Source organism: Vulpes vulpes, chromosome 3 (assembly GCF_048418805.1).
Source record: "Vulpes vulpes isolate BD-2025 chromosome 3, VulVul3, whole genome shotgun sequence".
In the NCBI taxonomy this organism is placed as follows: domain Eukaryota; kingdom Metazoa; phylum Chordata; class Mammalia; order Carnivora; family Canidae; genus Vulpes; species Vulpes vulpes.
The window spans coordinates 107,885,567-107,957,655 of NC_132782.1; positions in this window are offsets into that span (position 1 = coordinate 107,885,567).

Genomic DNA, 72,089 nt, shown 5'->3' on the forward strand with positions numbered 1-72,089 from the left:
GTGTCAGGTACTAAACACAGTACCCTAGTAGTAAGCAGCTCACTGGCCAGTGGAATCCTAGCTGAGCATGAGTCCAGAATTCCATGAAGCTCACAGCCCACCACAGGAGACATCATCAAATCGTATGGGAACTTTAAGGCAGGACCTATGGGCATCGAAGTGGGGAAAAAGTGGTCACTGGAGACCAATCACATCTTGGAACTGCATGCCATCCACTTGGGGACGCCAGAGGCGAAGCTCCTGGATTCCCTTGGGCTCTTCATTCTTGGACCATTGGTTGAATTTCAAGAGTTGTCATATGCACGCTTCAAGCCAGGGTGTTATTGAAAGAGTCTGACACACTCCCAACATGGGTGACTGGCCTCGGCATTTGGAGGTATTTTTAGCAGCTGATCTCCAAACATAGCCAGATGTTTCGTTGATGTTCGCAATGGGATGTCTCCTTGAAGAGTGCCCCGGTGCCCACGTTGGGTCTCCAGAACAACTTGGAGAAGAAGTGACAATCAAAAAAATACGACGTTAGACAATTTCGATAATGTTGACTTTGGAGGAGCTGATTTTTATTCATCTCCATGTAGGCATCTTGTTGCCTTAGCAAAGAGATATATTTCGGGAAAGTGATCTGCAAAGTAAATCCAGCTTCTTCATTGACTTTCTTATAAAACTGGAGATAGGTTTTCCCTGCAGAAACCAAGCACAAAAGCAGTTCAACATCGATTAAAAAAAAAAAAAAATACCATGGGTGGCCAGGTTTCCGGCTTTTTGTTGGCGGTGTTAATAGGACGAGTGATTTTTGAGGAGTTTTCCAGAGCTTTGCAATATTTTGCATGAATTCCAAAATCCCTTTTCTCTCTTGCCAGGAAAAGAATTATCTTATTCATGCAACAAAATTATCTCCGAGGCCACAAATCTCCTGACACTCCATTTTCAAATTTTGGAGTTCAGCTCTCTTTCTCTGCTTACATAATTGCTAGCACTGCCAGAAGCGGGCACCAATATTATACTTTGCTGGGAGGGACCACCTTGTAAAAATGTGTCCCGGTCCTCAAATTGCCTCAGTGTGTGAAAAGAGTTCTAAGGCCTAAATACCAATTCCACATGCTCATACTTCATACAGTGTTTTTCTTAAAATCAGGAATATATGTGCCTGACGATATCGATAAGACATTCAACAGAAGCTTCGTCGAGTCGAGTATGGTAGTCAAGGGCATCCAAGCATCGGGCATGCCAAGAGAAGTGTGACAAGAGACTCCCCAAGAAGAGAAAGGAACTCCATGGCTTTCAAGACCCCTTCATTGTGCAAACAAGCCAAGAGGAGTGCGCAGGGCAGGTGGCAGGTGGCGTGGTAACGGAGAGGGAAGGATGAACTCATGGGGAACCATGTATTGGGGAAGCTAGAGATGTCATCGGTTGAGGATGCCAGCTTCCAGTGGAGCTGGATCACAAGAATAGACAAAACTATGGGGTGTGATATTATAAAGGAAGACTTCATGGCCCCAAGGATGTCCACCACCCAGAGGTCACAACATTGCAATCTCACCAGTCAAGAGGCATTGGGGAGACCAAGCATCACGCGATACAGAGGAGCTCAGAGAACAAAGGAAAGCAAAGTAGGAGAGGAGAAAGGAACGTTTATCAAATGATCTACGGATCCTGACTTGATCCTGGTTCTCTTCCAGCTAGAAACAGTCTCCGTTTCTCCAGCTGATGCTCTCTGGGGGAAACAGCGCACGCTGAGTGCCACAAAACGGTGCCCGTACCTGTGCTCCTTCAGCAGGTCGATTCCCTTCCAGACTGGCTTTTCCGCCCTCATCAAGCGTCTTCCTGTTCTTTGGACTCCGTGTGTCCTGTGCATGAGCTGGGGCCTGCCCAGGCCCTGGTGCAGCATCCCTTCATCCACACATCCTGCCTGACCACACATCCCACCATGAGAGATTAGCTGAAGCGGTGAGAATGGATTTTATTTGGCAACGGCTGCCAGCTGGGGAAAGAGCTGAAGCCCTTGCATGTGTGCGGAGGTGACTGCAGGGTAGCAGGGGCTTGAGCAGAGACAGGGCAGTAAAAACTTATAGGAGGAGGGAAGGCGGGTCAGTCCATGTGAACCCCATCGGGGTTTGCTCCCCGGTACTCACCAAAGTCAGGCTGCTGCGCTCCCCCAGAGGCTGGGAGGCAGGCGGCGGTGGCAGGTGGCTGTCATCAGGTGTTGGCTGGAACAAACAGTGAATTCTCTTGGCAGCCTTGAGTTCTTCCCAGGCAGCACTTAAGGGGGACGGGAGTCATCCCAGGAACGCAGCCTTGAGCTGTTAGAAAGTATGTTAGTGCTTGTTCAAGTCCAAGGCCGAGGTTGAGGCGTTGGCGAGAAGGCTCAGAGTTTGTGCAGAAGACGTGCTGGTCACCAGCGCCCCCAGGCTGAGCGCCTCCCCTCACGTCGCAGCCCCCGTGTGGCTCTGACCAACCTGTGTCAACAGGATACTGCAGCTCTCCACTTGACCCTGAGCTCCAGGGAGCCGGCACTGGATCTTGGTCCCTGCTCAGTCCCCCGCCGCCTGGCCCACTGGACACGTTCAATTATTTGTGGTCAAATGCACAATCATGGGTGCACAGGTGGTACACAGGTGTGCCCCCGCGTCGCTGCAGGAGCCCCCCTCCCCTCGGCCCCCACCCACCGGCAGCTGTACCCTTTCCCCTCCCGCCCCTCCGCCCTTAGGTGCTCCCATTTGGGTCCCCCTGTGTGACAGCATTTCTGCATGGAATCGCCCCTGCCTTGGAGAATCTGGGCCAAGTATGTGTTCTGGGAGACTTACAGCTTTGTTTTTTTTTTCTTTTTTAGCTGAGATGTAAACATTATGGTCAGACTCTCTGATCAAATCCAAGAGGCCCAAGCTCAAGGAGAAGAGCGGGACTTCCCACAGGCGAAGGCTACGGACAAGGTAGGGGACCGAGTGTGTGTGTGTGTGTATGTGTGTGTGTCCATGGTGAGAAGAGGCACTTCACCTCGATTCTCAGGAGCCAAGGCTGAGAGGCTCCCAAGGCTGCAGGCACGTGGGGGCGAGGCTCCAGAAGCCGTGTCCACTCGGCCTTGAGGACAGCACGGGGCAGGCGGCGCCAAAGACCGGGGCGCAGATGCACCTCGGAGAGGTGTCCCACCCTCGGGCTCTGAGCCCTCTGCTGCCAAAATAAAGGGAGCTGCGAACAGGAGCCATGAAGCTGCAGGGTTGGGATGTCGATGAGAAAAGACCAGCATAAAGCAGCAGCAGAGTGACACGGCACACCCCACCCTCCCGCCTTCCTCTGGCTCCTCTTCTCTTTTTTTTTTAAGATTTTATTTATTCATTCATGAGAGACAGAGAGAGAGAGAGGCAGAGACACAGGCAGAGGGAGAAGCAGGCTCCATGCAGGGAGCCCGACGTGGGACTCGATCCCAGGTCTCTAGGATCAGGCCTGGGCCCGAAGGCGGCGCTAAACCGCTGAGCCACCCGGGCTGCCCTGGCTCCTCATCTCTTGACAGATGCACAGGCCCAGCCCCCAGGGGTGTCAGGGAGCTCATCGTTTCTTTTCAGGACAGGACAGGAAGGAAAAGAGGGAAGGAGAAGGAGCAGGGGATGGAACAGAAGAATACAACAGGAAGAAATGGAAGCGGGGTGGGGGGGAAGATGGATTGCTGTGTCTTTCCCGGTTTCAAAATAGCAGGTGCTTATAAAAAAATATTTTTAAATAGACTAAAGTAAGTCACACGTAATCCTTCTTACACTTTTCTGTAGTTCCTTCTTACCTTCCTAGTCACATATAAGGGCTTTAAGTCGGGTTTTTATTTTGCATGGAGCTCCTCGATCATTCCACACTTATAATTTATGCACAGTGTGGTGGAGCTCTAAACTTTCTTCTACCAAATAAACCAATGCTCAGAACTCAGAAATGGGATCCCATTTCTTTCGTACCTTCTCCTTTTCCTCCAAAATATCGACGACGGTGCTCCCTTGATCGTCAGCTGCATTCCTATGCTCCCTCCCTATTTTCAGGTGTCTTTATTCTGCATTGTAGCCCGGCAGTAAGGAGCAGAACTCTGAGATCACGCTAGCCGAGGTTGGAAGCCCCAGCCCACGCATGAGGCCGTGGCCCTTGGGAATATTCTGTGACATCTCTGAGCTTCTGAGCTCTAGCTTCTTTCAACAGCGATCACATGGGGCTGATAATAATGCTTCATAGGGCTACCAAGGAGTAAGCATCTTGCACAATTCCTAGCACGTCCTGAGAGTTCAATAAATCCTCATTCGCCAGTGTTATTATCCCCTTGCTCTATTCTAATCATTCATTCATCCAAAAAAAAAAAAACATTTTTTAATACCTGCAATGTACCAGAAACCGTGCCGGGCAAGGATGTCACGGGAAAGAACAGGAAAGGGCTTCTTGCCTGTAGCTCGGTGACTGTTAACTTGATGTTATTTTAGAGTTCCCACCACCACCCCCTCCCACTCTCACACACTCACACACACACACACACACACACTCACACACTCTATTCCTTGGTAACTCTGCTTCCCGCTGGAACTTGGCTGTAGTGCTTGCTAGGGTATCCCCGCTATTCCAAAAAGCATTAGGAATTTTGTCACCAATCTTCTGGGAAAAGCAGATGTGAAGTAACCATAAGAGACATGGGCAGCAACAGTGTTTCCAGAATCCTATTTTTTTGCCCTTGATCATTGTGCTGGGTGGAGATTTCTGGGTGCCAGAGGCATTAATGTAACCTCTTCACCATCTACCCCCAATGCACACAAGACACCTTGTCTCACAAAGATCCCACTTCTTGGTACTTAGGCCCAAAGCAATGGTGCAAAACAGGCATGATTCTCACACCCCCGGCCTCCAAGGAGCTCCAGGCTGAGTGAATCCCTTCTGCCTCCAACCCTGATCACTGGGCCCCCGGAAAGATGACCTCCTGGCGTTTCATCCCAACAAGTACCCCCACATCCACACAAACAACATGGGTTCTCTTCCTCCTTTGGGAGAAAAGATAGACACTGAGTTCCGTCTTTTCAAGTGGCTGCCATCCCACGAAATGGGGGTTCAGCATTCATCTCCCCTCCCACATCTGTTGTAAACCAATGCCTCAAATCAGTTCATATACAGCCTTCTCTGAAGCTCAGGGCCAGCCCCCTCCTCTCCTCATGATGCTCCCATCAGTAAATTTAAATAGTTTGAAAAACAGCGCCCTTCCCCAGAAGGAAATCCCCCCATTCTGATTTGTGTTCACCCAAAAGCCAAATGAAATGAAGCCCAAACCTGGGGTCAGACGGAATTAGCCCGGAATGATAATTGGGGCTGGTGAGCTCAAAGGCACATGTTGCTGATGCCAGGTCCGACTGTGATTATGGGCTCCTCCCCGAATTGACATAGCCCCCAAGAATTTGACCCCATCACAAATTTCTGCCCCACTCTGCCCTTCTAAGAGAAATAAACAATTGAAAAGAATGAATTGAGCCCTTCTGTTTTCCCACTAGAGCTTTCCACATACTGCTTGTGCAGAAAATCACAATCTTCCTGGGATGCCTGGCGGCCCCAAAGGCTAAGTAAATTGGCCTCTGAGGCTGAGTTTGAGATGCTCTGGGCCATTGGGCTTGGGACTGAATGCACCAAGAAGAAACAGACAGAGGGAAAAAGTGTGCCCCTCAACCCTGCCCTCACGCCCCGCCAAGAAGACATTATTCTCATGATTTGTCATTTATTCCTTTTAAGAACCTCACAGGGCCTAACACGTGATGAGGATTCAATAAATGCTGAAGATGATAGGGCACCTGGGGGGCTCAATGGTTGAGCATCTGCCTTCGGCTCAGAGTGTGACCCCGGGGTCCTGGGATCAAGTCCTGCCATCGGACTCCCCGCAGGGAGCCTGCTTCTCCCTCTGCCTGTGTCTCTGCCTCTCTCTCTCTCTGTATCTCTCATGAATAAATAAATAAAATATTTTTTAAAAAAGGTCAAAGATGATGATGAAGAAGACAAATGGGATAATGCCAATGCTGATGACAAGGAGGAAGAGGAGGAAGAGGCATCATTATGCTGAATTCCCTGAGGCCAGGAACAGTGTCTTACAAGTTGAGGACCTTGTGGGTCTTGCTACACCATTCCCAAGTGCCCAAAACAGTAGAAGACTTGCAAGAGAAGACGCCATACAAATATTTGTTGAAGCATTGGACAAATGAGGTAATGAATTTATCTCTCCCTCTCCAGTGCCCAAGCCTCAAGTAGGCACTCGATCAATGTCACTTGACTTACTCAATACGTTCATAAGTGACCAACCGTGTGGGTGTTTTGAGCTCCCAGACTCTCCTTATGCCTCCACTCTCTCTCATCCTGGTAGCTTCTTGCCAAGGAGGGTGCAGACCTCTGTCCCCCAACAAGGCATTTGAAAAGAACAACGGCCCAGGTTAATAAGGGTCTCCAAAGACCCAGCCATGGAGAGAGCACCCCTCACATTAATAAGAAGCACCCTTGAGTCTTGCTGGAGCCCCTCTGGGAGGCACCAAAGCTAATTTGGTACCCTTTGGCCTTCTACTACACTTTGAATATAGGAATAAAAGCAACTTTGACTTCCCCTCAGGCCTATAAATAATTCAGCCCCCTTTGTGTGTCACTGAATCTCTTTTAGCAGGAACCAGGCAAAGGTCAGGGCCAGATAAGTGTCTCTCCAATGTTTGTGCATAATGTCAAGGAGTATTTTTAGGGCAAATGGTGTTCAGAGGAGAGAGGAAGAGAAACAGTGAGGTAATTGTGTTCAAGCACAGATATTCTCAAATGGATTAGCGCGGGTTCCCCCGGAGGCCCCCAGGGTCAGCGGGCTCCTTGCATTCCTGACCTGCAGAGGGGTTAATGAGGACAGCATTGCCCTGAAAATGGAATGGAGCAGCTTAAGCTTTTCCCAGCCCAGAAGTGGTGCCAGAAGAGTTTACATCCTAGTTCTTAAGCCTTCAGATTCTAGCAGGACTTAAAAAAAAAAAAAAAGCCTTCTTCCTGTGTAAGAATTAAATGCAGCAGTTACCTACCAGGGAAAGTGCAGGAGACGAGACGAGATTATGGATTTTGAAGCTGCCTGGTTGTGTGATCTTGGGCAAAGGACTTGAACCCAGCGAACCTCAGTTTCTTCTCCCATAAATTGGGGACAGTATCAGAACCTGCATCATAGGGTCCTTAGGAGGATTCAGATGGACAATGGGAGTACAAAGCGTGGCACACGGTGCTCCCTAAATGTAGGTCTTCTTTTAAATATCTTCTCGGCTGTGATTTCCAGTGGCCGACCTTCCACAAATCCATAATGTAGTTTTGATCTGCAGGAATGCCTCTCAAATTCTGGTTTGTGGATGTCACCCTTTCTTGTTTTCGGGTCTGTTACTTTATGTCCTTTCATTGTTTCCCCTGTCCCTCACTCCCTCTCTTGTCCTTTCATTGGACTTAGGGGAATAGAAGAAGTGGCTGGGTGTGTTCATTCCTAACCTTGGTGCCATCCCCTGAAACCTATTATTCCAGGGGATCAAGGCCCCTCGAGGGCTGCTCACCCTAGGATAAATAAATTCTACATTTAGAAAGAACACCAAAAACAAAGAATACCATCTTGCACAGAAGGACCTTGAAGCTCAGAGAAAGGATGTGAAATCCTTGTGAAAATGCAGCTGGTGGGGCACTGGGTGGTTCAGTGGTTGAGCATCTGTCTTTGGTCAGGGCGTGATCCTGGGGTCGTGGGATCAAGTCCGGCATCGGACTCTCTGTGAGGAGCCTGCTTCTCCCTCTGCCCATGTCTCTGCCCTCCCCCCTCTCTCTTTCTCATGAATTAATTAATAAAATCTTTTTTTTTTTAATGTAGCTAGTCCTTAACCTGGGGTCTGCAGACCCTCAAGATGTCCTGGGTCTAATTTTGCGAGTCCCTAGACTTGAATGGGAACAAATGAGAATATTTTTCAATGACCTCTACCTGGAAGTTTTCACTTCCTTCAACTGAACATAGACAAACGGGCTCTGTAGTACTTACTTTATCGTGACTTTGTCACCGGGGGAAACCAGACATATCTTCCCATCGCATCACAATAGTTATAGACGTCGTAACATTGTTTGTGCTCAGTGCAACCCTGAAGTATTGGTAGTTACTAGATCTGCCAATAGAGCTAGTCATTTAATGTACTAACAAGGAGATATGTGTATTAATTCTATCACAAATTGGTATGTTCAAATATCTTGACAGCAATAAAATGGGTTCCCTAAGTAATTCTGATTCTTTTATTTCATGCATTTAAAAAAAAAAATGAAGACAGACATGAGATTTGTCTTCACCCACCTTACCATTTGGCCCATGCTGCCAAAAAGTTTAAGAAAGCTAGCGAATGGCCAAGCTGCCATCCAAATGCGTCTGCCAGGAACTTCGAGCACGGGGCCCCTTCCCGGGAGGGGCTGGAGCCCACTCCCGTCTGCAGGCACATCCTGTCTTGGCCACGCTCTACTTACAATCTCCCACCCTTCCTCCATGGTATTGAGGCCAATTAAGAGAAGGAGGAGGAGAAGGAGAAAAAAAGCAACAAGAACCCCAACCATACACCTTGCAACTGACCTAATTCTTCTATATGACTTTAGTTCATATCAACCCCGTCTTACAGGCATAGAGGATTAGAGAGGCCAAGGACTTGGGTCAAAGCCACATAGCCAGTGACAAGCAGGTCCAGGGCTCTACGTTGCCCTAGGCTCTCTTGTCTCTGACAGCCATCCCATCCTCACCAGCCCTCCAGTCTCTCTGCTTAGCAACCATCCTCCCAACACGTCATGATACCCAAATTGTCTTATCTTTATCTTTATCCAAGGTAGTTTATACTGTGCCGTTTTCATTATTCTAGACAGACGTTTTATGGGGAAGTCTTAATGTCAAGAGGACCATGTCCATGGCACTTGGGCAGGAGCCCCCTTTGCTGGTTGGGAGCATATCAGTTAGGACAGGCTGACAGGCTAGGTATCCTATAGGAACAAATGACCTCAAAACCTCAGTGACTTGACAGCAAAAATATTCATCTCTCACTCATGTTACGAGTCCATCAGAGCCAGCCAGGGCTGTGTTCTGTGTCTTCTTCTAGGATCGAAGCTGCTGGAGCAGCCACAATTTGTGGCTTGACATTGGCACAGGGAGGGGAAAAAATGTGGCTCTTAAATCTTCTGTTCAGACGTGACTCAGGTCACTTCTGCTCACATTTCATTGGCCAAAGGAAGTCAAAAAGCATGACATCATTGAGGGAGGGAAGCATTGGGCTCCTTCAGGAAGAGGAAGCAAAGATTCCAGGGAATTATTACTAGTTTAGGGAGGAAAGCCCATAGATAGGTGTGCTCCCTTTTGACAACAATCTAAATGGCTGCAGGTTTGACCCCTGGTGATCAATCACATGTCCGACCCTTGCTTCCTCTGATCTTCATGCATCATAGTCCTAACAATTGTGATGATGACAAATTGCCTTTTAAAATTATTGAAACGGTGCCACTTTCAGAGGGTGTGTTTAGAGGGGAAACCACCCTCCACCCTGTTCCTTTCTCCCCATGGTTCTGATGGTGCCTCCAAGCATCGATACTCCTTGAGCATAGTCTCTGTTGTCCTGACCATGGCCCAGGACACACAAACATAGCCACTTGCTCCGAAAGGCTGCCAATTTATGAAGATGGTATCTGGTCAACCTGTGCAGGCAACAGCAGCACAGCCTGCAAACACTCTTCCTAAACCCTGTTCTCTAATGAAGAGACTGGCTCTGGGCTAATCTTTGTCCCCTCTGAATTTAAATGCCACGTGGAGAGAGAACGCCGATGCAGCAAGATGGATTAGCAGACGGAGCTAAGGAGCTGTCGCCAAAATGGTTTTCTTCTTTCCTGTTGATTAATGAGAAGGTGGCCAGGCTCCCCTCTCTCTCAGACAGGTCATGGTGGAGAAATGTTAATGATGTCATCAGGTGATGGATTTTCTTATACCTTCCCTCACTGAACTGTGCCAGATCTATCAAGCCTTGTGCAAGGTGGATGGAACAATGAGGAGCTTGGCCGTGGGAACAATCCCCTGATAATGAACTTGCTGGGATGACATAATGTCATGGGATGGTGGGGAAGCATGAGGCATGGCGCAAAAGTCAGAGACAATGAAGCAGGTGTGTGTGCCTATTATCCCATACACAGTTTTATTTATTTCAGTCATGTTCCCCACCAATTTATGATGAAAATTTTCAAGTGCACGGTAATATTGATTCATTAACATTTTACTAAACTTGATGTACTACTTACCTCTTTGTCCCTCCACTCATCTATCCATCCCTTAATCCCCCTACTTCTTAGCTCATTTCAAAGTTGCAGACCTCAGTATACTTCCTCCTAAATACTTTGGCATGATTGTCATTAAGGAGAGTTCAATATTTGTTTCTAGATTTTTTCATGTACGATTTACATACATTGAAATATGCACGTGTTGAGCATACATTCCCTAGGCTTTGACAAAAGCACGTATCAGCATAATCTAAACCCCTGTGAAGATTTGGAAGACCTGAAGGGGTCCTCAATCCCTTCTGAAAGGGTCTTCTCTCCCTTCCCAGTCAATCCTTGGCCTCATCACTGCTGAATTTTGCTTGTTCTAGAATTTCAAATAAGTGGATGTATCCCACATGTCCTTTTAAGTGTCTGCCTTCTGCTCAGTGCTTCATTTTATTAGAATCGTTCGTGTTTTCTGCATGTACCAATAATTCATTCCCTTCTGTTGCTGAGTCATGTTTGATTGAATAAATGTTTGTTTAATGTACTTTCTACAAGGAAACTTTTAGAATTAAGTATTAAGTTTTAAAGAACATACATTTTTTTATAATTCATTGACATCTAATAATTGGGAGCTTCCCCATAAAAATCTAGATCTCTGGGGCCCCTGGGTGGCTCAGTCAGCTAAACCTCTGACTCTTGGTTTGGGCTCAGGTCATGATCTCATGGGTCTTGGAATCGAGCCCTACATCAGGCTCCATTCTCAGCAGGGAGTCCGCTTCTCCCTCTCCCTCTGCCCCTCTCTCCACACTCACGTGCTCACTCTCTCTCTCTCTCTCAAAATAAATATATAAATCTTTTTTAAAAATCTAGATTTCTGGTTCCTTTTAAAAATCTGAAGATTGGCAACACTAGGCTTATCTTCCTCCATAGCAACAGTGGTCTGGGCTGAGGGACAGGAGCCAAATTTTAGGCGTGACATGTGTACTCTTGTTTGCCACCATCCTCATGGCTCCCTATTAATCCCATCTGGGCAACTTCATTCATTTATGTCATCTGCCTGCCCCGAAGGTATATGATTTTCTGACTCCTGTTAATAGTGACCAAGTGCTCCAAAGCGATCAAGGAATGAATTCATGAAAGAGGGAATAAGTTAACAAGGTGTGATTTCATTGGCTATGTTGTGCCAGAGAGCCCACATTCCAGAAAGGCTAAGACCCAAGCTTTGGAATCAGTTATATATGGATCCGAATCCCATATCTATTTTGTATTGTCTGAGATGCCCCCATCCCTTCACTTCCCTCTTCTGTAATACACAAATAAAAAATGCAAACTTACCAGTTGCTGGAGGGATCGATGAAATAACATATTTAGCCTGCCAAGCACCTCTAGGATAGTAGTTTATAATCATCGATGTCATCATTATCATTAGCTGGTTCTCTACAAGAGAAGAGGTCAACCCATTTTTCATCCCATCCTTCCCATGCAGCAATTTGGAACCACTGAATTCTGAGAGGCTATGGCTGTGCCTAATGGAGGAGATGAATTTGCTGATCCATATGTCCTCTCTTCCAGCATCAGTTTGGTCCCATATAGAAGCCACCATGAAAGCAGAATCCAGGCAAATATGCAGGAACTTCCTTTGTCACATTTTGCAGGACTTGGGACAAAAATATTGGACATCTCCAGAGACTGAGTACGGAAATTTTCAGATAAAAAAATCCAGCAACAGACCCCGATACATACAAGATGTTAATATATAGTAGCATCACACTCATATCAGTGGGAGAAAGATAGATTGCTCCATAAAGGGAACAACTGGGAAAGCATCTGGAGAGATAAAAAGGCGGATCCTCATCTCACACCTTGCATTAAAACAAATTCCAGATGGAGAGCCAAGATTTAAACATAAGATAATCGAACCATTAAAATGCTAAAAGAAAACACGAAGGGTTTCCTTTTTCTATAAAATCTTGATGAAAAGAAAACATTGAAGCACTTCTAAAATTCAGAATCCACATATAGAAGAAAGATACATTTGAACAAATAGATAAGCAATTTCTGCCTTTAAAAACCAAGTTTTAAAAGATACAAAAAGGGGGGGGGGGAATATTTATGCAAACCAGAAGCAAAGGTCATTTCCTAAATAGAAAAAAATCCTGTAAATAATTCAAAAAAAGCCAACAGCTCAATAGAAAAATGGACCAAGTGTCCTTCAGTTAAAAATAAAATATGAATAGCTCTTGAACATCTGAAAATATGCTCTCCCACACAAATTACAAGATACATGTAAATACAAACTATAATCACATGTCTTGAACTTCTAATTGGCAAAAATCAAAATGTTTAATAACAGAATGTCATCGAGGTTGTGGGGAAAGAGCCAGCCCCAACAGTGTTGTTGGGGAGGTAAACTGATAAAGTCTTATGAAGAGTAATTTGGCATAAATTTGTTCTGGTATATGTACATATTGTGAAATACCACTGCAAGAAGGTTAGTTAACCCATCCATTAACCTGTGGGTAAAATATATCTAATTACAAGTGTGTGTGTATCACGTTTTCTTTATCCATTCATCTGATGATGGACAACTGAGATTGTCTCCATGTCTTGACTTTTGTGAATAGTGCTGCCATGGACATGAGGATGCAGATATCTCTTCAATATAGTGTTTTTATTCCCTTTAAATAAGTGCCCAGAAGTGGGATTGCTGCATGATATGGTAGTTTTATTTTTAATTTTTTGAAGAACCTCCATACTGTGTTCCATGGTGGCTGCACCAATTTACATTCCCACGAACAGTGACCCAAACTTTTCAAATTAAAAATGCACATACTATGTGACCCAGAAATTCCACTGGGAAAAGTTATCCTACAATCACACTTGGACTCCTGGGAAATGCTGTAAATACAAAGGTTATTTGCAGTATTGCTTGCAAGAGCGAAACAGTGAGGATAACCTAAAAACTATAAATAAGTTCTTGGTAAGATAAATTATGGTACATCCTGAAAATGGAATAGTGCTTTGGAGAAATATAGAACAATCCCCAAGACATATTGTTAAAAATCGACCAGGAGAGTGGGAGCAGGTACAGAATGGTGAATATAGTAAGCGACTGTTGGGTGCAGGGGATAGAGAGAGAGAGAGAGGAACAGATAGAGCGTAAATTCATAGTTTCTATCTGGAAGGACATACAAGAAACCAGTATCAGTAGTTGACTCTGGACAGGGAAGCTGCTTTGCTGAGGCTGCATAAATTTAAATTTTATGCCATGTACATGTATTACCTATTCATTTTTTTCTTAATTTAAAAGATAGTACAATTGCTATCTCTGGGCCATTTAAACAGGGACGACTATTTTAGCAGACTACCGTAAAGAATACTCAAGCATTGTTAAAATGGTCCAAATATATTCTCCTATAACCCGGGAATTCTAGGAATTTCCTGAAATACATCAGTACCAGCTAATTTCATTGCACTCAAGATGCGGAAAGAATTTCTATTAGATTTGTAGAAGCAAAGCATGCTTTTGACCTCCAGAGTCCCAAAATCTATTAGCATAGAGCTGAAGGGAGTTGCTTTGGGTCACCCAGCCTCCTGCCACGGTCTTCAGAGCAGACAGGACTTCATTCCACCCAGCACCCGATGGCCACCCAACTCCCAGGGGCCGTCACACACACAGGCATGGGGAACAGAATGCGGTTCTTAACATAAATGGAATTTGGAGCTATTTCCAAAGCTAGAACGCATTCAGATCGTAATGTGAAGGCATTTTTAGCTTCCAAATGGTAACTGACATTTGAGGGTTTACAATCTGCCAAGCTTCTACATGAATTCTCTTCTAATTTTTACCATGGTGATGCCTCTGCCTCTCATCATTTCCATTTACAGGTGAAGAAACTGGCACTCAGAGATGTTTGTTCAAGATCACAAGGTGAGACTCAAACTCAGGCAGTCTGACTCCAGAAAGCCTTCCCTCTGTCCACCCTACTGCTTTTACACAATGCCTTGCCTCCCACCTGCCTGTGGCCACCATGTTGGACAGCAAAGCTCCAGGTGACTACACAGTGGGCAGGGGTCTTGAGGAAGGTCCTCCTCATGTGAAACAAACCACCTGCTCATCTCTGCTCGTAACACCACCCATGTCTCCAAGCAGCAAGGTCAGGGTCAGCCCTGAAACCCATGAAGGAAAACATGGTGGTCAGGAGCTGAGTTTCTGTGACAACTACTTCCCTGCTGTATAACCAGAGCCCTCCAGAGAAACAGAACCAATAGGAGAGAGAGAGAGACAGAGGAGGGGGGGGTTATTATAAGGGATCAGCCCATGCAATTAAGAAGGCTGAGAAGCCCCACAGTCTGCTGTCTACAAGCTGGAGACCTAGAGAAGCAAGAGGTATAGTTCCAGAGCAAACCTGAAGGCCTGAGAAACTGGGGAGCCAAAGGTGCAAATCCCAGTCCAAGTTCAAAGGCCCAAGAACCAGGCTTGCCAGTGTCTGAGGGCAGAAGAAGATGGGCATCTGAGCTCAAACAGAAAGTGCAAATCTGCCCTTCCTCTGCCATTTTGTTCAATTTGGGCCCTCAACAGATTGGACAATGCCCACCCACATGGGTGAGGGCGATCTTCTTTACTCAGTCAATTGATTCAAATGCTAATCTCTTCCAGAAACACCCTCACAGACACACCCAGAAGTAAGGTTTTACCAGCTCTGTGGGCAGCCCTTAGCTCACTCAGGTTGATACACAAAATTAACCTCCATTTGGAGCAGGTAGCTTAACCACCTCAGAATGAGATGGTCTGAGGGAAGGGTCTGGCATGCATAAGTATTAGTCAATTGGGGTTACCCACTGTTAGGAACATTGTTTTCTTGTACAACGTTTCTGTCTTGCACAACTCAATGGTGAGCTCGTGAACTGAGTTCCAATTGCTCTCAGCTGCTCTCCCCCTTCCTCTCTGGCACCTGGCACACAGTAGGTCCCCACACAGGACTGTCTGGCACACAGTAGGTCCTCAGTATGAGTGTTTGGGTTGAACTGAATCCATTTCAGCCTGAATATCTTTAAGTGGTTGAAGTTGTCCATGTGCTCTTAGGTATTAACCCTACAGAGGATAAGGGCACTGCTGGGAGGGACACTCTCCTGTGGCTGAAAGCAGCTGCCCACCCACCGCCCAGGTCTGGAAGATGGATGGTTCCAGATGCCCGGAATTCTTCTCCTACACCGCTCCCCACACCAAAAGTTGCCTGTCCTCCAAGCCCATGCCTCTAACATCTTTACGACAATAACAATTCTTAAGCCTTTTAGTCCACAATCAGCAAAGAAGATTTAAAATAGTGCGAGAGGAGAGTTATATTGACTCAAATCCACTCTACACTCTACACAGGGAACCACAGAGATGGCAAGATCCTCAGACGCTGTTCAGTGATTCTGAACCTTGCTGCAGGTTAGGATCTCTGGAAGAACTTTTAAAATTTTCTAATGAAATCACAATATCTGGAATGAGGCCCGTTGTCGGTATTTTTAAAGCTCCCAGGTGACCCAAATGTGCAGCCAGGGAAGGAGCACCTTGGGTTAGCCAGCTACAACCTTCTTTTTAAGAGAAAATGCACCTAACATAAAATTAACCATGAACCATTTTCATGTGAGCCATTCAATGGCAGTTAGCATCTCCACAACATTGTGTAACCACCTGCACTACCTAGTTCCAAGACACGTTCAACACCCCAAGAAGAAACGCATGCCCATTAAGCAGGCACCCCCTATTCCCTTTTGCCCCAACCCCTGGAAATCACTCATCTACTTTCTGTCTCCATGGATTCATCTGTTCCAGGATTTTCACTGAAACGACATCCCCTAATCTGTGACCTTGCGTGTCTGGTGTCTTCACATAGCATCATGTTTTCAAGGTTCATGCACGTTGTAGCACATGTCAGGACTTCATACCTTCTCATGGCCAGATATCCCAAGTACAGATCTAGCACATTCTGTATATCCATTCATCCTACAGTGGACATTTGGGTTGTTTTTCATCACCTCCTTTTAAAGATGAGGAAGTGAGGTCCGGCGAGCACAGGGGGCTCAGAGGAATCATACAGCCCTGAGAGGCAGACTGAGGCTCGACTCTTGTCCCTTGATTCACATGCAAGTCACTTCTGATGGCACTGCTCCTCCTCCCTAGTGACTATGTCAAAAAAAGAACTGGTGAGTGTGTCGGCTCCCTGATGAGTGTGTCAGCAACCCCTCGAGTGTGTCAGCCCCCTGGTGAGTTGAAAGGGGCATCTGATGGCCCCGTGTGTGCACTGAGAGGCACTCCATCTGCTCCTCAGCTTCCCCTTGGGGAGGAACGGGAGAAAGGACAGGGGGTGGAGAGTGAGAAGCACACCTGGTTCACATTCTGACTCCTTATCTAACAGTTCCATGCCCTGGGCCAGCCCACAGAGCCCCTCTGAATCTCAGGCTGGAACCCCCAGGAGCAAGCAAGACAAGGCTTTCATAGCAACTAATGCATTCAGGAGGTGATCCCAGGAGCCCAAGGGGAAGTGTGGAGAAGAGAGACAGGAAGGGAAGAAGCTGAGACAGGGTACACTGAAAAGCAGCCCATTGCTACAGGCACCTGGTCCGGTACCCAGCAGGCAGCTCTGCGAGATGGTGTAGATGATGCCACTGAGTTGCCTCACCTGAAGGGAAAAGACACTGGGGTATTCGTCCTCCAATCCCACACCCATCATTGCTCCTGGGGCTTTAACTCCCATGATGCTTGTGGGCTGAGGGATGGCCCTCGCACAGAGAGCGACAGGCACCAAGGTGGGGACAGGCACAATAAGTGACAGAGGCAAGCCCACAGCAATGCTCAGTACTTGTCCTCCCAGCCTTCACCCCCATATACCCAACAAACACTTATTGAGCACCTACTACATGCCAGGCATTTTACGGAGGGCCGAGGGTACAGAGAGAAATGAGAGGTTGTCTTAGCTCAGGCTGCAGTATCAAAACAGCACAGATGATGGGAGAACTTAAAGCAACAAACATTGATTTCTCATGGTTCTGGAGGCTGGAAGCCCAAGATCAGGGTGCCAACAGATCTGATGTCTGTTGAGGGCCTCTTCCCGGTTTGCAGACGGCTGTTTTTGCTGTATCCTCACAAGGAGGAGAAAGAGGAAGGGTTAGTTCTCTTCCTCACCACGGGAGGCTCCACCCTCGTAACCTAATCACCTCCCAAAGGTCTACCTCCCAATACCATCACATTAGGGCTTCAACATATGAGTTTGGGGGGGCAGGGGACCAGCATTCAGTCCGCAGCAGAGGTGATCCCTGCCTTTGGCAAACGCACAGTCTAGTGTGGATGAACGAGACTTCCCCTCCCTTGTGATACAGAAGGTCAAAAACATGCCCAAAATTCCAACTCTCTCACTCAGGGAAATATAGTCAGTGCCAAGGTGGAGAGCCCCGACTAGTCCTTGAACTCCAAACATATGTACCCATCTCAACACAGCTTCCTTCTCCACCTCCTCTCGGAGCCAGCCACTAAGAGGAACAGGCTGGGTACGGCCCCCGATTCTGTTGACCAGATCCACAGATCACGGCCAACCTCAGCCGGGTGTTGTGATGCACACAGGCCCTCTCGATGGCCCTGCAAAGCCTCTGAGTGTTCATTCGGGACAGATGGGAACTGGTCAGCCTTCAGCCACTTTCAAGCTTGGAAACCTCCAAAAATAGCTAAACTCTAATGCATATTTCAGGTTAGACTTGTTTATTTTCCCTCTCTCTGAGCCAGCAAGCTAATTTCCCCAGAGGGAGAAGGCAAGCAAAGTCTGCTGCCAGAAAACAGAAAAATCGGCTTTAGCTTCTCCCTTGATTGGCCGTGGGGAAATGCCTCCCAGGCTCCATGTCTCAGTGCTCTCAAAGAGGTGCAGAGACCAGGGCCTTTCTTTTCCATGGGCAGGACATTTGAATAAACCCAAGCCTGAAGCCGATCCCAGCAGATGCCTGACTCTGGACAGATTTCCAGGCCTCTCAGCCTGCAAGGGGAGAAATAGGAGGTAGCAGCTGGATGCCAGCCTTGATCTTTTCTCAATAGCCAGGCTGGAGGGTGAAAAAGAAACAGTTATTGTGATTTAAATTCCAAAATAAGGAAGGGCTCTAGTAGACCTAGTGTCTACACAGCTAGGGCCAAGGATGGAGGGATGACGGGTGGGTCTTGGGTGCAGTATCAGCAGAAAAATCTACTATTTGGATATATTCCTAGCACAAAAGCTCAATTATATTTAACCAGAATGGATGGTGGTAGAAACACCAAGCTAGGAACACTTGAATTCCCCATCCACTGGCTGCTAGAGTCATCGCTCACCTTGAGGCAGAGAGGGTTGTGGGACCACACACCTGCACAGGGTTTCCTTCTGCTAGCAGAGCTACTTGGATAAGAAGAGCCCTCCCAATTCCCCCCCCAGATCCTTCCTGTCTGAGGTCTTTTATGGCTCTGACGGAAACATCGTTCTCCTTGGGTCTATAAAAGATGTATGATTCTAGAACCTCAAAAATGAGATGCAGAACTTGAGCTCCAGAAAGAACAAGATAGTAGGAAGACATTTGGCAGTGAGCCTCACTTGGGAGCTTCATGGAGATGTGGGTAGGAGGCAGTCCCAGTCTCCCACTCTCAACCGCAGAAGTCAAGGAGCTAAAGCCCAATGCCAGGACATTCATAAAGGAGGGGATCTGATGATCCAGACAGCCTGGCCGAATCATCGCCTCTGAGATAAGCTTGAACCACCACACTGCTGTTTCCTGCAGCACCTCCTGAATCAATAGAGGTAATAAAATAACCAAAGCTACCAAGACCCGAAGCTCTTTTTCTTTTCTCTAGAGACATTCTGGAAGCCATGACCTCTGAGAAGAAGGGATCCAGAACCACAAGGGTAGGAACAAAAGAGGAGGCTAAAACCAGGGTTGTCCGACCCTAACTTAGAGTTTTCCCTTTGTGAATTCATGTTGTTGGTCACATACGAGGTGCCAGACCCTGTGCTAGTTGCAGCCACATCTGTCGATTCCACATGGAAGGCATTAATATTCTACTTTTGGCAAATAGTGTTTTTTTTTATTTTTAGTCTTAATTTACACATAGAGAAAATTAGATTCAGAAAGTTCAAGTGACAGGGCACCTGGGTGGCTCAGTTGGTTGAGCCCTGACTCTGGGTTTCGGCTCAGGTCATGATCTCAGGGTTCTAGGATTGAGCCCCATATCATCAGGCTCCGTTCAGCAGGGAATCTGCTTCTCCCTCTCTGTCTGCTGCTCCCCCTGCTCTCATACTCTCATGCTGTCTCTCTCTCAAATAAATAAATAGGTCTTTAAAAAATAAAAATAAAAAATATAAAAAGCCGTCCAACGTTACTCAGGCTATAGATGATGGAATCAGTATTTGAATCCGTATCCAAAGCCAAAGAAACTATTTCCACTGTCATTACTTTAGAAGAGATGCAAATTCCAAGGCAAATCACAACACCATTCTTGAGGTGGTTCCACAAAGCAATTTCTTTCACGGTTCTGCTAGTCAGTGGCCAGTGCCAAAAGAAGGCATTTGCTTTTCTCTCTCTTGTCTCTCCTCTGGCTGGAAACCTCATTTGCATTAGGTCTTAAACAATTCTTTTGGCAATTCCTCTTAGGAAACAGTGGAGGATGGAGAGATGAGCTCTTTCTCAAGACTGTGAATGTCTAAATCAAAATTTTCCCTCCAGTAACGGGTGGTCAGAATGGACCTTGTCCAATTCTTTTTCACTTCCAGGACAGTTGGTGTCTGTTCCACATGCCTTATTTTTCTAGATAACTTCCTCCTGGAGAAGGGATGACACAGATGCAAATGTACAGTTTCTTCCCCAACTTTGCCCATGGCAGACATTTCTAATCAACCTTGGCATTCCATCCCACTGATCCTAGCCTCAGCCTCTATCTTTACTTACTTAAGTACCAACCATCCACTGCCAACCAAGGAAATCGACTTCCCATCCTTCTTCTATGGCAGTGCTCCATCTAGCTGAGATTCCAAACCATCCTTTTGCACCAGAAGAACAATATCTCCTGTCTCCCCCATTAATCTGCTGAATGCAAAGCTCATCTTAGAAAAGCCACTTCCTATTATAGACTCTCAGTGTGGAGTGCACTGTGAAACCATTTAACCTGACAATTATTAATTAAATATGAACAGAAATTGTCCCAATGTGAATTCATGACAAGCCCATTCCAGGTGACTTCACCTAAATATTTGAATTCTCTTTGGAAATTTGAGCTGAATTTCAAAACATCTCATGAGCCAGAAGGTGGTTCCCAAGGTCACTTTGAAAAAACAAGGACACGGGTCCTGGGTTAAACTATGAGTGTACGCCTGAAACTCCCCACCACACAGGTCTGTGCTGAGCTTCAGTAAGTTTCGTGATGCAGCAGATTCTACACAAGCTTCAAACTCAAGGACAGAGGTGTCTACATTATTTATAGTTCCCGTTCAGCTTTCCTCACAGGCAAACTGCACCAAACTGTGACCTGTGTGTGTTGGTGGGGGGGGTGCTTTGCCTCCCTCCCTCAACTGCAATAAGTTAAGAAAACAAAACTCCAGCTATCAGGACTTGTCACTGCTTCTTAGGTGAGACCAAGAAGCTGTAGTGCCTGGAGATGCAGATCACAGACTTGGAAAAGGTTGTGATAAGACTCAGCTTCATCAAAGCCCACTCAACACGGAGGGAACTGTGATGGAGAAGGAAGGAAGGAGGGAAGGAAGAAGGAAGGAAGGAAGGAAGGAAGGAAGGAAGGAAGGAAGGAAGGAAGGAAGGAAGGAAGGGAGGGAGGGAGAGAAAGCCACTCAATGCATACAGGTTCCTTGTCTATGTGCATCCTACTCAGTAAATTGTGCTGATTTTTCTCTCTTGCCCCTCGAGAGGTATAATCAAGCTCTAATTTTGCATATTGCCTGGGTTTAGCCACATATGTTCAAATTAAAGATAAACTCTCTTCAAGGGAAAAATCATCCCTTTCAAAAGTGGAAGCCTACTTGAAATGTAAATGCTGCTTCAGTCCTAACTGAAGAATACTTCTGACTCATGTTGAATCCAGTCTCTGCCTCCACGCAGCAGGTGTTGCCACCACCCTCCACGCCCGTACCCCTGGCAGACATCGCTAATCAATCGTGACTTTCCTTCACTCTGAGGTGGGGAAGCGGCCTTGGAGTTGCCCTCCATACAAGGCTCCAGGAAGCCACGGTCAGTCACCAAGAGCTGACATGTGAGATAGAAGACGGTTGGCCATTCTGACATGGAGAATTTGTTCATACCAGGTTCTCAACTTTGACTTCCATGGATGATGCAAAATCCTGCATCCTACCTCCACTTGTCACAGTCACTATCACAGTCCTCAGCTGTGCCCCAACACCTAAGCACCATACATGGATGTGTCCACAGAGGGACCCAGATCATTCCTGCTTTTCCCCAAATTATCCTTCACTATCCAACCTCATCCTATTCTCTCAACAAAATGTCCCCTGTCCCCAGACTTGGCACTCCCCCATTTTCCTCTGGTCCCTGGAAACCCTGACACTAGGACCCTCCAAAGTATCCTTATCACACCCCTTGTAATCCAAGCCCTGGCGGACTTGTCCTAACCCCTTGGAAAGAAAGATTTTGACATAATGTCAGCCTATTCTAGAAACACGGTGATGACAACTGTGCTTCTAATCTTCACCAAGCATCTTCACATCCATGATCTCAGGTGATATTCCAAGTAGTCTTGGGAGGTGAGTATATAGAGACCGTGAGGTTTGACACCAAACATAAATAGGTGCAAACCTTGGCTCAACATGTTACCCACTGGGGAGCTTTAGCACATCACTCTGCCCGCCTGAGCCACATTTTTCTTTGTCTGGATATCTAGCAGCACCTGCCTCCCAGGGCTGTTGCAAAGATTAAATGAGATCAAGCACACGGGTGCTTATTCCAATGTCAGACCATCAGAACATGTTGGCTGCAGTGGTTTTTATTAGAAGATGATATCTTATATTTGGTTTCTGAGAAGATCCTAAGATAAGGATTTGAATTCCATGTATTTGTGAGGAGACCCCAGGAAGCACCAGAGGGATTAAAAACAAGGAAGGGAACTAAAGGTATATTTTGAGTAGGTCACCACTGTGGGCAAGTGGGACTCCATCCCAAAAGAGATTCTGGGACACAAGGTAAAACATGCCCCCAGAGTTATACCACCCACACAGCATTTCTGCAGGGACTCCTGTTCCTGCTTGTTGAGCGCTCCTCCTGGGGGTGTCCTATCCCCCACGCTCCTGACTTGCCTTGCATTTGGGCCAATCATGCTCCTAAGACTTGGAGGATGCCCTCAGGCTGAGACACGGTCTCCTTGCAGACAGAAGCTGTTGTCAGGAACTGTAAGTGCTGGGGGGAAAGGTGAGGGGAGCACCAAAGCAGAAAGAGAGTCCTGGGGGTCAGGTGGCAAACTCAAGCTTACACATGTTCTGAGTGGCTGGCAGTGCACCAGGGAAGAAAAAACATTGCTCCAGGTTCAAATTGCAGCTCCAACACTTGCTCGAGAGCAAAATGGTCATATCAATAGCCACCTGATAACATTCTATGTTCATTGTAAAATATAGGTAAGCCATCTCTCAGAAGTTGGGTGCTCAAGACACAGTGATGGCAGCAAAACAGCTCAGTGACCTGTCTCTTTTCCTCTTCCACTAGGGCAGGTGGCCTCCTTGACAGGCAGTGAAACTTGCTTTGTCCATCCATCCATCCATCCATCCATCCATCCGTCCATCCATCTATCCATCCATCCATCTATCTGTCCAACAGCTACAGTATACCCCCTAGATACCAGCCTCTCCAAGGAGATGGGGATACAGTGGTGAACAGACATGACCTTGGCTATTCTCCTGGACACGGGTAAGTGATCCTACAAGTACAACAGAAGACTGCAGGATAGAGGTGCATTTTCTACAACAGTGCATCTGAAAGTTCACATGAGAGACCCAGAGAATATTACTAAAATACAGATTCTGCTTCCAGGTCTGGGATGGGATTGAAGAGCCTACATTTCCAGCAAGCTCTTAGCTAATGCTGATGCTATGCAGCTGGAGCAAAAATTCTACAGGATTCAATGGGGAAGCATAGGAGGAACTAACTCATTCTTGGGGGGAGGGATCTGTTCTCTTAGGGTGGTCTTGATGTTGGGATCCTTCAGAGGAGGGAGAGGAAATTATGGAGTCCATGAATCAGAAAGGGTCATTCAAAATGATTTAATCCAGGTGTAGGGGAAGGCAACTCTGTTACCATTCCCAGAAGAGGGCTGTCCAGTGTCTTCATAAGGACATGAAGAAGGAGAAGTCACCTTACTCTGTCTAGATGGTATCTGAATACCTGAATGGCCAAGAAACTCGCATGGTCCCAGCTCTCGTATGAGAGTGAGTGGAAGAAATTGTACAAAGCCAGCACACCTTCTGGCAGTCTACAGTAGTCTCCAGCTTGCGCTGGTGGGATCAGAACCAGAAAACAAGCTCAGTATGAAGTGGCTCGCTGTCGGGGCCTCAGAGCATCCAAGCTGGATAATGAGGTGGGCAGACTTTGCCTTCCAGATTTCTGCTTCATCCCCAGCTTCATTTCCTGAGAAGTTCAGGCTCTCCTCTCTTCTCGAACACATCCATCTAGTTAAGCCTAAATGAGCTAGCTGGAGTTTATGCAAATGGAGTTAGGTTTTATCTGAAGGCAGCTAAACCAGGGCTCCTGGGTGGCTCAGTCGGCTAAGCATCTGATTCTTGGTTTTGGCTCAGATCATGATCTCAGGGTCATGAGATTGAGCCCTGAGTCAGGCTCCGTGCTCATCATGGAGTCTGTTTAGGATTCTCTCTCTCTCCTTCTAACCACTCCCTCTGCTCATACTCTCTCTCTCTCTCTCTCTCTCTCTCTCTCTCTCTCTCTCTCTCTCTCTTCTAAATAAATTTTTAAAATCTTTAAAAAAAAATCAAGTCACCTAAACCCAGATAGAATGACAGGAACAGGGTGTCACCCTGAAAGACCAATAGGAGTCACTCAACAGGCTACAGAGGTCTCGAGAGTCAATCAGTTTTTCACAGCAACGTGTGTAGTTAGTGACCATTGCGGCATATAAGACCATGTTGTAATTTGTAGGAGAATCGTGGATGAGATGGAGAATCCTATATTTAGTGTCAAGCCCCTCCTTTTTTTTGTTCTCAAACTGGCTTGAATAGGTTTCTACTACTTGCAAGTAAAAAATGCTTGATTAAAAGGCAGGTTTCCAGATGGCCCAGGCCAGCCTGTGTTCGCAGCTCAGTGGATATTTGTTGATGACTGAATGAGCAATGCTAGAACCCAAAAGGAGGTAATCATGTGAGATTTTTGGTCTCCACAAGACATGAAGGGAGCCTCCCCTCACCACTAATATCTCACTCTGCTGATACTGCCCAGCCTCTGAACAAAAGGAAGATATGCATTCAGCACTGGCAAAGAATGAGGAGAATTTGATGTCCAGACTACAAAGATGTGAGTCTGGCTTCTAGTCTCTGCTCCACTACCAAGTAACCAAATGCCCTCCAAGAAATCCTTTACTCATCACTTTCTCCTGTCCTCACATGGTCCATAGTACAAATGTGTCACCTGCCTGTCCAACATCTGTACCCTCTCCCCTCTCCCTGACAGTATCAATTTGCTTTTAGGGAACTTGACTCCAAGCCTTGAAACAGGATGGAGCTCTGACTGGCTGACATCCATCAGCTTCTGTCAGCCTCCAACCACCCAGGGGAGGGCATGTGACCCCCCAGGTGCAAGGGAGCTGAGCCTCCAGCCTCTTGCGTGGAATGTGGAAAGAGTAGTTCTCTCTCAGCCCGGGGATGCGCATGAGAAAGCGTGAAGCACCACTTGGTGTATCCACATTGCAGTCATGAAAGAAGCCAGCTTGAGAAAGAATCTGACTTGCAAAATAACTAAAAAAAAAAAAAAAAAAACAGAGAAATCAAGCCATAGTAATGATCACATTGCACCCAAAACTGGTACTTCCTTTGGATATTTCAGTTTTCTGTCAGTAAATTCCCCTTATTTTTATGTCCATTGGAGATGAGCTTTTTGTTGCCAGAAAATGAATGCACCCATCCATGGATTCCCAGTTTTTAAAAGTGCCTTTATACATCACAGGATGGTATACTTTGTGGACTGAAGTCCCATCATTTGTATGAAAGTACTGTGTAAATCCTTTTTTTTTTTTTAATTTTTATTTATTTATAATAGTCACAGAGAGATAGAGAGAGAGGCAGAGACACAGGCAGAGGGAGAAGCAGGCTCCATGCACCGGGAACCCGACGTGGGATTCGATCCCGGGTCTCCAGGATCACGCCCTGGACCAAAGGCAGGCGCCAAACCGCTGCGCCACCCAGGGATCCCTAAATCCTAAAATTCTGTAGAAAGGGAAGGGAATGGGGATCCCTGGGTGGCTCAGCGGTTTAGCGCCAGGGCGTGATCCTGGAGTCCCGGGATCAAGTCTCGCATTGGACTCTCTGCATGGAGCCTGCTTCTCCTCTGCCTGTGTCTCTGCCTCCCTCTCTCTCTCTCTGTGTGTGTGTGTGTGTGTCTCATGAATAAATAAATAAAACCTTTTAAAAAAAATCGAAAGGGAAGGGAATATTGCCCTGAAAACATCTAGAAATAAAAGAGTTAAGCTTTTTGCTGAGACCCAAAGACAATTTAGTTAAATGTAATGAAAGAAGCAGAATGAAGGATTCATTGTGATAACAATTGGCTTTGAGAAGCAAAAGCCAATTATTCAAAGCTTCCTGCTTATTTATTTGGATCTGTTTAAGAGGATCCATCAGGCTGAGCAGGATTTGCCCTGACCTGACTGGTTCAGAGGGAGCTATGAAGCAGCAAGTTCACTCTCAGGGAAAATTCTACCTCGGTGCTTGACGTGGAGGAGGAGCCCAGAGGCCACTCTCCTGAGAGTCCCCCGCGGAGGACGCATCATTCCTGCAGCTCAAGGAAGCTCTGGTCTGGGGCCTGTGCGGAAAAGCCAGGGGGAGTGGGCTTGCTGCTGGTCTTCCTGTTGGTGGAAAGAACTCTGGTTCAAGTCCACTCTCTGCCACTAAGCCTGCATGACCCTGACCTTTCTGGTCTCAGTTTCTTCATCTGCAGAATGGGAGTGCTAGCCTTTGCTCTGCCTAGCCACATCATGGGATGTACTAGCCACAAATGGAAATAATTCCTTTCTTCTTTTTTAAAAAAGATTTTATTTATTTATTCATGAGAGAAACAGAGAGAGAGGCAGAGACACAGGCAGAGGGAGGAGCAGACTCCATGCATGGAGCCCAATGTGGGACTCAATCCCAGGACCCTGGGATCACGCCCTGAGCTGAAGGCAGATGCTCAACCACTGAGCCACCCAGTCGCCCCTTCTTGCCATTCTACAGGAAAGGAAGGAGAAAGGCAACACCTTTAAAAAACAGATAAGCAAATCCCAGGGAAAAGAGGACACAGATAACAATGGCATGGATTTTATGTGATACCTTGAACAAAAATCTCTGCCACAACCTCTTATTTTGTCATATAGATATTCGACAGTCATGCAACAAAAATCTGCTAAGTGCCTACAATGTGCCGGGCACTGGGTACAGATAGAAACAAGACACACAAGGTCCCTACCCTCACAGATCTGAATCCTAGGGAGGAGAGACAATGAATATATAAACAAATAAAAAAGAGTATTTCATATATTGCAATTGTCCTTGCTCAAATCTCATCTCTAAAATGGTGTAATGATCATTCATCCATGCTTATTGCATATTTTCTCTCTCGTGAGAGAATATAAGCTCCATGAAGGCAAGAATCATTGTTACATTCACCAATGTAGCCCAAATTCCTAGCAATCACTGGCACATAGTAGGTGCTCAGTAAAGATTTGTTGAATAGACTGATTTAATACAAAGTGCTACACAAAAATAAAGCAGGGTAACAGGGTAGAGAGTGATGGGGTAGCAAGAAGATTGAGATTCTGGTTTAGACAGAAGCCCAAGAAGCTTCTCGGAGCAGGTGTCCTTTCAGTTGATAGCTACATGGTGAGATGTGGGCAGAGTTACGAAGACCTTGGGAAAGCATCTGAGCCAGTGAGAAGAGCATATGCAAAGGCCCTGATCAGGGAGGAGCTCTGTGTGTTGGAAAACTAGAAAGCCAGGGAGGCTGAAGAAGGGGGGTGAGAGGAGACTGCTGGAGAACAAGGCTGCAGAGATGTGGATCAGGCATGGATTTGGAACCCTGCTAGTTGAATACAAATTCTCCCCTGAATTACAGAGTGTTATAAGCTACAAACATCTTATCAAAGTTCCTGGAACATGAAGAGCAGGCTCTTTGGATATTTGTTAGGTCCAGTGGACTCCCCTTTCTTGCGAGGGGCACTTGGTTGAAGAATCAGGGAGTATTTAGTCTTTCAAAGGACCCGGGTGTATTATGGCTACCGCCATCTACCCATAAGAGCTATCATGGGGAATGTTGCTCTGTGTAGTAACTAAACAGAGGCCACAGGAAGAGAGAATTCAGCCCAATGTGAGATGAACCTCCTCACAAACTCCACAATCAGGATAGTGGGCTTCCCATCACTGGAAGAGTTTAAGCCAAAGGTGGATTTGCACTTATAGGAAGAGGGAGAAGAAACCCAGGCACTGGGTGGACCAGATGATCTCCCAGGCATGCAATCTGATAACTTTATGATCATCTCTTAATCTTGCTATCGAAATACCCCCGCGTTTGATCTCTGCCTTTGTTTACTAACCCCATCAGTAAAATCCTCACAGAACATATCTACTAATAAGATAGCAAAGACTGGAATGCATAATAAGGGATGAACGCACACATCCTTTGTTCAATAATACAATATTTTTCTTGAATAATGCATGAGCTGCTTTTCATTTCGGAAATGAGAGAGTCTATAATCCCACTGTGCGTCAAGTGAATATTTTTAAACATTTATAAGCGAGAGGCAAAGACAATGGTAAGAAGCTTAGGGACAACAGAAATTTGGAACCAGGATAGAGAGGCAGGGGTGCTTCCATGAGAATCCCAGAGGGATAAAAAGAACCCGAGAGGCCACCATTCCTTCCCCCCGCTGCCATGAGGGTGCCCAAGTCCATGCACAGCGAAAGGAAGAATCAACTCCAGGTCATCGACTCCAGAGGGCTTTCCTCCAGGCCAGTTTGATTTACAGTCTTCAAAGAGGCTGCAAGAGGAAAGCCAAATATCAGCCCTGACGCCCAGCACTTTGCTCCCAGATTATTTTCAAATGACTCCCCAACCTTCACCACCGTGCTGGCTATCTGTGTGGTGGGTAAACTCACAGTGCCTCTTTGATTTTCCCTTATGGGCCAGTATCAACACCTAGATTCAGCAATCAGCTGGAAGACTACATTTCCCAGACTCCTTTGCCAGCTGTGGCCACGTACTGTATTCTGGCCAATGAGATGTAAAAGGCTATGGGGCAGGGATGGGGGGCCGTGGGCAGGGGATAGTTCCAGGAAGGTTCTTTAGAAGGAGCTGACCAGAAAGACATCCCTTTCCCTTTTCCTGCTGCCACAAGAATGGAATGCTCTGATTGGGCCCACTCCAGTAAGCTGGAAATGAGGGTCAATGCCAGGCTGATTCTCTAGGGGAGGGATGTTTCCAAAAGAAGGACTTAGGAAGGCCAATGTAACAGATGCCCCCTCTCTGTGGGAAGCCAGGGAAGTCACAGAGAAGGCAAGACGGAGCCATTTGGATTTATGAATGCAAAGATGAAGAAGGATATTCATTCCAAGGGGTGGTCACAACACAGAGGAGTGGGAGACTGTGACCCCATACGTTGCAGTCACGCTGTGTGCCCGTGAGCCAGAGCAGAGAGCTAGGAGGCCAAAAGGCAGGTAAGGGCCAGATCATGGAAGGTATAAAAACCCAGCCAAGGACGTCGACACCAAGTCTCTACTGATTTCTCATACAAATGACAACTGCCATCCTGTCCGAAAGCATTGGCCGACGTGGAATCTTGAAAAAAAAAAAAAACAGACATTAGGGTACACGGGTGGCTCAACAGTTGAGCGTCTGCCTTCAGCTCAGGGTGTGATCCTGGAGTCCTGAGACCGAGTCCCACGTCGGGCTCCCTGCATGGAGCCTGCTTCTCCCTCTGCCTGTGTCCCTGCCTCTCTTGTTCTATGTGTCTCTCATGAATAAATAAATAAAATCTTAAAAAAAAAAAAAGAAAGAAAGAAAGAAAAAGAAAAACAGACATCATAACAACTAGCATGAAGGTCTTCAGCTAAGAGCTTGTCTGAGGTGCATTTCATGTACTCCCTATGACAAAGCCCTGGGGAAGATCAGACTCCTCTGCCTTATTTTATCACCAAGAGGCTGCATGGCTCCCGAGAGTTCACAAGCCAGGCTGGACATGGGGGACAAACTCTTCCCTCACTCTCTAGCTTCTGTGCCAGATCAGACCAGCCGTGTGTGAGAACAGAAGCAAGAGAAGACTCTTGGCTGGGCCAGAGGGAGAACCAGCATCATCCACGAGCCAAGAGCTCACGGAACCCTAACCTCACTGAACAGCAGGAGACAGAGCCGCCCGCCACCCCAACAATGTGACCCCATAAAAAGAAAGCATTGGTGCACAGCCGGGGGATGTCTACAGCCTCTGCTTTACACGCATGGCATCGTGTCAGGCCTGCTCACTGACAAATCTGGCTCCTGATCGGACCCCGTGAAGTCTGAAGCTCCGCCAGGTTTTTTGGTGGCCCGGTGGGGAAAAAGATGTTTCATAATTTAAGAGCCGAGAGGGAACTTATAAATATTCCCCAGGGGGAAAATCTGTTCTATCACCATCAAATTGTTCTATAGCTATAAGATGCCTCCTGCCCCCCCCAAAAAAATAATATTAATAATGAATTGCCAACTGTTGAGTCATGCAGGCGCTGAAATCCAGTATGTGGGAACTTCTCACCCTAATTTAATGAACGGGAAGGCTAAGTAGAGAGGGAGGTTAAGGACCGTGGTCAAGATCACATGGTCGGACAGACAGTGAGCAAGGGATTCAAAGTGGCTGTTTGAAGTGGCTGTTCCACCGAGCCGTGCCACCTCCCGGAGCCAATGTCTCAAAGCAAATGAGAAATGAGAACTTGGATCCAGACAAAAGGAAAAAAAAGAAAAAGGATGGGCCTTGGAGCAGCCGTTCTCAGCCGAAGCCACCTCCCTTTGAAGCGGGAGGACCTCAAAGCCAGAGGCCTTGCCTTTCCTGGGCTCACTCGCTGGACTCTACCCCTTTGCACAGTGAGCTCTCCTTTTCGGCCCAAGTGAGCGTTTTAATTACCATCATTTTTATCACATGTGAAGCCTGCCGCAAGCACAGCCCAGGGCCCCCAAAGACAAAGAGGGAGGAAAAAAAGAAAAAAGGATCAATAATGTGATTGATGTTCGTTTTTAAAAGCCAAATCTCAACTCTCCTTCCTTCTAGAGCTTTTGATTTCATTAACCCCGGTGAACACTGTGTGGAGGCCTGAGCTCCGGGATCTCGGCTCCTCTGGATCCGAAGGGGTCCCCTCTGGTGGCCGTGGCCCGCATGGCCCAAGGCAAGGAGGCCAAGGGCGCAGGTCTGTGGCCTCCCTCCAACCCAAACTCTAAGACATCCACAGCGCGAATAGAGGCATCGTGTCGACTCGGCAAGGACCCTATGCTTGGGTAGGGAGTGAAACCACACTAGGTCCACAAAGCAGCCCTTGCTTTAGGGGCAGGAAACCTGCCTCCAGCTGGCACAGAGCTAGCAGCTCCTTCAGATCCTGGCTCATAGGTAACAGAAGGACAAGCGTCTTGTCATCCCTTATTCCCCTGCGTCCCAGTTTCTTGAGGCAACGTAAAGACTATTTCCCTGAACTTGAGCAGCCCATGGAGTCGGGGGAGCTCTGGAAGGAACAGCTTCTGGAAACCACTCAGCCTCCTACCAGCTTTGTGACTCAGAAATGTTACTCAGCTGATCCACACATCAGAGAGCTTATCTGTAAAAATACCCAGAATAATCTCATTCCCCCAGTGGCCAGGTTAAATGAGATAATGTTGGCTGAACAACTAGCGCTCTGCCCAGAACACAGTAGCTGCCCAGTTAATAGTAGGTGTTTGAATTAAATGATCTCTGTCTAAGCTCTTTTTTTTTTCAGGACGCCTGGGTGGCTCAGAGGTTGAGCGGCTGCCTTCCGGAGTCCTGGGATTGAGTCCCATGTCGGGCTCCCCACAGTGAGCCTGCTTCTCCCTCAGCCTGTGTCTCTGCCTCTCTCTGTGTCTCTCATGAATAAATAAATAAAATCTTGACAAAAATGATAATCTCCTTTTTTTCTTTATTTCCAAGTGGGCGTGGCTTACCACACGTGTGTTATAAAACAAAAGCGATTTCAAAATCTTTGTGCACACAATGCCTTCCTATTATTCTCTGTGAATGGAGGACATAGGATTCCCATCAGGCCCTTCTGAATGGAACAAGCATGGAAGATGACCTCCAAATTTTCCATCATTCCTTGGAGCCTCTCACATCTGGCCTAAGATCCCCTGAGCACATGTTGAACGGTGTTGAGTCAAGTTGAGTCGCCTTGATCCGGGTCAGGTATTGAACTGAGTTGGGGTAGGTGGCCCCTTAGGGCTGCAGTCCTCTTGGATGGCACAATCTCATGGGCAGTAGACAGGAGGGGAGATGTGTCAATATCAGGAGCCCAGCCCTACTGTCCTGGGCCTCTGTCTCTGGTCAAGGGAGCCACCAGGTTCGTATTCTTGGCTTCATCTTTCAACAGCTGTGCAACCCTGGCAGGTTACTTCATTTCCCTGTGACTCAGTCTCCTCATCTGCAAAATGGGGATAATAATGATACACACCTCATATGCCGTGAAATTAAATGAATTAGCGTTTATAAGGTGCTTAGAACAACCTGGCCCATAGTCCAAGCCATAGAAGGGTTAGCTCCGTGTTACTGTTAGATTGTCAGCAGGTGACAGTGGGTAAGAGGGACACGCCTGGGCTGACCCCAAGGGCTTCCTGAGCACAGGAGCTGCGTCCTTCACATGCATCACCTCCCCTAACTGCTCACAGCTACTCTAGAAGTATCCATTCGATGCTGACTGGCCTTTTTTGCTTTTGCATCTCCAGCTCCAGCAAACCATCTGGAAGGAATAAATGAACAAGTCTATGAAAGACAAGACCAGGGATCCCTGGGTGGCGCAGCGGTTTGGCGCCTGCCTTTGGCCCAGGGCGCGATCCTGGAGACCCGGGATCGAATCCCACGTCAGGCTCCCGGTGCATGGAGCCTGCTTCTCCCTCTGTCTGTGTCTCTGCCTCTCTCTCTCTCTCTGTGACTATCATAAAAAATTAAAAAAAAAAAAAAAAAAGAAAGACAAGACCAAACAGTCACAGTTTGCCATGTCACAGGCCAAGTGCTTTGCACATGTTATTTTGTTTTAATCTGTACATAACTCTGAGATCTGATACCATCATCTCCCTTCTCACAGAAAAGCAATCCGGGGATCAGAGAGATGAAGTAACTCTCCCAGGAAGGCACAGCTTACAAGTGGCCAAGCCAAGGTCCGGATCCAGACGTGCCGAGCTCCTGCCCTCTACTGCCCCGCCTCTCCGAATCAAGGCCTGTGACCCTATTTTGCAGATGAGAAACCCAAGGCTGGATAGAAGTAAGCTCCTTGGAGTCAGTGTCCAGAGCTGCTGCCCTTTGGCCTCCACCCCCTCCCTAGCCCCCAGAGACATGGGGATGCTTCCTCTCTGCGGCAGGTTCCTGAGGGCGAGTCAGAGGCCAGGTAGGTAGAGCAAAGGCAGCCGCACGGTGGTCAGCCTGGGGAGGGTGAGGCTTCTGTGCTGGCAGGAGTAAGCCCATCCCCGACAGCTTTATTAGTCATGACTTGCTGCAATGCGCAGCGGTGCTCTGGGAAGCAGGACCTCCTTAGCATTGGGAAGCTGTACCGCTGCCTCGTGGCTGCAGAGCGAGCCGGTGTCTGTGGCAGGCTGTCATGTTGGCTGCCTTGCCCACAATCCAGGCATCCCAAGGCTGTTTCTCTTCCTTTCTAGAAAGATCGACAGGGCCCCAGAAGCTGTTCCCCCTGACAACACAGGATACAGTCAGGACTAGAGACACCCCAGGTGAGGGTCTTGCTGCTCGGATAATATAACTTGCGACTGTTGAGCCCCTTGCTGTGCTCCAGACAATCTTTTTTAGACACACTGTAGGGAAGAGAAGTGTCATCCGGGGGGCTGGGGTCCAGGGAAGGGAAGAATAACAAAGCACTGGCGTCCACTGAGCATATTCTTCAGCTGTCGAGGTAATGCCTTTGTGCGGTAGGTCAAGCTTGGCAGCCACTGTACTGCCCAACCTGGCGGCTGTGCTTGGATGGGGACGTCCGTCATGCTCATTGACAGATGGGAAGCCGAAGCCAAGCAAGGTCAGGTATGCTGACTTGCGTATGATCTCACAGCCATGGTGTTTGGTAGAAAGATGTTAGAGAAATCACACAAGGATCCCAGATGCAAAGTCATCAAGAACAAGCACACATGCCTTTAATTATTCCCCATCAAGCAGTGGTCCTCGTTCCCCCACCCCCAGCTCCCCGACCCCCAGCCCAGCCCTGCCCCATGGTAGATTCTGGAGAAAACTGATGGAGAGACAATGGAGTCTAGTGGCTAAGCTTTTGAACTCTGGGCCTCCTGGGGATCGCAACATGACTCTGCCCCTTGACGGCTCTGTGCCCCTGGGCATGTTGGTTAATGTCTCTGAGCCTCAGTTTCCTGACTGGTAGTTGGGCAGCTTCATGAGATCTGTGCCGTGGGGGTTGTGAGGACTCTGCTTCATTCAAAGCATGGCTGAAGGGTGCCTTGGGGATATTGCTGCCCCCCCCTTTTATCCCTGACTTGAGGAAGCTGGGCTCTCGAAGGGTCCGGGCTCCTGAGCAGGTGAGTGCCCGTGACACCTGCAGGAGTGTCTGTCTACCATGTGCCAGGTGCTGGGCCAGGCGCCTTGCATGCATTGTCTTGTTTCAGCCTCTCTGCTCCCCCTGTGATGGTGATGTCATCCCCACTTAGCAGATGCGAGAAACTGAGGCCAGGGGAGATGAGCTGACTTGCTTATGAGCACACTTCCGTGAAAGAGCAAAGCTGGGGTCCAGACGGAGGTCGGTCTGGGGCCAACACCTTTGCGCTCTCTCTCCCCCCTCACCAGGCTAGAGGAGGCAGGGACTTACCATCTAGTCCACTGCTTCTGAATCCAGTGCACTGTCAGACAGCTCCAAGGTGCTGGGGAAGCACAGCCTCACTGCACCGCTGACAAGAGCTCCACGTCTCTGTTTCCCATATTAAATGCCTGACAACAGCACAAAGCACCTCCATGCATCTTCAAACCCAGCTCGTCAAAGTAGCGGCAAGGAACCAACAGCTCTGTCACTTTAGAGAAAAATATGCAGAGTCTCGGGGCCCACCCTAGACCCACTTGCTCGGCATCTGCATGATAACAGGACCCCCATGTGATTTAGGTACACATCACAGTTCAAGACGCAGGCTTAGGACCATGGATCCAATCAGCCGAGCGGCTCTGGTTTGTCATAACCAGAACTACCAAGTGACCTGTCTGAACAGCACGCAGCGAAAGGGCACGCGCGGGCCAGGTGTACGTACGCACCTGTCCCCTCACTGCCTCGGAGCTGTGCTTCGGAGCATCCGTGTCACTGAGGCAGTACCTCCTCTACTTGAGCCCAAGCTCCAGCTCACACCTACCAAGCGGAAGGAGGCTACCTTGTAGGGACAATCCGAGAGTCTAGTGAGCCATCAGGGAAATCCATGATGGCCCTCAGCAGAGCACAGTGACCCATGCTCTCCCTCCAAACACACAAGAATTTTGGTCATTTCCAGCTCAGCTTCCATATTTCGGGACCTGATCTGTGTGTGTATCACACATTTGTATGTATCACACGTAGCCACGCAGAGATGGCCTGTGTCAGCACTTCTCTGGGAACCTGCTTTGCATCGTCCAGGGATTATAATGAACGCAGCGTGTGTCGCAAGCAAGCCTGCCCCGTCCTTCACTAAAGACCGTGCCTGCACTTGAACTACTTATGGATGTTTATCTGCAGAGTGTGGGTTAGGAGCATTTTTTTCCTCTCTCTCCTCTCTCTCTCTCTCTCTCTCTCTCTCTCTCTCTCTCTATATATATATATATATATATATATATATATATATATATTATTCTTTTTCTATTTGCAAAAGGAAAAGAATAACTCAGGGGAAAATTTAAAGTGGAGCGAGAAGTCTTGTGAGCGATTTTGAGTTCCGCCGCTGCTTGGAAATCAGTCACAGGATTTTCAGCATTTGTGATGCTGACTTGGCTGCCGCTCAAGCAAGGCATTTGCAGTTTCAGGCTGAATCGGAGGAAGGAAGGCGCCCCTCACACGACACCAGCATGAGCCCCGCAGGCCCGCACTTTCTCCTCGTGCATATAACCCATCCTCCCAATAACGTTGCCCCTTCTTGTCAGATGGGGAAACTGAGTCAGCACAGCTATAACACGTACCATCTACTGGGTGCTGGGTCCTGATAGGACCTCTGCCTGTAGTCGCATCAATCCAGAGGTAGTAAGTACCTTGCGTGTATGTGCATCTCTCCGGCGTCGCCCCTGGCAGACAGCAGTGAGGGACTATGTCACTCTTTGTCTTTTTCTATGTCCGTACCCAGACACAGCCTCAGGAGCTTTCTTAACACCACGCTACAGGACCCACCCACCCCTCACCACCACTGAATAACGAAGTAGAGTTACCATAAGAGATTTAACTGGATGTGCTGTAGTTGGCTCTCGAGAGCAGATTATGCGCATCTCTTGCCAACTCTGTAATAGGATGTCCTCAGTGACGCCCAATCTGTCTATTTGGGGCTCAGAAATTGGTTTAAGGTTGGGATTTTTTGCTCAGGTTTTAGCATTCCCTCCCACAAAATGTGACTAAGGGATATCACCTCCATATCCCGTTCTTTCTTTCCAGAAACACCCATGAGCTCCTACTGACAAACCCAGAGATGCCCTTTGAGACCCAGGGCCCACGAGGTGTGATGGAGCGGTGATGGGGGAGGGGGTCAGAGAAAGCCTGCCATTCATTAGGCAGCTGTTATGTGCCACCTTGCATTCCAAGCGCTCATACACATATTATCTCATTTAATTCTCACACCATCGCTGTAAGGGAAATAGTCTTATTGTCATCTCCTTCTTTAGAAGAAAAACTGAAGCACAGAGATGTAAAGCAATCTGCCAAGAAACACACAGCAAGTAAAAGGCCAAGGAAGGTGTCAATCTGGGCAGCTGGCTTCAGGACCCATGCTCGAAACCACTGGACAGAGGAGAGTTTGCCTGAACTGGGTTTTGAGGGATACATAGGAATTTGTTTGACCAAGAAAGGGAGCATAGAGAACACTTTTTTAAAGATTTTATTTATTTGACAGAAAGAAAGAGCACAAGCAAGGGGAGAGGGAGAAGTAGGATCCCCATCGAGCAGGGAGCCCAACGTGAGGCTCGATCCCAGGACCCCAGAATTATGACCCGAGCTGAAGGCAGATGTTCAACCGACTAAGCCACTCAGGCACCCCCATGGAGGACTTTTGAGCTCAAAGGCAAAAACATGAGTGTCTGTTTGGGGAGCACTCCTGGCATTTTGGATAAAGGACAAATGTCGGTAAAATGCTTAGCTGATGCCTGTCCCATAGAAAACATGATACTTCCTATTATCACGTGATCTAGAAGGAACAGAGAATATTCCCGAGGACAGACAAGACTGGGGAGAGGAACAAAGGAGTGAGTGTGGAAGACACCTAGGCTGCATTACCGAGTTGGGATTCATCCCGAGGACAGCAGCTTTTGCAGCATCCGAATCACGGGAGGTGGGGGAAGAAGGAGCAGAGCCCGAAGCAGCCCACTCCCAGAGGGTAATTTCTGGAAATATCAGGTTTTTTGTTTAAAAAGTCATGCCAATGGTGCTTTCTCCTCCGTAATATATTTGCATGTGTTATAAATATGATGTCTTAAGCCTTTTACCATCAAGCAACAGAGACAACACAAGATGTGGACAAGGGACACTGTCCCGGGGTATCTGCCTCGGCACTATTGACATTTGGGGCCAGATGATTCCTCGTTGTAGGGGCCGCTGCCCTGCGCACTGTAGGAGGTCTAGCAGCCTCCCTGGACTGTGTCCAAGAGATGCCGGAAACGCCTCTCCTCCCTGAGTCGTGACAACCCAAAATGTCTCCAGACATTACCAGACGTCCTGGGTGGCAAAGTCACCCCAGTTTGAGAACCTCTCATCTGGCCCCAGAGCTGCTATGTCCTGCTGTGTGGATCCCAATTTGAGAAGCACACTGTGTCACACTGAAGGATTCTAACGGGGGTGTGGGGTGGGGGCGGTCTCAGAGGCAGAAACAAAACACTACTGTTGGTGATCACCAACAGTAGATCACTGGGATACAAATATTGTGACTGTCCTCGTCCTGCAAACAGAAGCTCAGAGCAGCAACGAGTCTCTGTTAAGTCACACAACCGTAGGCGGGTTTGTAACCCATGTCTGTCTGGTGCCAAACCCACACTCCATCCACTGCACTACACGGCCCCACACAACTCTCTGCAGGACAGGGAAGTCCTCATTCTGCCCCCCTTGTGGATGCCAAAGAACCTTCCCGGGGCACACATCCCAGCCTGTTCCAAGGAGCACGCACCTGAGCTCCCCTGGCCTTCCTCAGAATCAGAACAGCAGTTACAGCCTCATCCTTCCTGCCCCACAAAATCCTCTGCATGGCCCAGCCGGAAATAGAACTGCATTCCCTGCCTGGGGGTCGCCAAACTTTTTCAGTAGAGGGCCAAACATCTTGGGCTTTGCCGGCCATGTGGTTTCTGGTACAACCGCTCAGCTCAGCCGCAGAAGCACCCAAGCAGCTACAGACAATTTGTACACAAACGGGCATGGCTCTGTGCCAATAAAACTTTATTTACAAAAGCAACCAGCCAGCCCGAGGGCCATGGTTGTTCAGGCAGCCCTGAGTTGTTCAGTACAGAAGATGCGGTGTCTACAGTCACTGGAATATCATTCAGCCCTAAAAAAAGATGATCCTGCCATTTGCAACAGCATGAATGAACCTGGAGAACATCGTGCTGCGTGAGGTAAGCCAGACACAGCAGGACCTTACTGTACATAGGATCTTATTACTCACACATACAGTCTTAAAAAGTTGAACTCACGCAACCAAAGAGTAGAATGGGCTTGTCAGGAGTTGGGGCCGGGCGGAATGGGGAGATGTCGGTCAAAAGGTACAGACTTTCAGCCAGAACACAAATAAGTTGTAGAGATCCAGTGTGCATCCCGATGACCATGGTTAATAATCCTCTACTGAGCCCTTGAAATCTGCTGAGGGTAGATCTTAAGCGTCCTCGCCACACACACACACACACACACACACACACACACACACGTCACTATGTGAGGTGATGGGTGTGTTGACTTGACGGTTGTGACCGTTTCCCGATGTATACGTATATCAAATTATCAGGCTGCACACCTTAAGATAGACACATGAATGACACACATACGTGCACATACATGGATACATGGGCATGCGTGCCAGGCTGGGTGCTCAGGGCTGGGGATACAGTAGACAGCAGAACCCGGCGTGGCTCCAGCCTGTTGGGGGACGCAGGCCATCAGCAAATGCATCTCCAATCAGGACTTGCTCTAAGTGCCCTGCAGGGCAGGAGGCAGCTTGGAACAAGACAGGGGTCGTGGAAATCTTGCCTAGACAGGTGACGTTTGAGCCAAGAGCTGAAGAATGAGAAGGAGGGAGTCCTAGGAAGAGCCGAAGGGAGAATGTTCCAGGCACTGCCAAGGCAAGGGGCTGAGAGCATGTTTGGAATGTTCTGTAGGCAGCAGGGCTGGGCGACTCCAGCGTCACGAATAATGGGGAGGAAAGCAGAGGTGGGACCCGGTGGACGTCCGAGGTCCATGAAGCATCCAGCCCCTGCTGCTGTGGCCGGGCTCATCTGAGGCCTCGGGCTCAGCCTGCTGCAGCTCCTCACGGGTCCTTTGGTTGGTTGAGTCCCAGAGTCACAAGGAGGATCAAAGCGCAGCTGGGCAGGCGTGGGACATGCAGAGGGGCAACATCCCTCACACCTTCCCCAAATCAGCCAGAGGAATTGAGCTGGAAGCAAGAGCATGTCCAGAACCTCCATGGATGACCCACACCATCTGACCAAAATGAGCACCAATCACCAGGCATTTACAGAAGGGACTTGGACCCACTCACAGCTGGAGTCAGAGCTGTTGGTTGCTGGATGAGCGATTCTGCACCAGCACAATGCTGGGTGCTCCAAAGGTGCTGTCACAGACAGGCCTCCCGGTGACCCTTCCCTTGTCCCCATCGTGCAGAGGAAGAGACCCAGGTTAGGTCATTTACACAAGGTGGAAGAGGCAACAGGTGGCTCCCATCAAGGCACGAGACACGAGAGAAGGGGTGGGGGGCTCCCCTGGGGCATCGGGAAGTACCATTACCAAAGGAGAAGGGAATGCACTCGAGCGTCACTGCAACAGTCACAATTCCAGGGAACACTTACGTAGCACTGGCTGTGTCCCAGGACTGCTCTGAGTGACGAGCACCAGAGTCTGCCCGAAAGCACCTGCCGTTGGGAAGGGTAGGCTTGTGGCCTCCCAGCGACAAGGGAGATGGCACACGGTGGGGCATCAGGAGGGCACACGGGTAGGGCTGTCAGGGGGAGAGGTACTACAGGATTTGGGCTCCTGTTAGGTGATTTGACAAAGCATTTAAGGAAGCCAGGCTTTGTTCTGGGCTGGATACCATCAGGAAATGGGAGTGTTCTAGGATGATTTTAATTAGTCTCATCTAGAAGGTGGGAAGAGCAAACCAAGTCCAAAGCTGTGATTGGTAAAAAATAAAATAAATAAAATAAAATAAAATTAAATTAAATTAAATTAAAATAAAATAAAATAAAATAAAATAAAATAAATAAAATAAAATAAAATAAAATAAAGGCAGTCATTCCGGTTAGCCAGGGAGAGGGATTGTTTGGTCATTTGGGTCAAGAAGTTTGACGATGCTTGTGTTTTGTCTGTATTTAGACAAGACTACAAAGTGGGCTAGTTTTTTTCTTAACCCATGATGGTTCCAGAACACCCTTTTCTCTTTTTCATTTATTTATCTTCTTGAGACATGATTGACATAGAACATTGTGCAAGGTTAAGGCCTACCTGTTGGTTCCATATGTTTACATACGACAGTAGGATGAGCGCCGTAGTTCAGCTCATGCCTCCATCATGACCGCGTCCTTACCATTTCCTTTTTGTGTTGACAACAATTAAGATCTAGGCTCTTAGCAGCTTTGAAGTTTACAATGCAGTATTGTGGACTATGATCTGTAAGCTATGTGTTAGGTTTCCAGAACTTATTTGTGTGCTAGTTGAAAGCTCCTACCTTTACGGGCACCTGGGGGGCTCAGTAGGTGAGCGTCTGCCTTTGGTTCAGCGTGTGATCCCAGAGTCCTGGGATCGAGTCCCACATCGGGCTCCCTGAATGGAGCCTGCTTCTCTCTCTGCCTGTGTCTCTGCCTCTCTCTGTGTGTGTCTCTTATGACTAAATAAATAAAATCTTAAAAAAAAAAAAAAAGGACACCAGTCAGTCACTGAACTAAGGGATCACCCTACCCCAACATGACCTCATCTGTACTAAATCCCATCTGCAAAGACCCTATTTCCAAATATGGTCACATTCACCAGGACCCGAAGGTGAGGACCTCAACAGACCTCTTGGAGGGCCACCATTTATTTCACCTGTCGCAACCCTTAATGCGCCTCATTGTACAGAATCAGATGAGGAGCCTCAGAGAGGCTGAGGAACTGCACAAAGTCACACAGCGAGGACATAGCAGGGCAAGCATGCAAGTCCCAAGCCTTTGACTCTCACCCACTGCCTCAAAATCTCAGAAAACCATAGCCCTGGAAGTCAGGTGTGGCCAGGACGGAAGGCAGGAGGCACCACCTCCCCGGGCCGAAAGCCTGTTTTGCTTTCCTTTGTTTCCCTGCAGGAGATCCAGGGAGCCTGGGAGGCGACGAGCCACAGCAGACACGCCTCAGTGCAGATGACTGTCCACCTGCTGCCTGCACGGCCCCGAGCGGTCCCAGAAGGGAGCACTTGTGGCAACCCGATGATGACAAACTGCCCGCCTGCTTTTCCCGAGATTCCCAGAGCTCACATTTTCCACACTTACACGATTCAATTAGGAATCCCGAGATGCATAAATCTTGGCATTCTTATTGCTTCATAAGAGAAACAGAGTATTAAATGAACACACATTTTCTTAAATCTTGGCAGTTTCGTTTCCACTGGCCATGGACAGAACAGCCAGTCTTTTCTAATGATCCCTCTGAGGATGACAGATACTGTCCCTGCACACGGCTCCGGAGGGGGAACTGCAGGGAACACAGGGGAGTCCCAGTGTCCAGAGAGAGGGCTGGAGAACCAGCGTAACTATCGTTATTATTGTAATAATGACTTCTTTGGTGTTCTTCCCCAGCACTCGTACCCCTCCTCAACCCCCACCTCCCCTCCTCTGCCCTGCTCACAGCTCCCACAGCCAAGTTCAACAAAACCCCATGTCCTCTGTTGCTTTGCTGCCTACGGATGTGGACCCCAGTGGCCTACCCCACCCTAAGCTAGACCTAGGCTGGTAGGGACAGGCGGCCGAGATAAAAAGCTCAGGGAAAAGGACTAAAACAAGTGAAGATGTAAAATATTACAGAGCCTGGGACGCCTGGGTGGCTCAGCGGTTTAGTGCCTGCCTTCGGCTCAGGGAGTGATTCTGGAGACCCGGGATTGAGTCCCATGTCAGGTTCCCTGCATGGAGCCTGCTTCTCCCTCTGCCTGTGTCTCTGCCTCTCCCTCCCTGTGTCTCTCATGAATAAATAAATAAATAAAATCTTTAAATATATATATATATTACAGAGCCAAATGCCTGCCCCTAAACCCCTACGTCGGCCCTTCTATGCGGCATGACCTTGGGGAAGTCATGGGGCCTCTGAGAGCTTTGGTTGTCTCATCTCTGAGACACCTGCCGAACAGTGCTCAGTGAGGCCGTCCGTGGACAAGACCCACGCGGCACCCAAGCACGCACCCAGCATTCATGTGACACCAGCCCCCTTCCCCAGCTGACCGGAAGCCAAAGCATGGGATCACCCCAGCCAAGAAGCACATGCAATTCATCCCATGCAACTCTTCTCTACCCTGACAGCCGGCCTGCTGCCCACGTCCATTCCCTCTCCTGTCTGTGCACAGATGACTCACCCAGGGCGATCGAGGTTGGTGGCAGGAGCAGCCCAGCACGCGGCAAAATGGCCTGGCCTCTGCGGGGTCCCTCAGCTCTTCAAAAGGGCCAGAGCGCCCGAGCTAGCAGGTGGGAGGCTCAGCACACCAGCCAAGGAAGTGTGCTTCCGCCCCCGCTTCCGTAAGCCCTGGCCTCCTGAACAGCTCCCACCTGGTGGCGTGCGGTGGTTAGGAGCCACCTCACCTGTGTTCAAATCCCAGCTCCACCACTTATAAACTGTAGGCCTAAAGGCAGGTCCCAAGGCCTCTCTGAGCCTTCATCTGGCAAACGAGGATGGGGTGCCTGTCATTAGAGCCATGCTAACACAGCAGACAGCAGCCACCAGCCACACATGGATGTTCTTAAAGGTTAATCCACTAAATAAATAAAATAAATAAATAAATAAATAAATAAATAAATAAATGCTAATCTGCTAAAATTAAAGAAAATTTAAAGTTCTGTCCCACGGGGGTGCCGGGGTGGCTCAGTGTTTGAGCATCTGCCTTTGGCTCAGGGAGCCTGCTTCTCCCTCTGCCTGGGTCTCTGCCTCTCTCTGTGTGTCTCTCATGAATAAATAAATAAAATCTTAAAAAAAAAAAAAAAAAAAAAAAAGAAAGAAAGGAAAGAAAGAAAAAGTTCTGTCCCTCGGTTGCATGAGCCACATTTTAAGTGCTCGCTGGCCACGTGCTATTCTAGCATTCCACTCTCTGCAAGGTGGTGGCCTGGCTCCCATTTAGCAGATGAGAAAGAGGAGGCTCTGTGGAATGAAAATAATGCATTCCAGTTTCCACAGCCAGTAAGTAGGAAAGCCATATTTAACCCCTGACGAGAGTGATTTCAAAACCAGGGGTGTCTTCCATGGGGCCAGGGGGGTCTCTGTGCAATGGGAAAAGAGGACCCCCTCCCCAAACCAGAGAATGATGCATTCAGCCTCTGGGAGTGGAAAGTCCACCCCGCCTCAGTATCCCCTCTGTAAAGCAGAGTGCTCTGAGGATAAAGCGAGACCAGGCATTTCCCAGCACACGGTAGACACTCAGGAAACAGCTTTCTTCGAATGTGAATGCTGACCACCAAGGAACTGTTTTTTTTTTTTTTTTTAAGATTTTATGTATTTATTCATGAGAGACACACAGAGGCAGAGACACAGGCAGAGGGAGAAGCAGGCTCCCTATGGGGAGCCAGATGTGGGACTCGATCCCAGGACCCCGGCCGGGGTCATGCCCTGAGCCAAAGACAGACGCTCAACCACTGAGCCACCGAGGCATCCCACCAAGGAACTGATTTTGAAGTGCTTCCTTCAGATCTGATCCTTCCCAAGACAGCCCACTTGCCTCATTGGCTTTCTGGAAGAATCACAGAGTTGTTGGGTCTGCACTGCAGGAAGCTGAAAAGCTCAGTGCCTCTTGGAGTGGCCCTTTAGTGTGTGAATCTTCGCAAATCAGGGTTCCAGGCCTCTGCAAGGGTGTAGAAGCATCAGCGCTCTATACAGAAACAATCAATTCCTTGATTAAAATCTGACAGCTTAATTAATTAGCGCTTAATAGCTCAACCTTAATTATACTCTACATCATTATTTGATAATATGCACAGATTTCCCACGTGGCCGCGCACACATGTCTTTTATCAACCGATTACAAAACGCCTGAATTTGACCCCCACACTCAAAAAATGTCACGTGCATGAAAAACTTCATTAACACGGACGCTGACCTCACCAAGCCCTGCTCACAATCGAGAATTCTCTGATTTCAAAGCTCTTTGAGATCCACTGGAAAGAGTTCACTGCACGGTCCTATTCCCTTCTCGCCTTATTCATTTGCAAATTTTATAAAGTATTAAATAACATCTCTGGAGCTTACTTTGACCTGAAAAAAGATACTCAGAGATTTTTTTTTTTTTTAACCCAGAGAGTGGGTTGGCTTCTACACTAGGCAAGAGTCACTGGAATTTTTTGAGTGTGATAACAGAGTTACGAAGGGCATCATATAAGCAAAGAAGCCATGAGGACCTGGGCTTGAATCTTTGGTAGAATTGGGTGGCTTGGGTTGTTTTCTTTTTAATAGATTCTTTTGATTTCGAGAAATATCATTAATATAGGACATTATATTAACGTCAGATGTACAACATAACGATTCCATAAATCTTTGAGCTGTGTGATCTTGGTTAAAACCCTCTACCTCTCTGGTCCTCTGTTTTGTAAGTTTTGTAAAATGAGCCTCTTTGTGAGATAGTGTTCACATCCCTAGTCCTCAGGATATTGATGTGAGGTTCAAGGGGATGGCAAAGTGACTGTCAGGTAGCAAATGCTCGATAAACGTTATGTGCTAATCCATCGGCTGCTGCAGAACTCTGCTTTGTCCAGTTGCCCATGGAGGGCACTCAATGGGAGGAAGAGGTCGTAGCTCTGCCTTTGGGGGCTTCTGGGGGGAAATGATCCAGCAGAATGGCTCTCAGACTTGGTAACACCTGCCTTTTATCCTGCCAAATAAGCCAGCTCCTCCATGGATGTGTTTCGAGCCCTTCATGGGGAGGGGCGTAAGTTCCCAGAAGTTTTCGGAGCTACGGCATGAGCTGTGTGGCCTGGCCTACACCAGAAGGGCTTCACTTTGAGTTGAGACACAAGCCTGTAGTTATGGCTTTGTGGCAGGTGATGTTAAGCAAATCCTTTTCTCTGGGGACTTGGTTTCCTTAGTTGTAAAAGAGACTGGCCCCGTATCTCCAAAGACCTGCTCCTGCTACAGAATCACCTAGATTGTTTCCTTAAATGCGGTACACGTAATCCACACACACACTCCCCAGGTAGTAGCTATTTTGACAAAGTGATTTATTTTTTCACACACGGATTGCTGGACCCCACCCCCGAAGACAGTGACTCGGGGCATCTGAAGGCATTTCTGAGAATGTATTTTTTAAATCTCCCAAGGACTTCCGATGGGCAGCCATGCTGGGAAGGAGCAGGGTTGCCAACCTCTAGCTTCCCACCCACCTGGAGACTGTGACTCTGACTCTGAGTGGGGGACAGGAGGCACGCACTGTCCCCATCTTTCCTGCAAGTGAGCAAGATGTGGCAGTAAGCTGATGTGCTGCGTAAGGCCAGCACTCCCCCAGCTCCCTGGGCTCCGTGACCAGTCAGCCCCTTGGATTCCTGTTGGCTGCCGGTCCCGATTGATTACTCTTGATGTTAACCATACTCATAATTGGCATGATGGAAAGTCCACCCAACACCATGGCCATTTCCAGAAATCTCTTCCCAGTATTACTTTGCATTAATTTTGAAAAGCATCTTTTGCCAGATTTTTTTCCCACTATTTTCCCAATGTGGACCTAATCATGACCACAAAGTACTTTAAAAATCCCATTAACTTGATCCAGTGGAAATTCTCACCGTATCACAATTGCCAAATGTCTTATTTATTCCAGAGTTAACCCTGGGGAGCTGTTAGGTGCTCTTTGGGGCATGCATGGCACAGAGGACAGAGGAGAGCCTTCGTTTCTACCCCCCTGGAGAGCTGGGCACGCTTGGCTAGGTATGGAACTACTCATTCCTCATCCGTTTCTCCGGGTGAATATTGATTTGACTCCTGTCGTTATTCTATGTCACAAATGCACATCAACCTCCAGCAACATGGGGCACGGAGAGTTTTGTTTACTATTGAACTTTGAGCAATCTGAGGGCCCGTGTCGCATTGGTTCGGGGAGGCTCTACCTCTTGGTCTCCCAGACGTCTTTGTTAAGAACGTTGTGTGCAGAGAAATCATTGCTGTGGTTGATACACAAGACAGGGGTCCTTCCCCCACAATCCCCACTTGCACACACCCAGCCCACCCACCCCCCACCCCCATGCTCTGCTGGGCATCTTCGAAATCCCTCGGAGGTTGAGCTCGCAGAAGCTGGAGAGGAGAGCTGCTCACCTGGAACAGGGCACATTGTATGGCTTCTCTGCGGCAGACCTGTCTGGCTTTGCGTTTCTGATAGATTTGTTCTTTTGTGCCTTTGCAGTGGCTAAGGCGGCGCTTGGGGACATCTGACGTCCTTTTTTCTCATCCTTGGCATTCTCCAGATCCACACCAGGCAGCCATCCATGCTGCATGTGGGAGAGAACCAGGTTCTGAGCCGTAGCTCTGGAGCCTTGAGCTTCGTCGTCCTTGGTTCGCCTGGGTGTGCGTGAGTGCTAATTGTCAGGAGCATCCTATTTTAAGAATCTCGGAATGTATAAAAAGAAGATAAGATCCTTAAGGGTGAACAGGTTTAATTGGGTGCGGGTGGGTGAGTGGGAGGTGGTCCTTTGGGTATTTGTTTTTTCCCTTCTTTCCTATTCATAGCTATGGTTTATTGGGATGGTTGGGGTGGAGGGTGGTGCAGGGGACTTCTGGAAGATGTCACAGATGTCAACCCCTGGTGCGACTGGGAGGGCATCAACAACACAGCAAGCTTCCCAAGATTCTGCAAACCAGTTTGGATTCTTACTTCGTTTCATCACTAGGGAGCTCAAGGAGGCTTCCAAGGGTGGGTTGGGGACAGGGAATCCCAGGGGAGGCAGCCTGTGGTGCCTTGTGCATTGCCAAAGTGGAACAAACCAGATGTTGACAGCACAGAAGCCTGCATAGACAGAAACAAGCAGTAAAGGAGGTCAGGCATCTAGAATTGGAGGGGAAGTAAGAGATACAGCTGGGCATGGGAACCTCCTCTTCCCAGCGATTGGGACTACGGAAGCAGGAGGGGTCTTAGATGCAGGGCCAGGCCTGCCCCAGGCAAGGAGGCTCCGGCTGGAGTAGAATAACCATCCCACTTTGCCGAAGACAGAGTGATTTCCTAGGATGGAGGGCTTTCTGTTTAAAAGCCAGAGAATTCCCCCAGAGAACTGGGATGAGGGGGTCATCGTGGGTAGTGGGCACAGTTTATCAGAGTTCCTCGAACATGGACTGTAAGTCTGGCCAACGGGGGTTTGAATCCCAGCTGGGCTGCCTCAGTGACCTTGGACAGGGGCCTTCACCCCCCCTTGCCCATACCATGGGAACGGCGAAAGTGCCTCCTTCTCAGGGCTGCAGGAAGAGAAAGATTAATAATGCAAGCAAAGCGTGTAGCCCAGGGCCCAGAGGAGTGGGCACCAACTATATTTTTTATTCTCATCATTCTGAAAAAATGAGATACCAGGGCGCATCTCAATGCCTACCACGCGGGAAGGAAAGAATCAAGCCGAACGTGTGGGTGCAGCAGAACAGCGGGAAATAGGGAAATCAAAAGGCCACGAATGTCTAAAGCAGATGGGAAAGGTCAGAGGAACCAGAGCAGGGTAGGGGCTGGGAGAGGATGAGGCGGGATGATGTTGGGGAGAGATTCAGGGGTAATATTTCACGCTCGAGGTGATGCTTTACTGTCTCCAGGTGGTCGAGAGCCCGGGGGCTCCCACGTGATGGAGAAGGAATACTCCTTCTGGAAGGAGGAAATGGACCCCCGTGAGCAGCCTACAACCTGGAGGCATCACCTCTCTCACCCTTCTCATTGACCATTCTGGGGAACGCTTCCCCCAGTGCCTAATGTTAGATCCCAGGGAACTGACCCGCCAGCAGACTCTTCTGTAGACAAAAACAACCAAGCTGGAAAGAGAGAAGGGGCTGGAGAAATAGCCTGGAGCAGTGAGTATAAGGATGTTTTAAATATAACAATACTTGGGGCGCCTGGGTGGCCCAGTCGGTTAGGTGTCTGCCTTTGACTCAGGTCATGATCTCGGGGTCCTGGGATTGAGCCCCATGCTGCAAAGCAAAGAGCCTGCCTCTCCCTCTGCCTCTGCCCTCTTCCTCAGGCATGTTCTCTCACTCTGCTCCCTCTCTCTCTCAAATAAATAAATATTACTTAAAAAAAAAAAAAAGTAGGGATGCCTGGGTGGTTCAGCGGTTGAGCATCTGCTTTTGGCTCAGGGCGTGATCCCGGGGCCCCGGGTTTGAGTCCCACACCAGGTTCTCTGCATGGACCTGCCTCTCCCTCTGCCTGTGTCTCTGCCTCTCTCTCTGTCTCTCATGAATAAATAAATAAAATCTTTAAAAATTAATCAATCAATTAATTAAATGATACTTCACTGGCAGAAATTAAAATAGTATGAAATTATTATCAGTATTTTCGATCTCCTTCCTCTCCCCTTCTCCCTCCTTTTGGACCATTTGTAGAGAGTGAGATCATTTCTCCAGGATCAGTTCCTGGATCCTACTCTTCCTCTGTTGAAAGGGCAGAAAGGTGGAGTTGACCCACAGGAAAAGAACAGAGACAGAGACAAGAGTGGAGAGGACAAAAGTTACCTGAGCTGTGTGTCAGGGTTTCGGAAATTAAGAGCACAGACGGAGAGAGAATGAGATGTGTTCCCAGATGCCAGGGCAGGGTTTTAGACAGAGATTTGAGAGAGGTGCTCATGAAGATTTCTTTTTTAAAGATTTGTTTATTGGCATGCCTGGGTGGCTCAGTGGTTGAGCATCTGCCTTCGGCTCCAGGTGTGATCCTGGAGACCCAGGATCAAGTCCCACATCAGGCTCCCTGCATGGAGCCTGCTTCTCCCTCTGCCTGTGTCTCTGCCTCTCACTCCATGTCTCTCATGAATAAATAGATAAAATCTTAAAAAAAAAAAAAACCTGTAAAAAAAAGATTTGTTTATTTATTTGAAAGAGAGAGCAAGAGCAGGAGGAAGAGGAGAGGCAGAGGGAAGGAGAGGATCCTCAAGCAGACTGCCACTGAGTATGGAGCCCAACGTGGGGCTCGATCCCAGGACACTGAGATTGTGACCCGAGCTGAAATCAAGAGCCAGTTGCTTAACTGCCTGAGCCACCCAGGCACCCCGGAGATTTTTAAAAGACCAAGGAAAGAGGTTTTTTTTTTTTCTCTATTAAAAGGTCTTCCATCCAGAAATTCCCTTAGTGCAATTTCTCTTAATGCACATCTGTGCTGAGACTAGACCACACACACACACACACACACACACACACGCACATTCGGATTTATACAGGTTACCCCAAGTGCCGTTAATTAATATTCATGGAATGCCTCCTCGCTTCCAGGCGGTTCAACGCTGAGTGCCCGTTGCAGTAGGTGGATTGCATTGATTGCCCAGTGACAGCCTCCCTGCCTCCAAAACTTTCCAATGTGACTCTGCGGCTTCTTGTCAAGGGGTAGAAGCTCTTTCCCCGTAGTCTCAAGGCCTTCACCTGAACTGCCAGTAGAATGCAGTGGATCCGAGCTGATTCAGGCTGCAGGTCTTGGGGCCCTCGCCTCCCCCCCGAACACAGGCAGGCGAGCCCTCTGGAGGCCGAGACCACGTGGAAGGGAAATCCAGAGACCACCTCAGCCACCAGCAAGCCAACCCCCGGGAAAAAAAGCCACCAAGCAAAGGCTCAGCTGACCACCGGAATGTGAGGGAGCCCCACTGGGAGGAGGATCTCTGCCCAGCAGACACCCCAGTACCACCACCACCAGCTTTGAAATGGTTTGTTGCCTAGCAATGTCTATCCCATACACTGACTAAGTAAACAGTGTTTTGAATATATGATGCTGCTCCTTGCAACTGGGAATGTGTAATTCTCCTTCTTACAAGAGGTTTCATTGCAGAGAGGAAACAAAAGGAGCTTGCCCAAAGTCACTCATCTGGTAAGTTCCTGAGCCAGAATTGAAAATAGCTTCACTGAATTCAAACCCCATCTATGTGCCTCATATCATGCTGACTCCAATGATGCCAAATCTGCCAAAGCCCAAGGTCATCTCTATACTTCAGGAGAGGTAACAGGACAGGTCTGCTCATCAGCTACTGAAGCCAGACTCCTAATGTCCAGGCCAACCAAACAGGGCCATAACCCAGAAGGAAATGAACACCCCCATGAAAGCTGCAGCAGAATATTAAACCTCATAAAAGACACTCCAATGTTGAGAACCATGAGAGATGTGGGAATCAGCAGAGCTGGAGTTGCCAAAGCGAGATTTATGGAAGATAAACAAAACCCATTTGATCAAATGGAAAATGAAATTGCAGTGCAGTTCCAATAAGAGGTAAACAGACACTCTCCAAAACCTGTTAAATAGGTTGGCAGGAAGTCAGAGGTATCTATATACACATCGCCTCCTTGTTGTAAGTCTTTCTACACGCGCACACACACTCACAATATACACACAGGGTTAGAGGCGGGCGCTCACACGGGCATCACACTGGTAAACATACTGAGATCCACCTGCTGGCTACACAGCAACACACGCCTGCACTTACTGACACGTCAGCCACAAGTCTGTACATGCAGGCACACATGAGCATACACACGCGCACACATGCAGAGGCATAAATGGTCCTGAGACGTGCAACACCAAGACACACACGAAAGTATACACATGGAGACACATAGATATTCACAGAGAGACATGCACGCCCCCTAGTGCAAGCGCACACGGGTTTACACACCCGTGCAAATAACCCTCACTCTTGCGTGCTTACACACACTCACCGTCATCAACCCCAGGCAGACAGCGAGAAATCCTACCCCTCCTGGGAGTGGATTTTCTCCAACAGGATTTGTCCTCAGAGCTAAACCATTTCACCCTCAGATCCTACCAAGAATCTGCCAGTTGATCCTTCAACCTTGGCAAGGAAGCTCAGCCCTCCCGGGATCCCGGGGCCAGTCCTGCCGCTGGGGTTAAAGAGCTGGGCCGGGGATCCCTGGGTGGCTCAGCAGTTTAGCGCCTGCCTTTGGCCCAGGGCGAGATCCTGGAGTCCCGGGATCAAGTCCCACGTAGGGCTCCCGGTGCATGGAGCCTGCTTCTCCCTCCTCCTGTGTCTCTGCCTCTCTCTCTCTCTCTCTCTCTCTCTCTCTCTCTCTCTAAGTAAATAAATCTTAAAAAAAAAAAAAAAGAGCTGGGGGGCCAGCAGCTGGGACTATTTGTGGAGTCGGCACGTGGGCTCCCTTTAGGGAAGTAATGTCTGTGCTCCATCCTTAGGCTGACAGCTTTGATATCAGGAAGACCAGGTTCGAATCCTGCCTCTTCTGCTTCCTAGCTCCCTGAGCTTGGGGCCGATTACCTAAATACACGGAACTTAAATGTCCTCCCTTGTAAAACGGGATTTGTCAGGATTAAAGGTGATCATGTGTGTAAGTGCTTGACTTAGTATCCGGCACAGAGTAGATGTCAGTCACTGGTGAGAGAGAGGGTATTTTCAAGGCAAGCACTCCATCCATTTACAGACTTAATCTTGGGTTCTCCTTTTTTCTTTCTTTTCCTTTTTTCTCCAAGCATAACATAAACCCCGGCTTCTTCACATTTATATTCTATCACTTTTTATGCATCATTATTACATATTTTATCCAAAATGATCCTTTTACTTTAAATTTCCCCTAAATCTCTAATATGAGCAAGGGCTAACTTCTTCTGTCCTCAGGCATCATCTTTTGCGGGGAACTATATATCTGGTTATAATCATTATAGCCATTCAGCAAATCAATTTTGTTAAACCCAAATTCTCCTTATAGACGTTTCAAGACCCAGAGCCAGAAGAAGAAGAAAGAAGAAAGAAGAAGAAGAAGAAGAAGAAGAAGAAGAAGAAGAAGAAGAAGAAGAAGAAGAAATTTAAAAACTGCCATCTCAAAGTCAAAACCCAACTTCGCTTTTAAGAGAAACCCATATTTAAAGGTGGTCTTTGGGGCACCTGGGTGGCTCAGCACTTGAGCATCTACCTTCGGCCCAGGGCATTACCCCGGGGTCCTGGGATTGAGTCCTGCATCGGCCTCCCCTCAGGGAGCCTGTTTCTCCCTCTGCCTATGTCTCTGCCTCTCTCTCTCTGTGTCTCTTGTGGATAAATAAATAAAATCTTTAAAAATAAATAAATAAATAAAGGTGGACCTTGAAACAGCCAGGTTCTGAATCTTCATTTTACCACTCATTCTTTCAATGTCACAAGCCATTCTGAGCACCCACTGCGCACTTGGCACCACAATTGGGATCCGGTTCACAAGGACACATAGAGCCAAGTGCAAAAGCAAAATACATAAAGAACTATAATTCAATGTGGTCAGTGAAATTATGTGCACGATACTAATCTTTTATATGGAAGTAAAGACCAGAAGAAAGAATAATTAATTCTGCAACAGAGAGGTCAAAGGTCCAGGAGCACAGAGCCTGGCACACAGGAGTGCTCAACAAATGTTAGTGGCATCAGTGAGGGTGGGAGGACAGACACAGAGCCAGCTACAGAGTCACCTAACCCACGTCTGACTTTGCAATATCCCAAGGGCAAGGTGGAACCACTGAAGAATGTTTTCATCAGGAGAGAGACATAGTTCAGAAACAAATTTTTTACCTATGCGTTTGTAATTACATGACATGCTAGAGGTGTTAGCAAGTGCTATGGTGGTGATCACTTTACAGTCCGGAAGTGTATCAAATCATTACACTGACCGCCTTCAACTTATACTATGGTATGTGCCAACTGTATCTCAAGAAAGCTGGGAGAAATATAAAATAAAATCTTCATTTTCAAGTTCAACTCTGGCTTCCAAATAAGGAACGGATTGGATGTGACCAGGGCTGGAAGCAGGGTCCTGAGGAGGAGACCATGCGTTCATCTGGGTGAAGATGGTGATGTGGCTTAAGATTGGCCCTGGCAGTGGATGTGGATTTGATGGATCTTGGTGATGGTTTGGATGTGAGTGGAGTGGGGGTGGGGGTGGGAATGCAGGGATGACCCAAGACCACTCTCCTGGGAGGGTGATGTGCCATTCTCTGGCAAACAGTAGGGCAGAAAAATGAAGTGCTTGATTTGGACTTGGGGTCGAGCCTTCTGAGAAGCAGCCGAGGCGAGATGTTGAGTAGGTTTGGAGTTCAGGAGAGCAGTCGACTGGATAGAGCCCAGGGATCCATCAGCATCCTGGCCAGGGGTCCTTAACCTGGGGTCTCTGGATCCCTGAGTCCGCCTGAGATGTTCTATATGCATGTGCATTTTCCTGGAGGGAAAGTCCAAGTCCTGCATAATTTTCTTAAATGGATCTGTGCCCCCAGAAGTGTTCCAAAACACTAACAGAGACAACCAATGGAGCCATGGGTGTGGGCTCACCGACTCTCACCAGACACCACTTCTGTCAGTGCCCTGATTGTGGACTCCCAGCCTCTCGAACTGTGAGGAAGACATTTCTGTTTGTAAGTCACTCAGGCTGCAGTACAGGGCGCGATCCCGGAGACCCGGGATCGAATCCCACATAGCGCTCCCGGTGCATGGAGCCTGCTTCTCCCTCTGCCTGTGTCTCTGCCTCTCTCTCCCTCTGTGACTATCGTAAATAAATAAAAAATTTAAAAAAAAAAAAAAAGAAATAGATGGATATAGATGATAGGTGGAGATAGATGGATATAGATGATAGGTGGAGATAGATGATAGATGATTGGTAGATAGATAGATAGATAGATAGATAGATAGATAGATAGATAGAAATGATAGATAATAGATGGATATAGATGATAGGTGGAGATATATATAGATAGATGATACATAGATATAGATGATAGATAATAGCTAGGTGGATATAGATGATAGATTCACAGACAGAGAGAGTGACAGAGAAAACAAGACACGCAGACAGAGAGATTTCAAGGAATTATCTCAGCAACTGGAGGGACCCAGCAGGGCCGGCCAGCAGGTTGGAAACTCAGGCAGGAGTTCCATGTTATGGTCTTAAAGCAGATTTTTCCCTTTTCCAAAAAAAAAAAATCTCTTTTTGCTCTTAAGGCATTCAACTGATTGGATGAGGCCCCCCACATCCTCAAGGAGAACCACTGGCCCATGAGATGTCAGCACCAGAGATGGAAGAAGCCAGCTTCTTGCTTCGCCTCTCGTCCCCCGACTGTCGGGGACAGTCACTGCCCCCACTGCCAGCATGGCCCGTGGACGTCAAGCCCCAGCTACCGGAAAAGCCCCTCTTTTTCTCATCGGGGAGATCGAGTCAGGGGTGAGGGGAGAGGAGAGGACGCCCCTCCAGGAGCTCCCTGAAAGAGTGAGGTGTGGCACGATTCTTGTCTGCAGTGCCCTGTCTTGGCTTGGGCTGCTGTGACTCAACACCCTGGAGCATGTGGCTGAAGTAACACACACATTCCTTGTAGCCTGGAGGCTGGAAAGCACAAGGTCAAGGGGCCGACAAACTCGGTCCTTGGTGAGAGCTCAGTTCCCTTGCAGCGCTCTGCTGGAGTTCCAGCGCAGGGACCGGGCAGGAGGAACTCTATGGGTTGTCCGGTGTCCTCAGCACCGTCACCATGATGACAGGTGAAGGGAACATGCCTGACAGCTCAGTTAGCTCTCCAGGTCCACAGCAAGAGCCCTCAGAAGTCAGTCAATCCACTGGGGAAGAAAGAAAGATGTCTGGCTTCGAATCAATGGCTCTCCCAATCTTTTCATCAAAGCCTTGAGCTGTCATCGGCTATTGTCTAGAGTTCATGAGTCAGCTTGAAGTGGGCCTTCCCTGGGTTCCCTGGATGGAAAGAATTTTCTGAACTCTGAGGACTGCTTCTGTGTGTTTCTCCGCATCCTTGCAACCATGACAGTTGTCACTTACTGAGTATCTGCTGGGCCAGGCTGCACATCAAGGACTTTGCTTGTGTTAGCTCTTCCCATCTTCACGTCAACTCTAGCAGAGAGGTTCTAGTGGCTTCTGGCCCTGCCACTTACCAGATCGAAAGCTTTGGGTCTCTTCGTGCCTCGGTCTTCTCATCTATGAAATGGGAGTAGTAATAGTACCAAACTCACAGACATGCTGTAAAGATTCAGTGAGTAATTCCTGTAAAATGCTTAGAGCAGTGCCTGCCACACGCAACTGCCTGTAAATGTGCCCACCTTACAAGCAAGGCGACTGAGGCTCCCAGGGGTCAAGGAGCCAGGCTGGCTCAGAAGTTAGAAACAGCAGAGCTGGCACTTATCCCTGGTGTCTTTGGCTCCAAAACTAAGTTCGTGCCACTGGCAGGAATGGAGGGAGGGGGGGCCAAGGAAGTGGGGACAGCAGAACCATCACACAGAAAGCAGAGACCAACTGCACCCCACTAGGAGGGCGCTAGCCCAGAGGAGGGGGCCCCATGCCAGAGTCAGGGTGAACAGAAGGGCTGCCAGAGGAGCTCCACATCCCCCAAATAAATTCCAAACTAGCTTGGCATGAAGGTTCTCCTAGACCTTTCAACCTCACTGGCTCCATCCTCAGCACCCCACACCTTCCAAACACAAACACACACTGAACCTGCATCTCTACCCATAACCCCCAGTCTTTTGAGCTACATATCTGTTTGTGCACACTCTCTATTCCATCAGAAATGCCTTCCTCTTCTCCGTCTCCACCTCCCACCCACCCTCTGCAACTCACCTCGGATGTCCCTTCCTCCAGGAAGCCTTCTGTAACCACCACCCCCAGCTGGGCTTGGCGCCTCTTTGGAGCTTCCATGGCGCTTGCCTCCCTTCCCAGATTGAAATTGCCCTGTGATTACCATTCCAGATTACAATTGTCTGTCTCCTCTGTGGGCCCTGGAACACCTCCAACACTGAGCTGAGAGGCCAGCCAAAAGTAGGTGCTTGGGAAACGTTTGTAGGTGAGTGAAAGAATGAGTTTTTAAGGGATGGGTGGCCTGTCCAGGTGCCCTACTGTGTGCAAAGAGGTCTCACTGCTTCTGTGGCTCCATAAAGAGTAGGTAATTGTCCCAGAGACATAGGCTGACACAGAGTAGCTTCACTCAGCCACACCCAAAAACAGGATGGGCTGCAGAGTAGGCAAGGAGCTCCCCAAGACTAGGGGAGTCCAGGGGGGAAAAGCTAGGGGGACACTCATCAGGGAAATCATCATTACTGTCAGAATCACCTAAGTGATGGCTGATGTTCCAGGCTTTCAGTCTGTACTCACTGGACCCCGAATCTTTTGGACAAGCATAAGGAAGATGAGGATGGGGATGACCACCAAACAGCCAAGGGGGACCCCTACATACTGTGCACCGTTGGGGGGGGGGTCCTTCACCTGAAACGCGATCACCAGCCCTGCTTACATATGGAATGCAACAGCTGTGAATGCATACAAACATTGAACAGCCAGGGACGCCTGGGTGGCTCAGTGGTTGAGCATCTCCCTTTGGCTCAGGGCGTGATCTGGGATTGAGTCCCACATCAGGGTCCCTGCAGGGAGCCTGCTTCTCCTGTGTCTCTGCCTCTCTCTGTGTCTCTCATGAATAAATAAATAAAATCTTCTTTAAAAAAACTGAACAGTCAGTTCCTGTTGGGGGAGGGAAAGATCACCTCTGTATGCAAGCTTCAATTAAACCTCATTTATCAAAAAAATAAAATAAAATTTAAAAAAATAAAATAGAAAAAAATAAGCCTCATTTTTCTGGTGCTGCCTTAGACCATATAGTCCTGGCATTTTCATACTCGTTCTTCCCTTTTATACTTGTCTTTCACAACTGAGTGGCAGACAGCAAGCTGAGCCCAGAGATCTTCCAGCTGAAGTTAAAGATCTGCTGTGCTGGTGGCTTCTGTGATTTTTATCTCTTTTTTTTTTTTCTTCCTCTCTTTCTTTGGCTCAGTTGAATTTAGTTTATGAGATTTGTGCTCCTTTACCAGTAGGATCAGCACTTCTTTCTGCTTGGTTTTGTACAGTAATTGCAAAAATGCAATAAAATATTAAAGTCCTTGGCACAAATGCTGCTGCACAAAGGTGGAGACCCTCCTGGAGAGGAAATGTTTGCCAAGAGGCATCACCACACAGATGTCAAGACAGCCTTGCATCAACTGATGTACAAAAACCCAAACTCACGCTGAAGAAGCCACACTTGTGCCCCCGGAGGACAGTTTGTCCCAAAGATGTATACGCGGAAATCAGAAGGTACCCAGTGTTGTTTCTCTATTCTCATGAAATGATGTTGTAGCTCAGAGCAGTCAGGTAACTCACCCAGACTCGCACAGGCAAGGAGCCAGAGAAGCAGAGCTGAGATGTAAATCAAGGTGAGATCCAGCATCTCTGTTTATTAACAACAGATGAAAAAAAAAAAAGATGCTTATTGAGCATTTACTGTGTGCTGAACGCTATTATAAGCGCTGCTTGGCTTCGACTCACCACAAGCCCAGGGAAAGTGCCTCCATCTGACAGAGGGCAGAGGTTAGATGCCTCACCTGGGTCACTCAGCTACAAGTAGTGGAACCGGGCTTCGACCCGGGAAAGCCTGGCCCCCAAACCCCTTCCTCTCAAGAGGCATCAGGAAGCCAAAATCTCAGAACTGACCTGAGTATAAAGCGTTCCCCCATCTCAGAGTAAGGACTGGGGATGTGGCCAAGAGGACCCAGGGTCTTGGGGCTGGGTTCATAGCAGGAGCTGCTGCATTCCTGCAGGGAAGCAACTCCACCAGCAAAACTCGTGTTGGAGAGGCTGACCTTGCCGCACAAGGATATCCAGGCCAAGGCCATAGCTGCTCTTCAAAGGAGCACTGCTCTGAAAAGCCCATTCTGGAAATGGCAGTCCATGCACGTCCCATCCTCACAAGGGGCCATCAGGGCTCGAAGAGCTGAATCAGGGGCTTAATTTAACACTGTAGAAAGCAGTGCTGTGTGGGTCTCTATAGGTTCAACTTTAACAGCATTTGTGCTTTGGTCACTAAATCACAAAATGGAAACCACTGGCCTCTCAGGGCAGGAAAGGGAACAAGGGTTTGGAAGTCGGGAGATCTCAGATCAAGTTGAGGCTTTACTACAGACTCTCCGAGTGAACCTGGGGCACATTACTTAACCTCTCTGAGCCTCAGACTTTTCCTTGTCCACTGATGGTGACAAATCAGCGTTTTGCTAAGTTCCTTATGGCCTCCAACATCCAGAGTTCCTATGCCACATGCTGTAGGAAACACATATCATGAACTGGCTTGAGCTTCCCTCTGCATGTTGAGGTTCAGATTTATATGACTGGGGCCCAAATGGGGAAAGAATCCTGGGGGGGGGGGGAGTCAAGGAAAGAAAGAAACAAACAAACAAACAAACAAAGAAACAAAGAAAGAAAGAAAGAGACAGCAAAAAAGATAGTACCCTCCAGGAGAGTCTAGAGAAGTCCCTAGCTATAGTAGTGATTGGGTGATCAACTCCATGGAATGATCCATGCCAGGTGCTTGCCTGGTAACTATGAATAAGATACCTCTTATTGAGGACCCTGCTGCCTGCTAATTATTTTACTTGCACAAAATCCTTGGGAGGTAGGTATAAAGTAGGCCCATCAGGAAATGAGAAAGGGGCCACTCAATAAGATCATCTCACCAAGAGATGTAGTGCTGTTGGGACTAGATTCCACGTTTGAGGACCCAGAGTCTCCACTCTTTCCATTACTCCTTGTGATTCTCAAGTGATCTTGGTCTGGCACACCGAAGCTTTAGAACAGCTCACGTGGTTAGCATTCATTCAACTGCTCTCCATTGGGTACCTATTGTGGGCCAGGGGCCGTGTGATACTTTAGAGAAACAGCAATGGTGAATTAAGCAAATCAGATTCTTGTGTCCATACTCCAGTGCAGCTCCAGGCAGATACAATCACGGTTTGGCTGTGAATGAAACACTGGCAGGTACACATGGGAAGCACTGCCTTCTATTCCCATAAAAGAAGACCCTTGGTCAGTAAAAGTAGGTGTGTCACAAGACAGAGCAAGGAAGTTGTGCTCCAAGCAACATGCATGGATTCACAGCAAGATGGAAAATATTACTGAATGGGCCAGGGCCAAAGGCATGAAGTCATTGCAGGTGTTGAAACACAACCACCTCAAGAGTTCCAGCAAAGTTTAAAGATGGTCTGCAAGAAATTTACCCTCAGCCCTTCGCCATGCAGCTCCTGCCAAGTCTAAGATTACACACCATCTCCTCCAGGCAGTCTTCCCCACTGCCCTGGGCCAAGACTCAGCTCTGTGTTCTCAGAGGACACTGTGTTTACCTCGTGGCAGCACTTGCCACACTAATTTATAATCATCCAGTTACTTGTGTGTCACCTCCACTAGATGAGGGGCCAGTGAACTATAGCTGAGGACCACATCTGTTTTGGTAAATAAAGTTTTATTGAAACACGACCATGCTTACTCTTACTATTCTTTAAGACTGCTTTGACACTACCACAGCAGAATGAAATGGTGGTGACCAAGACCATGGGGCCCCAAAGCCCCAAAATATGTATTTTCTGGCCCTTTGTAGAAAAAGCTTACTGACCCTTGCACTATTAGACTGTGGGCCCCCTAAAGACAAACTCTGTTCTGTTTGTTGTCTATCAAGGTACAGCCCTCAGCATCTAGTGTCAAGCCTGGAAGACAGAAGAGGCCTAATGAACATTGATGAGTGGGTGGACAGGTGAATGTTGAGTGTGCTAAAGAGTTGAGCTGGATGACAATATGACATGCTAGCACAAAAGGGACACCTTCGGCAAGATAGCACCAAACCCTAAGAAACAGTCTGATGGAAGCAGAGTTAGCTCAGAAGCACACACACACACACACACACACACACACACACACACACACACGGCGTCTCAGCACAGTGAATGGCTGTTATGTTGGCTTCTCACTTGCTGGAGATGCCACACAGAGAGAGAAGTTTGCTTAAGGTAACTTCCTGCTATGAGCTTCTATGATTTTTTCCTTGAATGTTTTTTCCCCTCCAATGTTTTGAACAAGAGCAATCAGTTGTTGAATTAGACCCAAATTTCAATAGCTTAGAAATTTGAGTTGAATAATCCAGACTTTTTTTTGAACCTTGGGAGAAAGGAAAAAGGGAAGTAGAGTTGATCCTGTCTGCAAAGGCTGAGTCTGACCTCAGATCCCCAAACTGACCACACCCTTCAAAATAAAACTTTTCCCTGGTTGTCCAGCCAATAAATTCAAGCTCCTCCTTCAGGAGTCAGTTTGGATATTGTTGAAGTCTCCCCTGATTCACCTCCCTAAACAGTTCCTCCTTCTTCCAAACTTAATAGCACTTTGCCCCTCCCCGTGTTACAATCACTCCTCAGACTTGCTTGCATATCTGTTTATAACATGGGACTATGAGCTACTCAAAGAGTTCATTTTCCTCTACATACCAGGTGTATAGTAGGTGCTCAGCAAATATTTATAGAATGGTTGAAATAATAAATGAATAAGGCATAGAGGAAAATAGGAAGTGGTTCAGCCAAATGAATGATTGCATGAATGGATGGACCAGTGAGTAAGTGAATGTGTGAGTGGAGAAACAAAGGATAGGTGTATGGATGGATGGATGGATGGATGGACAGATTAAAGAGTAGGTGGGTGGATGGATGGATAGATGGATAGATGGATGGATGGACGGACGGACAGATTGGATTGGGTTGGGTGAGGTTAGAATAGGATAGTTGGGTTGGTTTGGATTGGTTTGGTTGGGTTGGGTTGGATTGGTTGGGTTGGGTTGACATGACCAGATTGAATTTATGAAGGAAGTAAATGAAACCTTCAGGACCCTCCATAGCTGGTATCCTACAGAGGACTGTCCCACACATCTAGCCCACTCCTACATCCTCCTGGCTCCTTTCACACAGATTTAATGTTTCCAAGCTCTAGAGAATTTCTTCCTAGCCCTCTCACTGTATATCTTCATCATTTCCTCGTTCCTCTTCTCTAGGAGCTGCCCTAGCTCCCCCTGATTCACCAAGTCAGTTTTTCCCATAGATCTAAGAAAGCAAAGGAGACTTTGCTCATGGGAAGCAAGCATATGGCTAGCTTCCAGCACCCCAAGAGGGCTGGAGGGGGGCCACCTGCTACCCATGATGGGTCTAATTAGAGCAGATGCTTTTTTCTGTGACTTACAGAGCTTTGTTCTCTTTTCCCCCCTCTTCCCCTGGAGCAAAACACTGGAGCCGTGACAGAAAATGAGCTCTCTCGGGGACAAGGTTGTAGGTGTCTACTTCAGAAACTCCTTCCCTGTCCTCTAGTGACCTTCAGTTCCAGACTCAGTTGATCCAAAGAGGCAGCTCCTTGGAGCAACTTGGGGGATCATGGACTGGAAACCTCTGTTCTGGGTTGGGAGCACCACTTAAAAGATGGAAAGATTGAGGACCACAGAAGGAAAGTGACTTTACCAGAGTCACCTTGTAAATCAGTGGGGACTGGGAGCTGAAGTCAATATGCTTTGCCACTACCCTGCCTTACTGTGTCAAGTTTTGCATGATTGTCTTAGCGACCCCTGGATGAAATTCGACAATGTATCCAAGGGAGGTGTCCCATTTCAAGCTCATTTGACATTCAGCATCAGTTAGAGCTGATTAGAGTTCTGATTATGCTGCAGAATCATTTTTATTTCCAAGCTTTAGTAATTTAGTATTGGATGGTATTAGCCAATAGGGACCTAAAGGAAATCGTGAGCAAATCATAATAGAAAGAGAAGTTCTCTCACACACATATATGCATGCACACACACACATACACACATACATCTTTCTTTCATTAGCTTTAATTAGGTTGACCCAGATTGATCTGGAAAAAATTTCCAGCCCCAGAATGAATTTCTCTTTTGTGATTGTGAAAATCATGAGATTTTTCAGAGAATGAAACACCCAAAGATCAATCGAGCAAAGGGGTAGCTTGGGGGCTCCTCCAGCAACAGCAGGTAGACAAGAGACCTTGATCAAAATCCAAGACAACAGCCAAAACCAGTATTGTCAAGACAAACAAACACGCAGTCTGGATCCTATTTTTGCCCCCCCTCTAGCTGTGTTACCTTGGGCCACTTACTCAGCTTCCCTGAGCCTCTACTTCCAACCTTGCACACATGTGCCATCTCAGCATTCATTCTTTGCTAAGGATCCAGGAGATTTTTCCAAAATACAAATCAATCCAGGCACCTGATTCAACATCTTGCCAATATCGATAAAGAATAAAACCCAATCCATAAAACATCCAACAAGGACCTCCACAACCTGACTTCTGCCTAATATGGCTGCATGTTAGGATTGTGTTCAGCTCCATATAACAGAAATTTAAATATATTTGCATTACCAAAAGGGGAGAGATTTTTCTCACATGACAAGAAGTCCAAGAGTGGCCCAGAGAAGTTCCAGAATGCCCACGGAGACCCAGGCTCCTTCTATCATCCTGCTCTGCCATCCTCATGGTCACGAGATGGTGACTTCAACTCTAGGCTTTGTGTCTAAGTTCCAGGCAGGAAGAAAGGAAAGAACCAAAAGAGAAAAATCACATGCCAGTTGGGTCTGTCCCTTTCCATCAGGACATGAATAACTTTTCCTTAAATTGTTACAAGTCATTGGCCAGAACCCTATCATAGCACCAGTAGTAGCCCCAAGGGAGCCTGGGAAAATGGGCATGTTGCCTCCTGAACAAAGTCCTAGCTGTGCCTATTTATAAATTAATAGAAAGATCCTTATCTTTCCTGATAAGGAAGAAAGGCCCTTACTGATAAGGGCCACCAGCAGCCCCTGCCACTTGGCTGCCATTCTCACTCATAGAGTGCCCGTGGGAAGTAGAATTAGTAGATGGGCCCCATGACCTCTGGCCCATGATGCTCACATCCCATGTAGCCTCCTTCCTTTGAGGATGGGCAGGACTTGCTTTGGCCAATAGTGCAACAGGGCGACAGTGAAGAGATTTGGCAACCATGATTAAGGTCCCAAACCAGTTGATGTAGATGGAGCTCGTCACCAGCTAGATCTTCTTGGGTGGGCTTGGCTTAATGAGATGAAAACCCTTAAAAGAAGGGCTGGGTCTCTGTGAGCAGAGACCCTCCCTGCTGGCTCGATGAGGTGGACAGTCGTGTTGAGGAAGCCCAAATGGCAAAGGGCTGCAGGGGGCTCTAGAACTTCAAACTCTAAAACCCGAGAGCTGCCTCCAGCCAGCAGCCAGCAACAAGCCAGGGCCTTCGGTCACGCATCCATAAGGAAACAGGCTCTGCCAACAACCTAAATGAGGTTGGAAGAGGATCCTTCCCCAGTTGAGCCTTGTGATGAAAATGCCATCTGGCTGACACCCCGACAGCAGCCTTGTGGGACCCTGAGCAGAGGACCCAGCTGAGCCCTGGTCAAATCTGTGACCCGTTGGCCCTCAACGAGATGGTGAGTGTGTGGGGTTTTGAGCCAAGATTGTGGTAATGTTAGGAAGCAACAGAGAGTGAACACTGTGCCAGACATGCAGGTCTCGTTTCACCACTTGGCTGTAAACACGGTGGTCCTCCCCCCTATCTGTGGGGGGTGAGTCCCAAGACCCGCCAATGGATGCCCGAAACCATGCAGAGCACCAAACCCTGCACATACTATGTTTTTTTCCTATACACACATATGTGCGACAAAGTCTAATTTATAAATAGGCACAGTAAGAGACTAACAACAATTACTAATAATAAAATGGGACAGTTAGAACACTGTAGTGCGGTATAGTGAATGTGGTCTCTCTCTCTCTCTCTCTCTCTCTCTCTCTCTCTCTCTCTCTCTCTGTCTCTCTCTCTCTCAAAATAGCTGGCTGTCCCATGCTCACCCTGCTTCTTGTGACCATGTGACATGACACGGTGCCCTGTGATGACACGAAGCAAGGGGGGTGACATAACCCTCTGATGTAGCATTAGGCCACCGCGGACCTTCTGACAACAACCAGGATGGGGATCGCCTGCTTCCAGGCCTCGGTTGACTGTGGGTCACCAGAACTGCAGAAAGAGGAATCGCAGAGAAGGGGGGAGGCCTTCCCACCTCAGGGCCCGTACTGCCATCCCCTCCCCTCCCTTCACCCCTCTCTGCCAGGAGTGATCCTTCTCCTCCCCGTTCTCCTTCCACCTCCAGCTCACAGAGATGTCCTTCTCTCCCACCCCTCACAACCACCATGTAAAACTACCTTGTGGGGGCACCTGGGTGGCTCAGCGGTAGAGCGTCTGTCTTTGGCTCAGGTCATGATCCCAGTGTCCTGGGATCCCCCTGCAGGGAGCCTGCTTCTCCCTCTGCCTGTGTCTCTGCCTCTCTCTGTCTTTCATGAAAAAATAAATAAATATTTTAAAAAATAAAACTACCCTGTGACTTCTTTACTTCCTGAGACTCTAGCTCCTCCACTAGAACTCCAAGAGAAAAGGCACTTTGCCTGTTCATCCTTCCTCCACTGCACATAGAACAATGCAGGGGAACAATAAGCTCAGCACAATAAGCTCAATAAAATAATAATAATAATAATAATAATAATAATAATAATAATAATAATTCCTCTCTGTGTATATACCCAGACTCCTCATGGAGTTCTGAGGCTGCTTGGAAACAGGATTCCCCAACCCACTTCAGCATAACACACTCAAGAATGTTCCAGGAAAGGAGCAGAGGATGCTCCTGGCCCCACAGCCTCCTCCACTACCCAGTGTCTACCTGTAGGGTTGTCCAGACCCGCCGCCGTATCGTATTTCCCTCCCTGACGCACTGTTAGAGTCAGTGTTTAACTCTAAATTGTTGTCTCACAAGAACTAGCAGAGAATCTTTCGGCTAATCTCCAGTGTAAATAGAAGACTCTCCTAGAAATATAAATATGGTTTCCTTGTTCATGGCTGGCCACCTTCTCCCTGTGTCCCCATGTGGCAGAGGGAGGTAGGGAGGCCTGGGGGCCCTCGTGCACAGGGACACTAACCCCTCCGAAGGCCAAGATCCTCACATCAGCACATTAGGGATAAGGCTTCAAAATAAGAACTTTTCAGGGAGGGACATATGAGTGGTTCAGTGGTTGAGCATCTGTCCTGGGCCCAGGGCGTGATCCTGGGGTCCTGGGATCGAGTCCCTCATCAGGCTCCCTGCAGGAAGCCTGCTTCTCCCTCTGCCTGTGTCTCTATCTCTCTGTGTGTGTCTCTCATGAATAAATAAATAAAATCCTTTAAAAAAAATCAAAACCAAAAATAAAAAGGTAACACAAACAAACACAAAAAGATGAAAGGTAAAGGGATGGAGAAAGCCACATCAGGCAAACCCCAGAAGATAAAGGTAGAGTAGCCATATAGGTATTAGATAAAAGGGTCCCTAAGTCAGAAAAAAAAAAAAAATGATTCGGAGTAGAGAGGGGGACGAGAGAATGATGAGCCTTCGCTTCACCAGGAAGATACAGTCCTAAGAGAATGGGCACCTGAGAAATTACCTTTGTAGTAAGTATCACAGGTGTTTCTCTACCTTTGCTATGTCCACAGCCGGAGAAAAGGATCCACGGGCCGGCAGCCCGTCCTCAGCTCTGCAGGCCCCTGCAGGAGGAGCTGGATCAGAGCTGCTTCCCACACCTCCCGCGAGAGGCCTGGCGTGTTGGGGTGAGCTCTCCCTTTACACGCCAGGGTGCGAACACTAGAAGCATCAAGGAGCCGATCGCACTGAGAAAGCAGAGGTCCTGACCTTGCCAAACCCAACATGTCTCGAATTTTTTTCTTAGCACCTTAAGATCTAGAGAATGTGGGCAAATAGCAATCCTTCCGTTTCAAAGACAAAGAAAGAGAAAGTGCAGGGAGGCCGTGGGGCCGGCCCTAAGTCACACGAATCGTGTATCTGTGTGTGCACGTAATCGTTAATATTCACACAGTGACCCAAGAGAGATTTGTGAAAACAAATGAATCTAAATGTTAAGATGGCAAATGTCCCCCTGAATGAAGAAAAAAAAGAAACTCTATCAAACAGTCCCACTAAATTAAAAAATGCACTCCAGTAGGTCTGCTCCCCCCCCCCACCGTGCCCCCCCACGACGGGCCGGCAAACAAGCAAGCTGTAACCCGGTGTGCTCCGCATTGAAATGTCAGAGAGCTGCTGACTCCGGTAATTCATCACTGAATTGAAAGCATTACATATGGGAAGAGCAAAAATCTAATTCCAGCTCATTTCAATAAGAATTGATCTAAGAGTTCATTACATAAAGTAATTTTTACCAGCACAACTCCAAAACAGCGTGCTTCAGAGAGGATTAGAATCTCTCCTGATAGCTGCAACTGATAAGGGGAAATTTGCATACAGATAGTGGCCTCCGCTAAATTGCAGATCCCTTGTGTTCAACTTAACGGGTTTGGGTGGGTTTTTTTGTGGTTGTTGTTGTTGTTTTTCCTAATGTTGGCTCGGTGTTGGAGATGAAGGTTAGAGAGGTCTGGGAAAGTAGAGTGTGGAGTCATTTTTAAAAGGGATCTCAAGGGACGCCTCGGCAGCTCAGAGGTTGAGCATCTGCCTTCAGCCCAAGGTGTGATCCTGGGGGTCCCGGGATCAAGTCCCACATCAGGCTCCCTGCATAGAGCCTGCTTCTCCCTCTGCCTCTCTCTCTCTCTGTCTCTCTCTCTCTCTCTCTCTCTGTATCTCTAATGAGTAAATAAATAAAATATTTAAAAAAAAAAAAAAACAGGGGCAGCCCCGGTGGCACAGCGGTTTAGCGCCGCCTGAAGCCCAGGGCGTGATCCTGGAGACCCCGGATCGAGTCCTGCTTTGGGCTCCCTGCATGGAGCCTGCTTCTCCCTCTGCCTGTGTCTCTGCCTCTCTCTTTCTCTCTCTCTCTGAATGAATAAATAAATAAATATTTTTTAAAAATAAATAAACAGGGTCTCAAATCTAGATTTATTTGTGTCTAAGAGCTGTGTGACCTGACACCTCCAGTTTTGCTTCTTGGAGCTTCTGTTCCATGAGTGTCTCTATCTTGTGGGATAACTTGATAAGGAATTGGATGTAAAGCACTTAGCACAGGTTGACGTTCTTGATGAAAGGTAGCTTTGAGCAAGCTCTCCAAACCCTGGCTGGTTACTCTGAGATATCAAGATGGTATCCACCTGGCCAGGTGTCCTTAACAATCAAAAGAGTCAATACGGGTGGAATGCGGCCTTGGGGGTGGGCTTGTGTGAAGGCCTCCAAGATCGGGATCCCGGGCCTTGTGTTGGAGTGGCGTCTGCACTGGGGTTCAAGCAGCTGGACCCAGGCACCCAAATCCACAGGAACAAGAAAATAATCCTTCCATCTCCTACTAAATACGCTTTCTGGACTCAAACAACAGGTGTCTGGCCAAATTCAGAAGTCCCCAACCTTGGCTGTTCACTGGGATCATCAGAAGTGGGGATGCAGTTCTTAAAAAAGAATACACCAATGCCCCCAAAACCAACTAAAACAGAACCCCTGGGTATTTTTATAAGCTCCCAGATGTCAGCATTTTTATAAGCTCCTGGGTGATTCCAATGAATGGACAAGGTTGCAGACATCCGGAGCTAATGGCTGGTAGAGAAACAAAGTTGGAGGGAGCAAAATTGTGTAGATGGCTTTTCCCTACACGGGTGACCCCAAAAAGCCTGCTAACAGCTTGAAGGGTAATGTAAACAAGAGATAAAGGAGCCAGAGTTTTTCCCCAAAACCACTTTCCAATAGCAAGGGAATAAGGAGCTCTGCAGAGGTGGATTCCTAGTTAGCACAGAGAAACTCAGAAAACTCACTCTTTTCAGATCACAAAAAAATAAATAAATAAAAATAATAATAATAAATTTTTTTAAAAAATGGTCAGCAGCATAGAGTACCCGTCCAATAAGAACTCCCTTCCCTGACTTTTGTCCTTTGAGACCAGACACATTCTGACTTTGGGGGCCACCCCTGGTTCCATGTTCCTGGGCTCAGGCGGGGAGAGGGCACGGGATATTGTATGAGGCAGGCTGGGCGGGTTTGGACCTCAAAGGGCCTCTAAGGTTTGAGGGTAATGTGGAACCTGGGAATATTTTAAGCTGAAGAGGCATCTAGACAACTGGCGTTTCTGGAAGTACATAGATAAACCAGATAAAGAATGAACTGGATGGGCATGGCCGGAGGCAGGGAGAGCAGGTCGGAGCTGATGGGTGCAGCCAAGGCCAGGCATTTCCAGGGCTGTGGTCCTCCCTGCTAGCGGTTCTGATGCAGTGGCTCTGAGTAGGACCTGCGTACCTGCATTTCTACACATGCCCAGGTGGCACCGATCGGCTGCTCTGAGAACTTCTGAGGACCCCTGTGAAGGTGACAGTGAGGTTGGAAGTGAAGGGACAAGATCTGAAAAGCAGCTTTGTGGTGCCAGGATGGTGGCTGTGGCCACACCGTGAAATCACCCGGAGACGCGGGGCCCCACCTCGCCCCCCTCATGATCCACTTGGTCTGGGGTAGGGCTCAGACATGAGCTCGCGAAAGCCCCCAAGTGATGCTAGGGTGAAACCAGAAGCAAGAGCCAATCTTCGCCGCTCCAAGTGTGGGCCGGCGCACCATCCGGATAGCGCTAGAAAACGCAGAGCCTTGGGCTCCGTCCCAGACCTAGAGCATCCGCGTCTGCATGCTGACAAGATCTTGGGCGATTCTCACGCATGTGAAAGCTTGAGACGCACTGACAAGTAGCATCTGGCCTAAAAGAAGATTCAAGAAGCATCTGGAAGCAGGGGGGAGACGGAGTCCAGACCCCAGGGCGATGACTCAGAAACAGATTCAGGGGAGGAGAGAGAGATTCGTTTGTTTATTCAAATGGACTCTAAGGCCCCACCGTGTGACCGTGCCCCTCACGGTGTGACCTGACACTCATGTGCCCAGCACTGGGCTAAGTGCTACAGGATCAGGGGCCAGGCCCTGGCCTCAGACCATCAAAACACTGCGATAATGAAACAGGAGGCCTTGAGCTGTCACGTTAAAGCTCTTGAGATGCCTCTGATCAGCAGCGGGGGCCAGGAACTCGTGAGCACCCTAGGAGCAAGGACACCGTCCCGACACACGACACGCCAGGCTCTCCGTCACACCACTTGAGGAAGGCCCAGGGCAGCTGCTCTAGAGCCAGACTTCCGAGGCTGGGCAGGGTCACTACCGGCAGAAATGGGAGAGGGCTCGGGGATGTCAAAGGCCGGAGCGTGCCCAGGGCCAAGAGAGGAAGCATTTCAGGCTCTGGAGGACGTGGAAGCCTCCACAGTCAATCCATGAATGAAGAGGCCAGCCGTGGGCCAGGAGCTGCGTGCGCCCATGTGAGCCAGCCCCCTGATCTGGAGCCAGAGGGGAAAGAGGCTGAGCGAAAGGCACAGGGGCAGATCGGGGGTCACAAGCAGGCCCTGGGAGGCCCTCACTCCCGAGCAAATAGGAGCAGACTTGAAACAGCAGCAGCAAGCGGGTGCAGGACTTTGGACAGCAGAGGGAAGGGCTCAGGGGCTTGGGAGGGGGGGTGATCAGGAGATGCGGGGGCAGGGCAGAGACAGGCAGGGCCAGGTAGATGTGGTGAGAGTCCCCAGAGAGCTGGAGGGTGGGGAAGCAGAGCGAGGGGTCACACAGGAGGGAGCCGCTCTGGCTGCAGGTCTGCAGGGCTGAGGGTCAGGAGGGGCAGGGGTAGGGTGGCAGTGGTGGGGGGACTCAAAGACAAAGCCCGTTCCTGGTCCTAGGGTCACTGGGATGATGGGGATGGCTGTGGCCAGGCCTGGCACGGGGAGCCAGCAGGATCTGGGAGCCCCAGGGATGAGTAGAGCAGAGCCGGGGCCCAGGGCAGCATGTCACCCCCCTGTCCTCCAGCCCCCACCACACCCAAGCACCCAGGCAGCTGCAGAAAAGCAGGAGGAAAGGTTCTAAGGCAGGGCTTGCATGGGGGCCACAGTTCGGCTTGATGCGAATCTGTAGGACTGGAGGGGGTGCAAAGGTCCAGAAGGTGCCTCGGGGCTGTGTCCTCCAACTCCAGGGCACCACGAAGCCCCTGGGGTGCTGTGAAGGGAGAGTGCGGCTGGGTGGGCTTGGGGGGGGCACCAAGACCCTGCGTTTCTAAGGGCGCAGCTGTGTTGCCTGCTGCAGGCCCAGGACTAGGCTTTGAGCATCAAGGCCTTGGGGATCGTCCCCACCTCCCCCTCTTGCCTCCCTAACAAGGGCGGTATGAGGTGATCCACTGCGTTACTATTTGTGGGGTGGCCATTATACCAGCCCCTGGGGACACGGAGGAAACATGAAAGTCGCTCAGATTGGAGTCCCCGTGTTGGGGCAGGCACCGTCCTGTTCTCGTCGTGACTCATTCACTCCTCGCTGCGGCCCAGGAGCTGGGTTCCACCAGCGTCCCGATCCCCACGCGACCTGCGGACCTAAGCACAGGGCAGCCACACTCCTGAGACGAAACTCCATCCCTGAGGCCCACAGCGGGAAGCGACGGGCCACCCCGGGCAGGACCGAAAGCCCCAAATTGGTGCATCCCCCACCCTCACCCCCACCTCCAGGCTAGGCCACCTCTCCTGGAAAATTTCCTACCTCTGCTATGAGGTTGGACCCGAGGCATAAGGAACCTGCTAGATCGGGCTGCTGGGGGGAGTGCCTTGCTGCAGGGCCACCTGGGCGCTGGGACCCGTCCCCGGCGGTGCTTCGGGGGTGCCAGGGCAGCCCTTAGAAGACACGCTTCCGCAGAGCCCCTGCAAGGCCCCCCAAATAAAAGGGAAACCATTCCATGGAGGATTTTGTGGCAGGTGCGTCTTCTCTGGACATCCTTTGCAGGAGCGGCTCTGGGCCCGGTCCTCTGGTCCCCGCCGCGCGCTGCGATGCTGCCACCCAGTGGCGACGGGGTTGGGGGGGCCTGCGGCTGCGGAAGTGAGGCGTCCAAACCCCGAAGAGGCGAGGGGAGGCGGCATCCTGCGAACAACCCAGTCTGGGCGGTGGCTGTTTTTAGCTGGGTCTCTCCTTCTGTGCCACTTTCATCATGGAAACCGGCTCTCCAGACCCAAAAAAAGCCGCGACGTGCTCTGCAAAAGCTGTTCGAGGGCCAATTTTAGCTGCATTTCTTGGAATTTGGGCTCCCGGGAGGGAGGAGGGATGCGTGGTTCCCAGGAAGTTGGGCAGCTTTTAGAACCCGGAGGCTGGTTCTGGCCTCGAAGGTGTGAGATGGTGGATCCCTTGGGTTCCAGCCTCGGTGCCCGGCCCTGCAAAGGAAAGTGTATCTGGGGGGCTTGGGGAGGGGTGGCAGCTACTGTGTCCTGGGAGCTTTACCATGTGCTACTGAGAGCTCTCTTTCCCTGGCCCATCTCCCTGATGCCTCGAACCCTAAGAGGAAACACAGAATTACACCCCTTTTACAGCTGGGGAAACCAAGGCGTGGGAAAGTTCAATGACTTAGCCAAGGTCATGGAGCTGGTAACTGGCAGAGTCAGGATTTGAATTCCAGACTCCGGGTATTAACTGAGAACCCCAACAAAGCAATGGATCAAGACTTGAAAGTCCTGAGTTCGTCCACTCTCTGCTGTCAACTCACTGTGTGACCCTGGGCAAGTCACTTAACCTCTCTGGGTCTCAGTTTCCTCTACAAAACAGGTGTGGTATTCACAGGTTCTGCTTCTCGTGGGATGCAAAGATAAATCTGACATCCTTTGAGCCAGTGGCTCAGAGAATGGATTCTCTGGCCTGGGGGCCACCCAGACCCTCAGATTCTTCTGCAGATTGCAGGAGATCGGTGGAGATAAACTCAGGACCCCCGCATGGGAAAGAGCCCCTAAAATGGGCACTGCCTTTG